Source organism: Cavia porcellus, unplaced genomic scaffold, assembly GCF_034190915.1.
Source record: "Cavia porcellus strain 051 isolate PalLab524CR breed Dunkin Hartley unplaced genomic scaffold, mCavPor4.1 scaffold_1, whole genome shotgun sequence".
NCBI classification, from domain to species: domain Eukaryota; kingdom Metazoa; phylum Chordata; class Mammalia; order Rodentia; family Caviidae; genus Cavia; species Cavia porcellus.
The window spans coordinates 139,907,965-139,970,388 of NW_026947484.1; the positions used below are offsets into that span (position 1 = coordinate 139,907,965).

The 62,424-nt window shown below is 41.6% G+C and overlaps 1 protein-coding gene and 2 pseudogenes across 7 annotated transcripts; 1 reads left to right on the forward strand and 2 right to left on the reverse strand.

Moving 5' to 3' along the window:
• LOC100714811 (3 beta-hydroxysteroid dehydrogenase/Delta 5-->4-isomerase-like) overlaps positions 1-2 on the forward strand; it is a 19,873-nt pseudogene extending 19,871 nt beyond the window's left edge.
• Positions 3-12,327: 12,325 nt separating this feature from the next.
• On the reverse strand, positions 12,328-43,044 carry Znf697 (zinc finger protein 697). 7 transcript variants are annotated; one of them, XM_063256418.1, is made up of 6 exons: positions 42,906-43,034; positions 38,978-39,066; positions 34,548-34,609; positions 29,599-29,743; positions 18,362-18,599; positions 12,328-17,035 (listed from the first exon to the last, which is right to left on the reverse strand). In XM_063256418.1, the coding sequence occupies exons 4-6, from the start codon at positions 29,644-29,646 to the stop codon at positions 15,624-15,626; spliced, it is 1,698 nt and encodes a 565-aa protein (XP_063112488.1). In that variant the 5' UTR covers positions 29,647-29,743; positions 34,548-34,609; positions 38,978-39,066; positions 42,906-43,034; the 3' UTR covers positions 12,328-15,623. The 7 variants fall into 7 exon arrangements, with proteins under 7 accessions (XP_063112488.1, XP_063112475.1, XP_012998360.2 ...); XM_063256405.1 differs by having other exon boundaries at positions 29,599-29,916; XM_013142906.3 differs by lacking the exon at positions 38,978-39,066 and having other exon boundaries at positions 42,906-43,044.
• A 3,095-nt stretch (positions 43,045-46,139) lies between these two features.
• Positions 46,140-46,265, reverse strand: LOC111754316 (small nucleolar RNA SNORA70; annotated as a pseudogene).
• Positions 46,266-62,424: the final 16,159 nt, after the last annotated feature.

The window sequence follows — 62,424 nt, forward strand, 5'->3', positions numbered from 1 at the left end:
GAAGCTGTCTCTCTGCTAACTGGAGAAAGTGACCAAGGTAGATACACCGGCTCTGCTCACTGCTTTTCAAGCAGTGGCCACCATGAGCTTTCCTGCTCACTGACACAGCCAGAAGTTTTCTGGCCTGATCATCCAATGAGGAAAAACAAGCTGCTTTGTATCTGTTTCTGCTTTCTCCCCTTTGCTGGTTTGAATTATTTATGGCCTCTTATAGTGAGAAGCTTTCCTATTAATTCCATTCCCTCCTCTCCATTGTTAAATTGTTTCTTTTCTTTGAAAAACTCTCATTTTGCATAAAGCTTAGGAAAAACAATAAATGCTTTAGGACTAATATAAAGAAAGTATGAGTTTTGTTAATAATATACATTTTCCTTCCATTTCCAAACATGGCCTTCTGTAGTTCAGAAGGATCATGTAACTGGGATGGGCAGAGTGGTGGTAAAGTCAGGATGGGATCTAAGAATGACTAAGACCTGCTAGGTTTTAGACATGTACTAGATGACTGTCCACATACTATATCTCATTTCCATTTCACCACACCTCATTTCAGTTTCACTCCATCACTAAGAGACAGGGACTCCTATTCCCATGCCATGAATGAGGAAGCCTGCTCATGTTCTCACTAAATGTGACATGGAAATGCCAAATCTCAAGACAGACCTGGAAAGCCTCACCTTTCACTGATCTTCCATCTTGCACTGGATTGGTCAGAGGAACAGCAAAGATTGGGGACTTAGGTATTTCTACCTGGCAATACCCCACTGTATTAGTTCCTTTTTGCTTTCGCATGCATAGCTCTCAAGAGCCAGGAAAGTCCTTATATGGGGTATTCATGGCCTTAAAAATTTCGAGGGGAACCAGAGATATTTCAGCATTGACTGTAATGTCATGAACCTTGAAGGCTATAAAGCATACTACATGTAGGGGTTTTGACCATCCTGGACATCCATGACCTCATATCTCAAGATTTCCACTCACACAATGAAGTTATACCATGGATTCCAGGAAAAGTATGGCAACAGATCTGAATTTCCCAAAGCTGATCTCCTATATGGTCTAAAACATGGAAGTCTACTCATCACATCTCCATTTTAACTGCTTCTCCATCTCTCCTATTTCTCCCCTCTGCCATACGTCTCATCTTCTTTTCCTTTGTGTTTCTATCTGCTCAGCCTCTTTCCTTTACTTCCATCTCCCCCTCTCATCTCTATCAATTTTCCTGAAAAGAGAATGACAAATAAGAAATTCTGGGGAACTGAATGATGACATAGTTGTTAAGCAGAAAAACAACAGGAAAAGGGAGCTTCCCAGTCACTGGGAAGAGTGACAAATTCAACAAGGTAAGGGCTATAGGAGGCTCAAAATGTGGGCAGAAAAAGCTGCATCCACTTCTACTAGGTGTTGCATCTTCTGTCTTCTGTACCACAATATAACAAGACTGTCACTCAGCATCAAGCTTTCTTCCTTCTCCTCTTGTTCCTCAAAACTCACTGATTTCTTTGGAGTTCCTGGATAGACCCAACACACCAACAACCAGTGTCTCTCATACTGAAGTTCCACAACTGAAGTTTAGCCAAAACTATGGTATTTATCTGACCCATAAGAAACCAGGACACCAAAATGATGCCCACATTCTCAAACATACCATTTATACTCTCATGTCAAGGAGGTCCCCTCTGCTGTAACCTTTCAAGGAAAGTAAGTTTGAAACCAACATTCTGCCCTCTATTGTCTATTTCTGATTTCTTCTGCTCCTTCACTTCTAGAAACTCAGCTCCCTCTTAAGATCAATGGACAAAGAGCATAGAAAAAGGTACAAGTAAAAGCCAAAACATATTTATAAACATAACTTGACAGAAATTTGCATTATGACATTGAATACTTACAAATCTTTAATTCAGTTGAGTTTGGCCCTCAATCAGGATACTATTGAATATTCATTCTGAAAAAGAAAGGCATAGAACCATTAGACACCACGTGCAACACATAAGGGACAGAGGGTCAGCACTGGGCACCAGGAAACAAGGGTCCCACGTAGTGGCAGATGAGACATGCAGCTGCCCTGTGCACCTCAGTCTGCCACATTAAAGAACCATGATCTGACTAGGCCTGGTGAGGCACATATGCTTTCCACGTGGCCATGCCAGTAGCTCAGGAAGGAAAGAAGAACATGGGTCTGATAAATGGTCTTTTTTCTTGCTTTTGGGTCAGTGATATCCCTGCATTTAACCCACCATTGCCAGGGATGAGACAGGCAAAGATGAGTGGAGAAAGACAAGGGAGACTGTATTAGCTAATGGATTCAACTTCATAAACATAAGACCTCAAAATGCTTTGGACACCAAAGCTCTCTGTTCCTACCTGCACTGAGCACAGCATTGTCTGGCCTAGCCATACTGAAGTCCTGAACACAGCCTGTAGGCACTGCACACACACTAAAATTGAGAGAAATAAACTATGCATACTCCTACTATAGCTGATTTTCACCCTGTTTTAAATGTGTACTGCTGGTTTCCATTCCTTTAGAGTTAACTTCTAATATCCAGAGATAAAAGTATTTGAAATAAAAATGGGCACATTTTCACTTTCCACTCAGGTCTGGAGCCACTGGTGACCCATTGGCCACTCCAACAGGCCCTTCTGAGATTTGCTTCCTCAGTGCACACTCAGTCTGGTCTGGCACCTGGTCTGCCTACTGTCCCCAGGAGGCCTTGCTCAGCTGGTCTACAGCTTTCTATATCGCTTGGCCTCCTACCCCCACCCATGTGCTTACACCTTCTCTCCTCTCACCATCCCTCAGGCTGTTTCTCACACTTGTACCCCATTGCTTTCTTCTCCAAAGGTCACAGGACTGTGACACTTTCCCCAACACCTTCAGTTTACTCATGCCTTCGTAGTCCTGTCCCCAGCAACAGAAGCCAGGCACTTGTAGTTGTAGTTATGCTTTGCAAGAGAAATAATTTAATATAGGATTACAGTTTATAGAATTATTTTCATAATATTCTCCCAAAGAGTAAAATACAAAGCATGAGAAACAACTGTGCACATACCAGAGACTCAAAGAAACCATCCAAGGGCCTTAATCTCATGGCAATGTCCTGCACAGGTCCAGCTGAAGACCTGGAGCCTATGACAATGTCCTCCATGAGTCCAGCTTGATGCCTAGAGCCTATGACAATGTCTCTTACAAGTCTGTATCAAGGATCTGCACTTGGAAGCCCTAAAGGTCAGTGGTGGAAGCTAGAAAGTCTGCGCTAGCAGGATGATCTGTGCCAGCAGGCTGAGGGATCTGCACTGGAGCCAGGAAGCAATACTCAATGTAAGGATCAGAGCTTGCCCCAAAAGAACCACAGCCATCTTTAGCAATGGTGAGGTCCTGAGCTCTCTAATAAGAACAATCAGATTTGTATCAGGAAAGCCAGCATGACAAGCTCTTCCAGGAGAACCAAAAGCACACCTCTTCCTCTCCAGTTCTGCTTTTTATGTTGTCAACAGTCCTCAGGTGGATCCTCCACATCTAGCACCAGGCTGATTCAATTCAGTTGGGTGACCACCAATTGTCAAACACCACACAAATGTTTTTCCATTCCTCATGACTGACTGCAGAGTTCCCATGTAGATGGAGCTAAGAGAGCGCAGCTTGGAGCTACCACTCATCCTTGCATCTCTGCTGCCCCCATGTGATGCTGTGTGTGCAGTGCCTACAGGCTGTGTTCAGGACTTTAGTAAGCCTAGACCAGACAGTGCTGTGCTCAGTGCAGGTAGGGACAGGGAACTTTGTTGGCCAAAGCATTTTGAGGTCTGGTGTTTATGAAGCTGAATCCATCAGTCAATACAGTCTGCCTTGTCTTTCTCCACTCATCTTTGCCTGTCTCATCCCTGGCCATGGTGGGTTAAATGAAGGATTTCACTGGCCTAAAAGCAAGAGGAAAGGCCATTTGTCAGACCCGTGATCCTCTTTCCTCCTTGAGCTACTGGCATAGCCACATGGAAGGTGTGCACACCTCACCAGGGCATTGTCTGCTTCTCCCAGTTTAAGTCTGGGTCTATATTTTATCATATTCTAAATTTTCTGAATGCCTGGCAGATACTATAATTTTTAAATACCCAATTTGATGGGAGAATAAGTATATCTGATAAGACAACCTATCTGCAGATTGGAGCCAGAACAGGATCTCCCCATTTTTATCTCTGTTCCCAAACTCATGGTGCAGTAGTGAGGTAGAATGGAAGGCATAATGGGTTCCGTACATGGGAAAGTAGAAAGTTCCCGAGAGAGGTCAAGGGATTGGGGAGAATCTTTCTGGGCAAGGAATCAATAGGCTTTCATATTTGGGCAACATGTGGAAAGATATGTTGAATTCCAAGAAAGAAATATGAGTGCAAGTGTTCCACATATAAACCACAGAGTCTGCAAATGCCCATACAGGACAGAGGTTGTGTTCAGACCACAAAGAGAACATTATAGAAAGATCAAAGATACTGGGGCAGGGATAAGTGAAAGATACCTCTGAAAGGTCATGGGGACACACACCTGGACCTCCTTAGGCCCTCAGGAGATATCACTTCTTTCCCTCTTCCTTTCAGAGCAAGCAGGTTGTGATCTTCTAGAGAACATGTGATAGCAAATTACTTTCTGTATTCTTGGCCTCATCTCCTCTAAAAGTGAGGCTGTATGGGAAGAGAATGCTCCTTTTACAATGACTAGTGACTGTCTGGGAACACAAGTAGGGTACTACTTAGTGTGTCAGAAAGCAGTAAAGATTCTTCTGTAGCTGCCAAGGAAGATTGTTGTGGCAGCACCCTATAGTGATGACCCTAATGAGATGCAGAGGATGCTTCAAGAATCAGCAGGAGACAAAGGCCTGGTGTATCTTCTGTTCCAGAAATGGAAACCGGAGTCCAGTGTGGCAAGCTGAATGGACAGGAATTTAGTCAGAATTTAGTTTGGTCAGAGAAATTGTCTGGGCATACATTTACAAGACACACCCCTGGGTATTATTCCCAAATCCTCCTCCTACCCATTATTGGGTACTGTGCATTCTATATCTAAAACACTGCATAATTTTGTCATCTCTCTCACTAGTAACCATGCCTGGATTCAGGCCTCCTCATTCCTTGCCTAATCTCCAAGAAATCCCTCCCTGCCTGAAGTCATCCATGAAATCTGTCCTCAGTCCTGTTGTCAGAGTCATTTCTGCAAATTAACATCCCACTGTGATGCTTCCTCTTATAGCCCTTCAGTGCAGCCCCAGGTCATGAGGATTAGTTCCAAGTGCCATCAGTTAACATAAAATAACTTGGGACCTAACCCTGCCTACCACATCAGACAGTCTCAGTTATCACCAATCTTTCCTCTCAGTCTAGATCTTCCTAAATGATGCTATAAAAATATGCCAGACTTGGAACTACCTGTATACATCATGCCTCTCCATGTTTCCATTCCAGCACACACTATGCCTTCTGTTTAGAGTGCGCCCCTCTCCTGTCAGCACACCCTTTTAACTCCTTATTCACCACACACATCTCATTTGACCACCTCCATGCCTTACTTAACTGTACAGGCATTATTTATTTATATATTCAACCCCCTTCTCTGCACTGCTATCTCCTGGGGGCTAACTCATTTTCATCTCTGTATTTCCATTTTCATCTCTGTGTTTCCATACAATTGTAAACATGGGATGTATGCATGCATGAAGGGACAGATGGATGGACACACATGGAGACAGGCTGTAAGATACAATACCAGGAAACTGAAGTGAATTTCTGACAGAGGGAGGGAAGCAGAAAGTAAGGATTCTGGAAGCCAGAGTGCTTTGATTGACAAATGAAGAATACAGATATGACTTTGGGATGTCAACAAACCTTATCAAACTGTGTTATCATTATAATAATCAAGAACAAAGAGACTACACTGAGGTTAGTGCATAGTAGGAACCTGAACTCGTTAGTAGTACATGTAAAGCATGGAGGAAGTGAGAAATTAAAAGGAATGTGAGAGGAAAAAAGAGAAAGACTTGCCCCAAGGGCAAAGACCTCTGCTACAAGATTTTACTGGGAATGCAAATTAGACACAATCCTGAAACAATGCAATCCCTGTAAGTATTCTGTATTATGAAATTAAGGAAAAATTGTTTTTATAAAATTGAAATCCTGGGCTGGGGATTTAGCTCAGCAGCATAAGCACCTGCCTAGCAAGTGTAAAGTCGTGAATTCAACCCCCAGTACCAAAATAATAGTAATAATAATAATAATAAAATTGAAGTCCTATGGAAATCTTCAAGTCAGTGTTACCTTAAGTGCCCTATAAGGACAATCCCTCTGAGGCAGGTGCTTTGCCCAACATGAGAGAACTCAGGAAATCACATAGAATTTCATTCCCTTTTTCCTGTCCAACAATTCATGCAAGGGTAATAAGCAAGCAATAGAATTAGAGTTCTAAGGCATGAAAAACATCCTCATGAGGGAATGCAAAAGAGTGGAGAAAAAGCACGGGTGGATTTTAAATTGTCACCAAGAGCAGGGGACCCTACGTTACTTGCAAATTCTGAAACAGTCACACATCTCTTCCGCAACCTGCAGCTCCCTTTCAGTGACAAAGGCATCCTCAAGACACAAGACTCACCAAGAAAAATCAGCTATCCTGACAGCCTGGTGGCCCAGAGTGAAGGACACCCTGAAGTTGGCTACTAGCCTGCTGTCATCCAACTATGGACGCTGGTCATGAAATCAGAAACATCCTTCTCAGGAGCCTAGAAGTCATTTCCTGCTACACTGGCTCATCTGTCATATTACTGTGACTATGACACAGGCAGGCAGCAGTGTAGACATTCAGGGCTCCAAGTATGGCTTCATGGTCAGAATGAGGCTCTACATATTCCTTTATAATGAGTTGTTAAAAACGTAGTCAGTGCTGATCATGAGCGGTTTTGTCCTCCATTTTAAAACTATGGGCTCCTTCCTTTTCATTTATCAAAGAGGGAACTACAATACACAAGGACCCCCAAAGCATCATTAGTAAAGATGAGCTGGAAATTCAGTCTTTCTGCACTGTTACCATAGAACAAGCCACCAGACCTATGGATGGAAAGGAGAAAAGGCACAGCAGGTCTTCAGACTCACAGATTTGGAGAAGTTCAATGACTCTGTAGCAAAGCATCCCTTCTTGACATCTGCCACATCTTTTACTGTCACCTTCATATGCTCCAGCCACACCAAACTTCAGCTGCAATGACCACTGCTGGCAATAAATTCAGTTTCCTGTCCTCCTGTCCATCAGCTACCTTCTCTTTTTTCAGGAGTCTCCAGCTTGCCAGATGGTGAACCTTCCCTCTACAAGGGCACCTGTCACAGCCCACTGTGATTGCACATGAGTGTCTGTGTCAGCTCAGAGGTCAAAGGATTCTGGGAGAGCACCCTGGGGTATCTGTACTAAAAACTTGTGCACAGCTATGTCACATATATGGACTAGAATGAGAATGACCCAAATATAGGATCTGAGAAAATATATCAGAGATTGACATACATGACTGTTTGCAAAGCAAGATAAGAACTCTGATTCCCACCTGTAATGGTGATGTAATAGTTGCTAACTTCAGCTGAGAATGTTAAAGAGGAAGCCTAGCTTCCTGGAGCCTCAGAGGCACAGACCAGGAGATGGCACTCCCAACTTATTAGTTAAGCACAAAAAAAAAAAAAAAAAAAAAAAAAGAAAGAAAGAAAGAAAAATTAAAAACCCAATAAGACGAGAGGGCATGTGAATGAGAACAACATACTTCCCGCTTCAGTCCCAATCATCCCACCTCGAAACCAGTGTTAAAGGTGGACAGGCAGGTCTTCATGGTTTACAACAAAGGAGCTCCAGTGAGAGGATCTCATGAGGCAGAGGAAGGGCAAAAACTCAGAAAATTATTCTCCTGTTTCAGAAGTAGACTCTTTCTGCAAGCAGTGAACTAAAGGCATTCCTGAATTTTCACTTCGACTTTGCCTCAGAGTGAAACAGATCTACTCACTTTCTGTCTATTTCCTCTCCTGCAGGATGAAGAGTGTGGCCATGGTTAAGGCCTGCAGGAATGCTGTGAGCTTCTGGGAGGTGTTCTGCATGCTCAGCTTCCTGATAGCATAGTCTCCATCTGAATATTTGCTGTTTGTGTGAGGCAAGGCCATATGGCAGGGTGGATTCCTAGTTCTCCTCTAGCCTGAATGGCGGCCAGTACCTCATCCATCAAGAGACATCATTTTCCTCAGAGTTCTGTGAAGGATCAGGCCTGTGGCGAAGGAGGAACTCATCAAAAACTCATCTTATGCCTGTCCTGACATCTGAGGACCACACAACAGCAGAAATGAATGCTGACTTACACACAGCTTCCTCTCCCTCTTGCATTCAGCTCTAGGTGTTCCCAGGTGGTTTTATATTATTGGAAAGATCCCAGCTTGGAAACAGTGCCATGTGCTGGCTGCTGCCTGAGTAGGGACAGCCAGACCCAAGGCTCTCTCTGTGAGTCAGCCCCATTCATGGGCTGTGGAGGGAAAGAACAAGGCCTCACCGGGGCACGATTCCACCTGGAAACTATATCATTTTCATTGATTTGTTGGGCTGGGTTTTATTCTCTTTTGTTTTGTTTGATTATGTTAAATCTGACAGCACAAGCAGCTATTTTAAAGACAGCAAGAAATATTATGGTAGTCATTTTGGATTTACTGCTGGCTTATTTTGAAATCCTTTATTGCATTCATTGTTTCGTTTTTATTGTTTTTATTCTATTCTGTTCTGTTCAATGTTTACTATGTCCGATGGCCTCTGTAGATATTTTGAAGACAACAAAAGGTATTATGATAACTATTGTTGATTTTGTAAGGTTTTGAAGTCCATATATTGCTTTATTTTGATTGATTTTATTGTTTTATTTTCCTTAGTTTTATCCTTTTAAAAAAGTCATATTATTGGAGAATCAGTGGAAAACAGAAAGCAGAGAGCCAACAGAGATAGTGCCTGCTGAAGAGGACTGACAGCCAGAGCCTTTCAAGGCCACTGTCACTCACGCACAACCTCAGAGAGAGAACGACTGGCTGATTCCCCTTCCTCTCTCCTCAGGAAAGCACTGCCCTCCCATTCCTTCATCTTCCTGCCCCAGGAGATGAAAGCCCCACAGGACAGTCTACCTGCACAGCCACAGCTTCTTCTCTTCCTCTCAGCTCCTGGGAGCTGGTACAAAGCTTTAGGATGCTCCTCAGCAGCCCAGGGTGTCCAAGTCACCCTGGACACAACTCTCTACCACTCCTGGCCTCTAAGTTCTTCACAGTCACTGAATCTTCCAGGAGGTTCCATGTCTGTGGTCTCATGATCTTGTCTGCTTTGCTCTCCACATCCCACACTCATGTCTTCCACTGTCCAGACAAGTCCAGGAGCAACTCTCCTTACACTGCTGAGCCATGTTAATGCTGGGCTGCAGCACCATTGAATAGTGGCCAGTATCCATCTGTCTGAAGTTATGTTCATAAGTCTCACTTTATCAACCCACAGAGCAATAGACCTTCTTCAGCTGAAAATCTGGCATCACAGCTTTGCTGGTTTCTGTATTTGCTCAGTGTAATGCTGACTAATGTATGCAGAGCCATATTCTTTCCCAGCTCCATCCTTTCCTACCTCTCTAAGGACACAACTGTCCAAATCAGCCAGATAAATGGGCATTGTCAAGATTGGCGACCATGGTAGTCATCCTGAGCTCCAGTTACTCTCACTCCTGCGTCTTTGCTGAGTTCCAGTCCCATCTATTCCCTGAGTGAGAAGACTTGGTATTAAGAACTTGCTCCTGCTCTTGCCCACTCTCCTGGCCAGGAGTCAGAAGTCATACTTTAATTTGAAAAGTAGGTCACTCCAAGGCAGGTAGGTTACTCATACGAAGCAAACAATATCAACTTTCACCCTGATACAGTGTGAGAATGTTCCAGTTTCTCTATCTCTCTCATACCTGTTTGCCTTGCATGAAGCACTGGGCCTCATAACTGCTTACACCATATATTCATGGAGCCAGTTCCTCAGTGGGTATACAACAAATCACAAAACCCTTAGTTTCAAGGAGGTTTGATTATTATTATACACAGTAACTTGTGCAAAGCACCCTGAGAACGCCTGTAAAGATCCACTCCAGCCCAAGCAAATCTGGGAAGAAATCACATACAAGTGTTTTCTGGAATAAAATGCAATATTACTCCATAGTCTCCAGCACTGAAACTCATCGTTCCTTACCACACAGAAAATCCTCCACATATGGGTAAGGGAAGCATGGCACACACACTCATATCACTCCATCCTCTTGAAACAAGGGTGCCTTGATACATGACATACCTACCAGACCCTCTCTGGGACCCATGGTTGAGCACTTCCCGCTACTGTGATAAGCAAAGCATAGGACAAATGTGCAAGGTATGAGGAACAGTCTGCATCCTGCCAGGATAGGTGGAAATGGAAAACCATCGGAATGTGTTTTGGGTCAGCATAGATGACCTTGAAAGTACAGGCTGGCAGCAGGCTGCTGAAATCTGCAAGCACTTGAGGCTCTGAGAAAAACAGAGAAGCCCAGTAAAGTGAGTTTGCTCATGCAAAAGACTCCTACCCTATGTACCAGATAAAAGGAAAGAACATTGAGATTTCCCAGGACAGCTGGAGGAAAGGGTGATGTAGGAATTGTGCTGTGCTCCATGAGCTGAGTGGGAAATGAAGGTCAGAAAGGACAGAACAAAGGACAAATATGACTGGGGCAGAAAGAGATGGTCCAGCAGCAGCTCCTGTACCTTCTTGCCTTTTTCTGGTTAACAACAAGTAGTTGTTTGCTTGGTCTTTCCTTATAATCTTGCCATTAGATTTGCGCAGAATTGTTCTTCTGCAGCCCAGGATAGCAGTCTGGGATACTTTAGGAGCCTTTTTTGTCTCATCCTCTGATAACAAGGGAGGCCGTGAGGCTCATGGCTTACATGTCCTATCATCAGAAAAATAGGTGCCTGACTTGTCCCAAGAGTTCTTAACCCCATTTCCCATTAAAATTGCCTGGGTAGAGGCTGAGGATTTAGCTCAGCGGCATAAGCACCTGCCTTGCAAGCAGGCGTCATGAGTTTGATCCCCGGTACCGATAAAAATGAAAAAGACAAAAAAAAAAAATTGCCTGGGTCACTCATAAAGTCAAATATACATGGGCTTCATTGCAGTTAACATCCAGATTTAAAAAGCAAACACACACAATTTCTCCAACATTAAGGACATCACTGGTCTCAATTAATCTAACCCTAAAATCCCAAGATGAGCAGATGCACCTCCTTTCACTGGTTTGTGGGAAAGCTCCGCTTCATCTCAGATTCAGGCTGGGCAACACTTTAATGTGTAGTCAGGTGGGCCAGATCCCCTGCCATCCTTCTTTAATACCAGCTTACTTACCTTAAAGTGTCAAGCTTTGTCCTGGGAAAACAGACATAGTCTGGTTGATGGCATTCGTCAGGTTTGGTGAGGAACATCACCACAGCACTGTGACTGCCTCTTGGCTGTGTCCCCATGACCCTGCTAAACAGGAAAATGGCTGATGGCTATGCAAAGAAGTTGTGATCTTTTAAAAAGGCACTGTGATGCATTCTCACATCACTCCTGATTTTTTTTGATCTCTTCCTGAGAAAGTACTGCCTCACTCAATATTTTCGTGTAGTAGAGCAGTCTAGCTGAGAAATATTATGCATGGAAGTCAGTGTAAGGACGAGCATGATAGTGCATGTCTGTAGTTCCAGGATTCTGTGGGCTGAGGCAGGAGGACTGCTATAATTTCAAGGCCAGCCTGAATTATAAGCTGAGACCCTGTCTGAAAAAAAACAAAAAAAGTTCAAGGACCAGTCTACCAGACAGATCAGTTACCATTAATTTACACTTTCAAGAACTGAAGGAAAGAAAATATTTGTGATATGATTAGGGAATATATTCCAATAGATTAGATTTGCAACTGCTTCTCCATAACTACTTGATCTTTACCCTTCCCCAAAACCCTCTACACATGATCTTTGGAAGAAGGGATAACAGTGCTCTACGATAAACACATGCCCAGCACCTCAGAGGACTTGAGCTTAGACATACTGTACTGAGTTATTGGTCAAAACGTGTATCTAAGAGTATCGAAGTCCAGACATCAGCCAAGTCCAGCATCCACCTCAATGAACATTTAATGCAACAGTCAGCAAGTTTTCGTAGTACTAGAGACAGCACAAGGTAGCTTCTGTCACAGCTACTCAGCCCTGCCACTGCAATGTGAAAGTCACTATGGACAATAAAGAATGTGACTCCATGGGTGAGACTGTCTTCCAATAAAATTTTATTTACAAAAAGTCAAGCCGATCTGGTAGTTCACCAATCCCTCTTTCACCATAGCATCGTTTCTATAGATCAAACTGTGTGACATTTTATGTATGAATAACAAATAAGGAAAAATAACAGTGAAAGAGTGATACGGATTTAATGACCAACATTCCGTATTTGTTGCTGAACACCAGAATACTGTCCAAAGAACCAATATTAAATAAAACAACCCCAAAACAAGGCAATTCTCATATACATAAACACACTCACACAAAACCTGTTTCTCTTAGGAGCATTAAATTAGTCAGTATTTTAACAAACAGATGTAAAGTCATTACAGTGAAGAAAAGTGTGCATAAACCAGAAACACAGTTCAGATTGTCTATGAACACAAATCCTTAATTTGTACCTTTTCACATACATACACAGTCTTTTGACTGTAAAGAGACCATACAGCTCAAGGGGTTAAGTGTTTATCTCCTTCCAACCCAGAACTCAAGATTTAATCAAACTTTTAACTGCTTTAGGTTTTGCTTAGCACAGGTCTTGGCCAAATTCCCCAAGAAACAAATAATATACTTGCTGCTATCACCATTAATGATTTGAAGGAAGAAATCCTTAAATTAATCCTTAGATTTCCAAAAGTAAACCACAGTTAACAGGGTTTGCTGAAGAAATATTATTACTCTAAAATTAAAGTCAAGAAACACCCTCCTGACTGCATTTAACCTCACTTAATAAGGGTACCTACCCTGGAAAAGCATATGAAATATAGAATCACATTTTCAATACACAATGAGACTGGGTGCTGGTGTCTGAACACTTCTATTGCTAAGGAGAAGGGATTCTAATTCCATAGCTCACCCTTTTCCCTAATAATAAAAGGGTAAAAGACAAAGCCCAGAGACTTCCACTGCCATTATTTTACACTAACTTTGATCCCCATTCCCCCCATCAATTTTGCTGATGTGTGTAATACATTTGATAATGATAAGACTGTGTAATGTCAGCAGCAAATGATCAAGTAACACAAAACCAGTAATCAACTCATAAACAATCAAAGTTGGATGAGACTATATAGGCACAGACTTGAGAAAATTTAAAACAGCTGGAAGAGGTAGATGTACACTAAAAAACAACCCACCACAAAGGAGAAATATTACCTACAAACTGATTGTATTATTTTTTGATAGAGTGTTTACACTTGGTATTCAGACTACAAGTCAGAATAAATAATGGATAGGTACTTTGCTTGTCTTGCTTAAAAGAAAATAAAAATGAATTAGTATCTTTCAAAACTATTCCTAGTGTGAATATCCAGTTTCACTTATGAATAATAAAAAAAAATTAGGAGGGCAAGATCGATAGGCAATATACAACCCAAAATTCTCAGAATTCTTTTGTTATGACAAAAACATGCTTTCCTACAGTTCTCAAAGAGGTTTTTTTGCTAGAATATAACTGATCAAGTATAAATTACTAGCATCCACAGAAAGTTTTCTAAAACTGTAAAAACAATTTTGTAGTATTTTTCCCTTCAACTGTGTCTAACAGTTTGTGAAAACGCTTCTATGAATAGTATAGAGTAACAAATATTAGTGAAGAAAACACTCCTTTCCACAACTCTAACTTCTAAAGCTAGCCCAAGGGAGGTAATTTTCAGGATACTGAACTGAAATCTACACAAGAGTCATCTAACTACAGCCCCCTACTAGAAATGGAACATAGTTAGGACACCCTAACTAGGTGACAAAGACCAGCTTTGTCAATAAGGACATCTTTGGCCCTTCTAAGCTAGATTTCAATTTTCCATCAAGCATAAAACTGTTCAGTGTTTTTATCATGCAGTCATGACAGTTAAGTCTTCCTAGCAGGTGAGCCAGAGGACAGGAAAGGTTAGGCCACACCAATTCACACTGGCCTCAGCCTTACTTCAGGACACCCTGCCACATTCCTGTCCCCAGGCCTTCCCTACAACAGGTCATAATACTGATTCACCTCACAAAGATGTGAGAAACAACTAACAATCATTAAAAAGCATAAAGCACTTTGCAAACCCAAGTGTTATTTTGGCATCTATAGAACTAGAGAACATTCATTGCTTGTGCTATTTGGCAATGTTGCTTTTACACCTCTCCCAGACTGTGCCCTCTGTGTAAAGCCTTGAGATTTCTACAGTGCCTCCACACATAGGAAACAGAACTCCCTGCTTGGACTTGACCCCTCATTAGTAAGGATGGAGGTATGGGGGTGATTGGGGGACAGGGCATATGCCTGCAAAGTGAAGACAAATGAGACAAAGGAGCCTTGCTTTTCAACGTGCAAACATTACTCTCTTGGATTTCTCACATTAGGCCAGCAAAACTCAAAGCTAATTCTTTTGGTAGGAGACTGGCGGAGCTGCTGATATCTCATGTTCCTTTAAAACACACACCAAGCTGACCTGAGAAGGGGAAAATCACACAGAACTGGGATTGTTTCATTTCCTGGTACCTGAAAAATCACAAGTGAGACATTAAAAAAAAAAAAAAAAATACTAGGCCTCGTGTATACCTGCAATAGAGAGAAAGAGATGGGTCATCTTCACAAACAGCCTAGACTCAGCATGAAGCTAGAGCGCTTTCAAGAAGCAGCAAAGAACCAGGAGCAGGATTTGCCAAGAGATCTGAGAACCAGTTATAAATGAATGTCTGAGCCCCAGATATTGCCCCTTGAAATGAAGGTGTGTCACCTTTCATGCCTTTTCCCCTGGATACCTCAAAATAGCAGCTAACTGTGGCTCAGAGAAAGGAACAGAAGGGTACAGTCAACCTCTTCTCCTATAAGGTCGACTACAGCTGATGGGGTTGGAGGGTCGAGGTCAGGGCAAACACTGGTCACCACCTAGTGTGACAGAGACAGATTTACACCTGCATTTTATTTTACTTCATAACCCTCATTTCTTCCCTGATCCCCACAGACCACTGAAGCCAATGTAATCTGTGGCTGTCATCTGGTTCCCCACTCCAAATCTCCTTCCGGAAGGTCCGCAGAGTGCTGGCTCAGCCACACTCTTCACTCCCTACAGGGCTTCTTCAAGGAAATCATCTACTCAACTACACCTCCCAAAAGTTTCTCTGATGGAGAGGAGGAAGGCAAAATATAGCACCCTGAAATAACGGCTCAACCCTTCCCTCCAGGACCGCAGGCTCTCCAATCACTTTCAGATTGTCCCCCTACCCCTACCCTGCGTCCTTAGAGAGGGTCTATTCAGGGGACACCTACTCCCCACTTACTCTCTCCACCCACCCTAGCACAGGTGTAACTTCTGGTGCTGTGCGAGGTGCGTTTTGTAGCGGAAGTCTTTGCCACAACCCGTACACTTGTGTGGCTTGTTGCCCGTGTGGATGCGGCGGTGGCGGATCAGGTGTGAGCTCTGAATGAAGCTCTTTCCGCACTCGATGCACGTGTAGGGTTTCTCACCCGTGTGGGTGCGCTGGTGCTGAGTGAGCGTGGAGAAGTCGCTAAAGCACTTTTCGCACTGGCCACAGCGGAAGGGCTTCTCGCCTGTGTGCACCCGCAAGTGGTTCACCAGGTGCGAATTGCGCCCGAAGGCCTTGCCACACTCGCGACACACGTAAGGCCGCTCTCCCGAATGCGTGCGCTTGTGCGTGAACAGGTGCGAGCTCACGCTGAAGGTCTCCCCGCACTCAGAGCACATGTAGGGCTTTTCACCTGTGTGCACACGCTGATGCTTCACCAGATCTGAGCGCCAGCTGAAGCGCTTCCCGCACTCGCTGCAGCCGTGCGGCTTCTCCCCGGTGTGGATGCGCTGGTGGTTGGCCAGGTTGGACCTGCGCACGAAGCCCTTCCCGCACTCCCCGCAGGCAAAAGGCCGCAGCGCCTCTGCGCCCGCACCGCTGGCCGCTGCGTGTGCACGCCGGTGGCTGAGCAGGTGTGAGCTGAGGCTGAAGGCCTCGCCGCACTCAGGGCACGGGTAGGGCTTCTCCCCCGTGTGCAGGCGGCGGTGCTTGAGCAGGTCTGCGCGCCAGCTGAAGCTCTTGCCGCAGTCCGCACACAGGTTGGGCCGCTCGCCTGTGTGCAGGCGCAGGTGGTTGGTCAGGTAGGTGTTGCGACTGAAGCCCTTGCCGCACTCCCCACAGCGGAAAGGCTTCTCGCGGGGGGGCCGGGCCAACGCGGGCCCCGCTCCGAACGCCCCTGCCACGCTTACCCCCATCATGCCCACCACTGCCCCACACTCACTCGCCAGGCCAAAGGACTGCAGACTGGCCACAGCAGCGGCCTCCGCCAAGCGGTGAATGCGTTGGTGCTGCAGGAAAGCCGCACCAGGGCTGAAGCTCTCCCCACAGTCCGGGCAGATGGTGGGGGAGTCCATGATGCTGGCCACCAGGCTGTCAAGCTCCCCGAGGTCCAAGGGCAAGGGGTGGTGCAGTCGGTGAAAACGGCGGTGGGAGGGCTTGTCGCCCCGGTGCCGTCGCCCCAGGGAGAGGTGGCGCCTCCAGGGAAGTACAGGAGGGGGAGGCTGCTCCTCTTCCTCTTCCAGCTGGTTCTCCCCAGTGCTCTCCTCTGCCTCCTCTTCTGGGCTCCGGGCCATGCTGTCTGACTCAGACAGACCTGAAAACATTGCCATGTCAGCCACACCAAACTGGTGGTCCACCTCCTCAGGGACAGCAACCCCTTCTTCCTCACTCAGTAGCTCCTCTGCAACAGAAAAGGCGGCAACGGGGTTTACCAGACCTGGCACTCAAAAGATAAGCCTAGGAAAACAGCCTCAACAGCAAGAGTGGGGCCAAGGAATATGGTGATTCCACCCACCTCTCTCCTCTCAGGAAATCCTACAATAGGGCTTTCTGATTCACTTTGCAGACCCCACAAATGGTACCCCGGCCTCTGCTTAGCTGAGCTACTAAAGGGAAGAGAGGCCCAAAGCTGTGCCAGATGGGACTTTTTGAGGCCTGGATCTCCAGAAATAAGGTTTGTTATCCAAGAGCTATCAGTGCCTTTTGAAGGGTCTAGATTCAAAAGACAAACTAGTCTGGCCAACCACATCCAGACGTATACTCACACAGAGGACACCTTAGCCTAAACAGGTCTGTATGTATGTTTTAAATGTATTTGATCAGTCTGGAACAGCTGAAGGTACAACAACAAACTGAACTCACTTTTAATGACACGGGAGGGGGAGTGAGATAGAGGAAGAGAACATGGATCCTAGAGCCGTTGAGCCTAGGTTGGAGGCTGGGCCAGGACACACATCTGTTGGTCTCTGGCTGCTTTTCCCCAAGCACAAGAGCTTCCCAAAAGTTCCTGGGATGTGGAAGGCCACATGCTTGTGCGGACCGCGGGGGTAGGGTGGTTGCCAGGAGTCTGGGCCTATGTCACCAAGAAAGGAATGTAACCTCACAGACCTGTTTAAAAAGAATTTCAGCTCATTTCTTCCCATAGGGTATATGCTTTGCAGAAATAGGCAAAACATGCCCAGAGACAGAAGTAAACAAACGGTAGAAGCCCAGCATTTACTGTCTCACATCACAAACAAGGGGATTTAGCAGATGGCGTATACACTTTGGAAATTAACACATGAACCTAGGCAATTTTACTTACTTGCAAAGGGAAATAGATGATTTCTCTTACCAGAAACATCTGGATAACTTGGCCCAGAACTGTGCTAAGTATCTCTTTAAATGCAGCAAATCTTTAACTCATCCAGCAACCCTGTGAGATAGGTTCCAATGTTACCTGTGTAATTCTGTTGCACACTTGTACAAGTGGTGATTTATAGCAGCACTCTGCTGCAAAGTGCTGTGCCCATCAGTCAGCCACTTTGCCCACACTGACCAGCAGAGCCTACCTCAGACTCAATGGAAGAAAAACATTCCCCTGTACCCACACTAAGAAGGCTAAGTCAGAACAGAATCCTGCTTAGTGGTCTCCTCTAGAGCTTTCCCAAAAAGAATGCTGCATGATTATGATTCTAGAGAAGCGCAGTGTAAAGGTGAGTGGGGGAAATTCCATCCATCTCCTCACCTGTGCAGGTGCTAGGTGCTACTTCCCTCTCCCGCATGTGCCCTCTCAGAGCTTCGTCCTGTGGATTGGAGTCCATCTCCTCCACCAGGTGGCCTCTGTCTCCTGCATCCTGTGGATTAGAATCCATTCCTCTTTCCTTTGGGTCCCCTTCCCTGTCCTCGGTGTTCTCAAAATCAGAACCCATCTCTCTGTCTTCTGAGTCCTGGTATTCACACACACCCTGATCTTCTTGTTCCATCTAGGAAGAAAAGAGCAAGGGGGGTGACCAAGTACCCTTGCTCCAGACAAAATACATAGGAAGAAAGGTCACATCAACCTGGATTCACACCACCATGCCTGGCCTTGGTTTCCCATCTAATAAAATGACTGTAGAGTCTGAAGACTAAGATGGCAAATCTGTACTCCCCAACCTAACTTAAACAACTGGATATGAGGGGAGTGGGTGCTGGTTGGTGGAAGAAAGGAGGCAACCTTATTCTGAGGATAAAACATGGCAACATTCACTGGACCCAGGTTTGATCTGCTTCCGTCTATGAATTAGACATCTATTGGTGTCAGTTTACAGTTTAATGGTGAGGTAAGGATGCTCATTTTTTACAGCAGAAAACATAAAGCCTAAAAAGAAGATCTCATTAGCCTAAATCTCAACCTCCAAGCAGTAGAGTGATTATTAAATCAGTTTTACTGTCTCATAGTCTACAATGAGACTTACTCATTGTAAGTCTTAATTTGCTTACTCTTGCTAATAAGCTTACCCTCCACCAGCTTCTTACAATCTTACAAGTTATTTTAGCTAATTCTGAGAGGCCATATATATATGGAGCCCAGAAGAAAAGTACACTCAAAACACAACAATAATAGAAACATCGGTATGATAATGTAGGGAAAGAGAGTCTGTAGCCAGGAAAGGATAGAATAAGTGCCTCCTTGGTTTTCTGGCTAATCCTTCCCAGAAGGAGTTAAAACTTTACTAGAGGAAAACAATTCCCTTGAAAACAATTACAAGGACAAGGACAGAGAAAGAGAAAAACCAGATATAAAAAAGGAACCAGATAGCACACATGGCATTGAGATTTAAAGAGGACCAGAGGGAAAGTTGACAGGCAAAGCACAAAAAAGCCAGGTGTACAAAGCCAAGACAACTGTGCCTCCTGAGCTCCAATAAAATGCAAAGGAGATGAGGCAAAGAGGGCTGTCTTTCTTTAAAGAAAGCATATGTTCAGCATATAAAAATGTATTTAAACATGTTTCACAGTTCTTATGTTCATCATCCAATGCACAGTTTGCAAATGGAACCAAAGTTTTTCAGAATGCTTCTGTTTGCAAACTAAATTGTTCATGAACCGAGTTATCACTATATGTTTTTTCACTCTAGGGTCCCTGTACTATTACAAAAGACCTACAACCCCTTACTAATTCTAAGCTGACCTAACCAACCTTGTGTTCTAACCACCTGTTCATCACCAACCACCTGTTCATCGAGAAAGAAATCAAAGCCCACCAAAAGGAATGTGCCTGTAGGTAAGGGTGCACAATTTAATCAAGGACAGTCCAAATTGTCACAAGTTACAGGGAGAAAAGGTTCCCTAAAAACATCATAAAAGAACCTAGAGACAAAGGCCTATGAGCATCTATCTTTCTGGAGCTCCCTGCCCCTTTCTCAGGGCAGCTTTCTGTCTTGTTCTCTTCCTCATACATAAAGCCTCTTCCTTTCTTAAACTCTGTCCTTTTAATTCATTATTGATGCTAAGTTTATGCTCAACCCAGCAGTGCTCACCCCCAGACACAACAATAACTTCTTATCTAAAATCGTATCTTCAGTGGCACCACCAATGTAGTTTTGGGTCAAAGATCTGCTGCCTTGCTGAGAGCAGGAAGCCAAGATGATCACCACTGAGCAGCTTTGTTGGGGGGCAGAGGAAGAGATACAGGAGCTTTCTATATTAGAAACCATCTCTATAGTCCCATTATGTATTTTGCAACATCCAAATTTTAGACAGGTTTTAATACCAACATGCCACCAAGAAAAACTGGTTCCTCTTCTACAGAAAAGGCCAATAAGTGAATTCTTTTCTTTCTGAAAATAATATCAGATTCCTAAGCCTTCCAAAGATGTCAAGTTTATAGTTCAAATTCACAGGGCTTCTGCTGAGAATGACCAATAATTGATTTGAGCCATCCATCATTCCTACAGCCTAGCACAGAACAGCAGAACAATTTCTAGTTCAAGGATCATGGACAATGACCTTGAAAAGACCATCTTTCTCACAACCTCAGTAGTTCCAAGAATGAAAGAATGACTGATGGGTTCAACTCCCAGCACCACAAAAAAGAAAAGGGCATGGAGCTCAGCAACACACTTCTGCGTTAGTTGGAAGTTGTGCTGCCTCAGTTGGGGCTTCTCTAGGGCAGCCCTGGTTCCTTGGAGCCTTTGGAATAGAAAGCAAGAGATACAGACAGTGAAAATTTCTCCAGTGGGGTTAGCCTCTCTGTGGAGAACCCAAGGCAAGTCAATTAACCTCTTATTGTTTGAGTCCTCACCAGTGGAAGGGAAAGCCGCTTAACCTTTCTCTCAGAGAGGGTGTCACACGGAAACTAATTAACAAGCACTCTGTAAAATACTCAGAGTAATTGATGCTTTGAGTTTTACAAACATAACAGACATTACTCCCCAATTTTTAAGTTCTGATGCTATTCTTTATACCTCAAAGACATGCTGGTTCCTCTGTAATTTTGACAGATGCATCACCCTAAAACATAGTATATTTTTTTCCTAGCAATAATGATATACTTCTTAGAATAGAATGGGAAAACAAAAGAAAAACCAAGCCATTCCCTTAAATGTTTCAAAGAATGTTTGAGGTTGGTCAGTCCACATGTCTTGAAATACAGCTGAGTTCCTTTAGAAGGTACGCCCCTAAACATGCTATTTCCAAAACTGAAGATTGCTTCTGTTAGCCTGTGAGAGAAAGATCTGATTAAAGCCATTACCATTTTCAGAACGGTATCCTACAAGAGATTGTACAAGAGATCACTATCTCCAACCACTTCTGGCTATTACTCTTTTGCCTTCTGGGGATCATACTCAATAGACAAGTATCTCCCTGAGCCTACACATATAATGCACTTAAAGAAAGGAAGCAGACAGGCAAAGTTAGGTTCATATACATAGCTTATTGGTTTACTAGTGGAGGAAGGCAGTGTGTCGGGGGAGGAGGGATAGTTAAATAGGAAACAATGTTTTTGCCAACATGGATCCAGTAAGAATTTTACACTAGTAAAAGAAATAAGGGTGTCAGACACTTATAAAACTAAAACTGCAAGGGCTAGGGATTTAGCTCAGCGGCATAAGCACCTGCCTTGCAAGCAGGCAGTCATGAGTTCGATCCCCGGTACTGATAAAAAGGAAAAAGACCAAAAAAAAAAAAAAAAAAGCTAAAACAGCAAGGTGTGGGAAGCAGGGCAGCATGGTATAGATCTGGCTACAGCTCTCCACCCTGAAGGGTGAGGGCTTAGGGACTCAGCCTGGGAAGCAATGTCTGAGCCCTTAGGACAGCTTCTTAGAAAGCACCTGCTGATTTGTGATTTCTTGGAAACCAAGAAATCATCCATAGCAGAGATACTGATCTCAAGAAAAGTTTTTTCTAGATTTAAGAGTCTTGAGTTCTTCCACTTAGGGCTACTTGTAAATCCACAGCACTGGAAGTTGTGGGCTCCGAAGGAAGTACTTCCTGGTCCTCACTGGCACCAGGGGAAGGAGTGGTGAGTATGCTCTGAAAAGAGCCAGAAGCTGCTGTCACTCAGAGACAACATTCATGGCACAATAACTATACTGCTTTGTCTTAGATGTATTATGTCACTGCAAAACTGGAAATCTCTACATCCAACCAATATAAGTTCAGTTAGATTCAAGCCATCACATCCTGAGTTGTAGGCAGCTGTCAAGGAATGGAGAAGACTATTTAGAGGTAAAGAAGAGAGATTACAACATATTATTTGATGACAAGTGGGTGGTTAAAAAATGCTTCCTTTTTAAAACGATGGGCATACTATCAGATGTATTTATAATGTACACACAGATTCAGAGAGGGAGACCAGACGATTATTAAAATGTTAAGAATTTCTTAGTAACTTCTCGGCATTTTGCAACTGGTAACTCATTTAACCTTAACAACTCTGATGAAGTAGGTTTTTCCAACTCCACAGACCAGAAAGACATCTCCAAAATGGGAAGTTGCAGAGCAGGATTGGCACCCCAGCAGTCCAGATCTAGTGCCCACACTGTGAGGCAGCTTCCCTAGGTAGTTTGGGAAGTGTCATCATTTTTGAATGTAACCGTATTTTCTACAAGAAACATGTACTTATGCAAGAGAAGAGGACCAGCTTTGTTTTTCCCCATAATAAAGTATATTACAGAAAAACCTGTAATTATTTAAGAAACAACAAAACGGAAAACAAGAACAAGAGTTGTGATTACCTTAGTCTAGAACTCTTTAACTTCCAGAAATGATATTTAGACACTGGGGTATAACTAAAGTATTACTGAATATTCAGGCACATTTTGTTTCAACTCTCTTACCACTTGTTCTTGAAATAAAGAACTTGCAACATGTTTTCTTGGGCAAGGCCAGGATGGATAATAGTCAGGAAGCAAGGCAGTGTGATAGCTTTGTGGCCAGTTTGTCCTAGGATAAAATTCTCAACTCTATGCCAAGTACTTGACCTTGAGCAAGTTACATGACCTTGCTGAATCCCAGATTCTGCAGCCATAAAAGCACCAATGCATTCACTTTTTGGAGGACTGTTTTAAGAACCATATTAAGATTAATGTTTATAACAGCTATGGGCATACTGGAGTCAAAATAAATGGTAGTGATAACTACTATATTTTGACAACTTCATCCAACTACTTTTTTTTCTTTTTTTGGTGCCAGGAATCAAACTCATGACCTCGTACTTACCAGGAAGTGCTTGCACTGCTGAGCTTAATCCCTGGCCACCATCCAACTTCTTAATTTAAAAAATTATATTCTAAATTGGGGTTACCAATGCATAGCTATATTTACTGAAAATGGCTTTTGGCAAAAACACACAGAGCTCTGTACCTTGTTGCTAGATGCTCTATCAATGAACAACCAACATACAAAGACAAGAATCAAGAGTGAGCTAGAGCTGGGTACAGGGTGAAGTTTTTAGTTACTGATAACCTGATTTGTAGAGAAAGTAAGTCTATAGTTGAAACTAGTTCCACAGACCTTGACTGAGCCCATTGGTCAGTAAACTTCCCTCTGCCCCCTAGGAAGAAGGGATAGAAGTTTAAAGAGGAAGAACAGGGAAGTGGGAGCAGTCAATGAGTAGTTTGGATCTAAATGCGCCTGAATCCTCTTGCAGTCATGATACACAGGTGAGTTCATACAGAAGGTACTTTGGTCAGTTTCATTAGACAATTTTTACTCTAGCCTGTCGACTCAAACATACCAAAGTACTCCACCACCACCTTCACACAACATTTCTCTTGGAAGCAGATCAGGTCAGGAAAGGATTAAGCAGCCTCCTCCAAAGTGCTCAAATCCCCATCTCTAGAACTCACAATACTTTTATGGCTCTTCTTCCTACTCAAAATCCCACTCAAGTGCCTTCTAGACAAAGTCAACCCAGTTTGAAAGACTAATCAATTCACTTTGAAGACACTGCCGTAGAGCAGAAGTAAATGTGATAAAGTAGATTTTAAAAAGAAAATAAGAGAATAGGGAGGAAAGTGGAGTAAGGGAAAATGAAGCCAGTGGCAGCTGGAATTAGAATTTTATCCAAGTTAAAGGCACATTCTCCTGATGGTCCTCTGGAAGACTACTATACTCCATTTCATGGGTGTAACCTAACTTCCTGTGAGTGGTTGGGAAAGACAAACACATACCTCTCTCTCCTTCTTCCTGACTTCATAGACAAAACCAGTGCCAGAAATAGTAGCAAATATCCTAGCCTTTAAGAGATAAATCAGTGGTGGAGTGCTCAGCCTTCCTGAAGTGGGCAGCATTTTGCCCAGGACTCCACAATGCACTGCTACCTTTCTTCTTGGAGGCCTTCTGTCAAAGCTCAGGCTGAGAGATAGTGTCTATGCATCGTACACTGCAATGGAGTGGTAGGTCCCTTCAAAGTCAGTTAGGATGACCCATTTCACACTGAGCAAGCGGTATATCTCCAAGGGAGAACAGGACTCTAACTGTCTTGGAGCTGCCTTATGCCATTTCCCCCTCTGACCAGCTCATCTGGGGAGGGGCTGGGGAAGAGAAGGGCTCTCCTGACCACACATGGTAGCTGGCAACCATAAGCAGAGGTGGCCAAGCAGGGGAGGGGATGGCTGACCTGAGAGCAGACCTCACTGTGCACTCCAGAGGACCCACATGGCCCCAACTGGGTGGATGGGGAATCATGTGCAGCGGCAGTCACTGCCAGGTGGCAGGCAGCCAGGCCAGCAGGGCTGTCGTGTCAGGGAAAGGAAGCAGCCAGGCAGGCAATGAGCCAGGACCTGCTCCCCCTCAGCAGCCTCCAGACTGAAGCTCCTTTCCTGTCTCCTCATTTCTTGGGTTCCTGCTTTACCTCCTTAGTGGGATACGGGTCTGGCCCGTAGTAGTTGGAAGCTTCCTCCCAACATTTCCCACGCCTCCAGCCCATTACTCTCTCCCAAGGGAAAGTTTCCATACCACAGTCCAGGCAGAGACACCCGGTTGGGTGGAAGGCTGGGAAAACAATTTCAGCACACAGTTCAAAAGGCTGAACTCATGACCATAACTAAGGCCTAACAAGGGATTCCAGGGGGTTAATCATTTGTCTGTCTTCATAACCAACCAAGCAAGGGGTCAACTAGCCTCTTAGGGGACATGGCCTTCAGGACCTGGCATCCTTATTGGTGAGCTGAATAAGGTCAGAAAGAATCCAAAAGGACAAAGAAAGCTATCTTACTGCATTTGCAGAGAATGAGGGTATTGAGCAAGGAGCAATGACCTTATACAGAATGTGCCCACATCCCAAGGAGACAGCTGACATTCCTTGTCCTCAGCTGGTTTTCCTGTCTCAAATGCAGCACACCCAACCCAAGATGTCAGCCTCTCCACGGGCAGACTGCTACCTCAGGTGAACATTAATTCCAGACAGGGGCCGCCAAAAGATTACTGCAGCTAAATGCTGACCACTCTCCAGACAGCGATGCTAAAATAACATGGTTTCTGCCTTGTGGTTACTGCTTTTTTACCTGGAAAGGGAAGCCTGAGTTGAAAAAAGAGGAAGAAGCTTCTTAGCATGTGCAAGACACTGGGTTCAATGTGCAACACCACAAAACAACAACAGAGGGTAACGGAATCACTGTACTACCCCATGGTTAGCACTGATCTGAAATTCCTTCCAGTCTCAGTGGTCAAGAACAGCACACTGTCCTTGGGATTAGGTATTTCCTGTCCATTGATTGGGTTAGGGCCACTGTTTCTAGCCTGAAGGCCTCCACTGTCATAAATTCCAAACCTCCAACACCATAACCACTCAACTCCTCTTTACAAAATGAGAATCAATGTAATGCAGAAGCAGATCCCAAATGCCCTCAAAGTTAAACTATCAACCTTCACATAAAAAACCACAAAAGGTAAAAATTATGCAAGCAATGACTCATTTACATTTTATATTTTACTGATTTCAGTGTTTTCCTGATACACAGGAATCCCTTCTGTCATTTTATTTTTTTCTGTCCTCTGCTTCACAGTGTACCACCACCAATATGCATACATCAGCTTTCTGTTTCTTTTGTTTCCTTACATAGCAAGAGAAATCATGGGCAGTCCTAAGAAGAATCATCTCCAGGAAGCTTCTTTGACTCAAGGTTTAGTATCGTGAATGGGCTCATAGACCTTGAAAATTTCTTAATTTAAATTCGCTTCATGGAGAAGAAACTGAAGCTGAGAAAGAAAAAATACTCAGAGAACAAAAGCTAGGTTGCTAACAGAGGTGTGGCCAGAATCTCATTTTCTAAAGACCTCTCCAATGACCTTTGCATGTCTTCAATGTAAAATGCCACTTCAAAACCAGATGGCCAAATAAATCTCAGCCAAACAGGTGTCTTATACTCTCTCTCTCCCTCTCTCTTCATCAAGGTTTTCTAGGGAAACAGAACCTATAGCATGTATATAGATTTAGAAATGTATATATATTTAGACAGATGCAGTTCTTAACAAAAGGCCATCTTCCAGAGAATCCCTCCTTGCTAGGGAGAATCAGAGTTTTAGTCCTACTCAGTGTTTTGCTCCTTTTGAGGCTTTCAGCTGATCAGATGAGGCCCATCCACATTATGAAGGGCAACCTGCTTCACTCTAAGCCCACTGATTTAAATGTCAACCTCAGGGCTGAGGATTTAGCTCAGCGGCATAAGCACCTGCCTTGCAAGCAGGCAGTCATGAGTTCGATCCCCGGTACCGATAAAAATGAAAAAGACAAAAATAAATAAATAAATAAATGTCAACCTCATCCAGAACACCTTCACAGAAACACCCAGAAAAATGTCTGATCACATATCTTAGCATCCTGTAACTCAGCCAACGTGATACAAAATTAACCATCACATACACCCTAACTAAAATCACAGTCTACAATCATCCACTCATACTTCAAACTTTACCCATAAAATCAATCATGCATTCATAAACAGTCCGAAGTTGCTGAGGAGGACAGCAAGGAAGAATCAAGATTAGTCTTATTTAAAGACCTGTGCAGACACATGCACATGTACACAGCAAAAAGAGATGCACTTTAATAATCTATTTCACTGAAAGAAGACAAAAAGTCTTAGAATGCTAAAGGGTTTTATCCATGAGCATTATTAGCAAACAGCCTTGTTCTGAGAACGATGCTGGAATCCTGTGTTAAGGGTGCCAGATGGGGCCAGGTGACCTTAGGAAGCCTTCCAGACCCAGATGATATTGTGTTCTTGTTTCCACTGGAATAAACAGTCCTTCAAAGAATGTTCCTTATAGCAAATAAGGAGTGAGAAGGGTTGGGACCAAAGCGTTGGAGGCATACATTCCCAGCTTCCCATTGCAGATTCAATAGGAAAAACTGCCCTTCCAATTCTCTTCCCAAAATAACTGGTGTTACTGATGAGGAGTGGCTGGCGAGTTCCGGTTGGCCAGGGTGCATTTCAGTACTGGGTTAAGTGACACCATGACAAGTAATCTGCCAAGATATCTTCCAACAAGGAGAGTAAGAAGAAAGCATAAAGAAGTTACCTGATGCCTGGATTTTCCTGGCTAATCAAATTTTAAACTCCATAGCTAGATTGTTTTCAGCATAAAATAAACATTTATGTACCATTAATACTTTTTTAAAATTTAACATATTTGTCTTACTCAATTCCTTAAAAATAACAGATCATAAGCAAAACCCATAGGAGATTATACAAGACACATGTTCCAGCGTCTTCCATATGACAATAGCTGGGCATGGGGTGCATGCTTCTAATTCCAGCACTCAGGGCTGAGGCAAGAGGATTGCCGTGAGTTCAAGGGTAGCGTGTGCTACACAGCGACTTCAAGCTGAGCCTTAACATACATGGCCCTGTCTCAGAAAAACAAAAACAAAATAAAAAACAAACAACACAATGACCAAAATTGTAAGAAGAGAGGATTATGGCCCAAAAACCTAAGTGATGTATTAACCAACCTCAAGGCATAGACCTTATGTGAATCCCAACATTTGATATTAAACAATTGTTAATTTGTAAGCTGTTGATATTGAAGTTAAGTTTATAAAATATTTTTATATCTTTAATGTATGAAACATGTACAATTGAAGTCATAGGTTTGGAGTTTGTTTCAACCTAATTCCAAGGCAAAGACATAGATATGCAGATGAGATTAGATTAACTTTATATTGACCACTGTTAAAACTGGATGGTGGGACATGGAAGTTACCATACTGTACTATTTTATCCACTTTTTTATTTGCTAGACAACTTTCTAATAGAAAGCTTTAAAATGAAAAACCAATTGTATTTTTTCTGAAATTAAAGGTTAATTATATTTCATTTAAATTCTGAGAACATAATAAAATATCAGTGATTTCCATAAAAGGAATAGCCTGCTTTCATAAATCATATCAAACTAAAAGTGATTAGTATGCTCAGTAATGAATAGAGCACATGGCATTACAGAGACAGGCAGTGAAATAAAGAGATTAGAGGAAAGAAATTTGAGCCATGTTCTATGATATATGTCTATAACCACAGCATTTAGGAGGTTGAGGCAGGAGAATCATTGAGTTTAAGGGCAGCCTGAATGACACAGCAAGTTGAAGGCCAGCCTGGGGTATATAGTGAGAGCTTGCTTTAAGAGAGAGAGAGAGAGAGACAGACAGACAGACAGACAGACAGGGACAGAGAGAGAGTGAGTTGTTGCCCTGGGTATGTTTTCCCCCTCCTTTTCCATAATATAGGAATAGCATTTGTGTCCAAAATAGAATCCTGTTTCCATGCTCCTCTACTTTTACATTTTCAAAAAGCACACACACACAAAAAAAATGCTGTCAGCTAGTGCTTGTTTATTTCCAACTTTAAATGAGAAGTCTGCATTCAAAACAAAGGGAAACAAATCTGTTAGCAGTCCAAATTGTGACAGTTCAATTAGGGAAATGCTTAAAGCCCAGGACAAACTACAGAAATGATTCAAGTGTTCAACATATTAACTCTATCAGCAACTGGTCATTCCCAGAATGATCTTCTAAGGGAGAAGAGAAATGTAAGAGTGTGTATAGATTAAAAAGCAGGGGGTATATAATAGCAATTTGTGACAATGGTATCTCCATGAAATGAATCCTACCATGAACAGAATTACTTTACTACTTGAAAGCTTTTTGTTTGTTGTTTGTTTGTTTGCTGAAATACTAGGTATCTAATATAGGGACATTCTACAACACCCCGAACCTTTTTATCTTTTGAGACAGAGTCTTACTAAATTGCCTAGGCTGGGCTCAAATTTGCCATCCTAGTGCTTTAGCCTCCCAAAGTGGGGGGATTACAAGCATGCACCACCACGCCCCACTAATTAAGAATTTTTCTATGCAGATAGAAACTTGGAGGATGTCAAAATTACTCATACCACAATATGAGAACAGCTAAAAGATTTGTTCCCCCTTTACTTTAGAAACAAAATTTCATGGATGATTTTCAGTGGTGCAGAGAACTCATCACAGGAAAAGCTTACCTCCAGCAAACGAAGCCTCTGAAGGACGAGTTTGAGTCCTGGGCTCATTCACGACTGGGAAAGTGTAGTTTTTAGGTCATTCTTGAGGGTCAGTCTGTTCAGGTTCCTTTTGTCTGTCCCTCCTAGGTCCAGTTCCTAGCATGTTCTGAAGAAATCAACAGTAGTGCCCAAAGTTGTAAACAAAACAGTGGTACTTTTCCTGGTCATGGGCTCTCAGGCTGAGTTCTGAGTCTTTGAAGTCCAAGAACTCCCTCAACCTCACACAAATGTGTCACTAAACACTCTTGGATGAGAAGGCCCTCAGGTTTTCTTTCAACTCTGAAAGAATCCACAGAACAGAAACAAAATAAACAAAACCCCTTGTTTTAAACCACTGCTTGTGATACATTCTTTATCACTAAAATATTTCAAAATGATCTACATCATTCTGTGGGAGAAGAGGAGCAGAGCAAATTTTACCATAATATGCCTTAAGATTTTTGTTGGGCTTGGAGAAAGGAAAAAGTAATGGCAGTAAACCCCAAAACAGGCATTAACACAGACAACAATTTCAGGAAATTTCAAACAGAGGACCAAGGATGAGAGACTTAGCAAATGGAACTGCCTGATCCAGTCGATGACTTCACCTGGCACCCCATTTTGCAAGTAAGGCAATGGAGATCCACAAAGATTACGTGAATTACCCATAAACACACCAGCTAAGAGCAGATTTGAGCCTAAATCACTGTCCTCTCACCTTGTTGTTCATCCTTTGACACTGAACCCAACATAACCTATGGTGATTGGCTAATTCACACTGGCCATGCGCACCTCTCAGAATCGTTAATGCACCTGTTTTTCACTCCTTAACCATTTGTGTGTCGGGAAAGTGCACTGAGAGAGAAGTAAATTGCTCTTTAGGACTCTAATACACTGTTTCTCTGGTTTATATCTGATTTCTAAGTTCGACCCTGGATTTGTAGCTCCTATCAGCTGCTTATTTGGGCAGTGAGTCAAATCACATTAATCAAGCTATAACCTACTCAGCACACAACAGGCTTTGTTAGTTAATCCTCTTCTCAAAAGAAAAAGAATTAAAAATCTGGCCAGAATCACCAACTCATTCCTAACAAATCCTCAAAGTGTTAGCAAAGTCATCCTGCCTTCAAATAATCTCATGGGAATACCTGGAGTAAAGAAGGAAGTTACGCAAAACTCAGCAAAGCTAAGGAGACCCAGTTTACAATTAACAGCAAGTTAAGAAAGTCAGTCTCGGGATTAAGGGCTCTCAACTCATCCAACAGAACTTATTGGAATAAACACTGTTCTCACATTCATGTTCTTCTTCCATGACAAGTTTGCTTCTGCTTCAATAGGTTTGAAGAGAACAGGTCAGATGGCAGAGGCAGGCAACTAGAAATTTGCTAAAGAGTAGATATCCAGGGGTGATGAGACCATCTCATCACTTCTGACTGAAAAGTTTGTTAAAGGACCCCTTACTATCCAGATTAGAATAATGAGAACAAAAGAAGGTAAGTGCTTGGTTTGGAACTGACAAAAACAGTGAGTTGGTGAACGGGGACTATCGTTCAGGTTACCGGGTCCTTTTATGTACAATCTCCCATTCCTCAGATTCTCTCCCAACCCTCTCAGTCTTATTTATGCATTTGGTGCCCTGACTTTAGGAACAGTATTTCTCAGCTACTCTCTTCCTTCTTCCTATCTCTTTTGTTCTCTTTCAGGTCCCTGCTAATTTTTTTCTACTGTGATTCTAATGACTTTTTCCTCTAAAAAACAGAAAACAGTGTTTGAACTTTTCATGTATTCCCCTGAAATGGTTTCTGATTTAACACATTTTGGATTTTCTACTGCTTTCACTAGAAAAACACAGAATATTCCGTCGGCTAGAAAAAAGCTGCTGTTTGAATTAGCACTGACTTAATAAAGTATCATAGTAAACATTAAATAACTCTGTGTTCTTTGTATAGTATATAAAAAACAGAAAGAGAAAGAGGTTGAGAGAAAGGGAAACACACAAAACTGTATAGATAAGGCCATTTCAAAAGAATCTGGATTTTTTTTTGTGATCCTGGGGATTGATCCTAGATCTCAGACACAACAGGCAAACATCTAAACTACACCCCCAACCCTGAAAATGTGTTTAAAGATAGTCTCTCGCTCAAATTATGAAACCCTCTCATTAAAAAGGAGACTTTCTCATCCTACAGTATTTTTTTAATGTCTAAAACCAATCATCAAAGTACATTACATTTCTTCCTGCGGCACTTTTTTTTTTTCTTTAACTGAACAAATTTTATAAGCTACTTGGAAAACGAGAAAAACTTGCCAGTGAGCCCTGGTAAAAGTTGGTATCGCCACCACACACACCATTTCCCCATGAGTCTGCTTTCCAGGTGTGAGCCAGCTCTGCAGTGTGGCAACTGCTCACATTTAGTGAGCCAGGCTCACATCTAGAGCAGTTTTACTTTTATCCTCCAAATCCAGGGGCCTGTTCTTCTTTGATGTCGGTATCAACACTGCAAAGCGCTTGGCACATAATCCAGATCCAGCAACTCAACTTGGAATTCCAGTAGACACACTCTCCCTGGAAATTCTCTCCTTGCTTGACATCCATGAGACTCACTGTCCTAATTCACCCCCTCCTTCACTCTCTCTGCTAGCTCCCTTTCTTAACTTCTAAAACAGGTCAAGGTCAAGAGTCCTGTGTATATTTTCTTCTTTCTCTTATCTCAACTGTTTCATATTTTCCTCTAGTTTCGAATAAAGACCACCTCTGTTCAGAGGCTTCACAAATTTGAACTTTTCCCCCTACCCCAGCCTGCACTCCAGATTCATTTTCCTATTTATGCCACAGTGTTGCAACCAAAGAACCTGAGTGTCCCTTCCCATCCTAAAGTGTCATTCAGCATGTCCATGTGACAAGGGACAGAAGTAGCCAAAAGAAAGAGAAAAGGGTTTGCTATGGAGCCAGAAGGCCTGGGTTCATGTAGAAAATTGCCACCTTCTCAATGGATGCCACTAGGACTGTAATTTCACCTCTTCAAGTCTCAGTCATCCCCTCCACACAATGTGTAAAAACAAGCCAGGCATGGTGGCACACACACCTATAATCCTCACTCTCTGGGAGGTTAAGGCACAAAGATCATAAATTCAATACCAAACCAGGCAATTTAGTGATTTAGCAGAACTCTGCCCCAAAATATAAAAGGGTTGCAGGTGTAGCTCAGTGCAAAAGCCCTGAGTGCAATCCCCAGTACTGGGGGGGAAATGTGCAAAACCAAGCTACCTTGAAAGACCGTTGTAAAGACTAAATGAATCATCATCTATAATGTACATATATGACCTGGGTTATGCCAAAAAAACTAGCAATCGTTCTCTTTCTTAATCTTTCTACAAACCAGTTCTTCCTAACAGTGTCCATTTCTGTTAATGCTGTCTTTGTTTTGAGACTCAAAACCCTGTCGTCAACTCTGACCTGTCCCTCACCCCTTTCAATCAAATCAGTTGCCACATCCTTCCTTTGAATTTTCCCCTCTTATTTTCTTGTTTGTTTTGTTTTTTGTTGTTGTTCATTTCTTGCCACTATACTTGCAGATAAACTCTCAGCAGTCCCATGCACCTACATGTTTGTGCTGAGGAACCACTTTTAAAATGTGGTTGTTATTCCATTTATTCCCATGCTCAGAAACCCCTAATCACTCAGCCAGAGGAACACAGTTCTCTTCCTTCCCTTAACCCCAGACAAAAGGGCTGCTCCTGCTCACACAAGGCACTGTTTTCTTCTCTCGCAAAACACCTCTTCTTCAAGAAACATGTCTCTCTTGTAATAATTTACATCTTACTGTTGACCTCCCTCTCCTACCAGTTCCCAACTTGAAATGGATAAAATTAGGTGTAATGATTTCTCCCCCCACTCCTGAAATGAAGAACTAACAAAACTAGAAAATTTAAACTGGTGGCATACACCTGTAATCTCAGCACTCTGAGACAGGAGGATGGAAAGTTTGAGCACCACGTGACTGAAAATTTAAAAAAATAAAAAATGAGCCTGGGATGTAATTCAGTGTGAAGGCCTCGAGTTTAATCAACATATTGCAAAAACAAACAAAAACAAAACTCAGAAATCTAGTGATCTGGCCAAGATCACATCAGATGAGGCAGAGCCACGGAAAATCCTAGCTCTCCTAACTGGATCTGATAACTTCTCGGCATCAGGAAGCAAGCACACTTAACGATCGTGCTCAAGAGGCAGCCATGACAGAAAGTGGCAGTTAGCTTCAGAAGTTAGACAGAATATTCTCCAAAATAAATCTGTGGCCCTGGGTTAAATATCAGCACCTCATGTTTTATAAAATGACCCTATGTGAGACCTTCCTCCACCCTAAGCCTCTAAACCCTGCTTCAGCTGTGCAGGTGGCTCAGAGCTGTGTTTGCGGTGGAAAATGCTCCTATACTCCCCTACTCTACCAGGTCACTCAACCATTTCAAAGTCACCAGGAGACAAGAAATTGGTGGGAGGGGTGAAGGCAGGGAACATACTCAAACACAGGAAAATTTTGTATTTAATGTGGAGAATGTCTATTTGAACTCAGGTTTATTACCTGGAAATTTTCAAGGCTAGTTTGTTAGTTTGTTTTGCTTTATTTTTCTTACTATAACCAGAAAGGCACTAATTTATTTTATCTCATTTATATACAATCATCAGCCTAAAAAACTCTTTCCTAAGGGTAGAAAATTAAGCAAATATAGGCTCTTATAAAGTTTGTAAAGATTATATGCCACATAGAAAGGGTGACCATAAATATCTAGCAAACCACTAATTCAATCAATAAACACACATACCAATTAGGGAGGTGGAAAACAGTCATAAAGGCTTGGTGGCCAGGGTAACTGCCTCCAGGCTGGTTCAGGCAATGGCTATAGTCTGGTTAAATTCAAATAACATTTACCTTATTTTTAATGACAGGTAATGGTTTTCTTCAAGTCAGTCTCATAGTCTGGCTTCCCACATCTGAGGTAAAAAGGTTTTATGTTAAAACAAAGCTGGCACATATATACCTCCCATGATAGAAAAATATAACAAAAGTTCATATATATAAAAACATAGCAAGAGAATAGGAAGACAAACCATTGGCTGAAAGAAAATATTTACAGCACACATTGTCTCATCCAAAATACAAACACTCTTAAAACTCAACAACAAACAACCCAATCACAAAGTAGGGAAAAGATGAGAACTCATGTCTCATTCAAGGATAGGAAACAAACATGAAAAGATGCTTACCATCACATACCATTAGGATTGCGATGTAATTACAAGATACTACTACCCACCTATTCGAATGGCCCAAATATATATCACATATATGAAAAAAGCAAATATGAAAAGTCTATATACTACATAGTTCTAACATGACATTCTGAAAAAGAAAAAACTATGCAGACTTGTTCTCAATTATGCTGTGGACCTAAAACTGCTCTTAAAATAAAATCCATTTTTATAAACCTATACATAGTATGTATATATTTATAATCATTTCATAGTTTAGAAGCCTATATCTTTTCCCATACATCACTGTAAAAAAAATGGTAGTGTTATTATATGAGGAATGCACCAAAATGACTTTTTTTTTTTTTGAGACAGGGTCTCACTATGTAGCTCAGGCTGACCTCAAACTTGAAGTGATCTTCCTGCCTCAGTTTCCAAAGTGCTGGGATTACAGGTGTGTAATATCACACAAGCCAGGCACAGTAGCCTACTCCTGTAATCCTAGGTACTCAATAGCCTAAGGCAGAAAAACTGCAAGTTCAACTCCAGCCTCTACAATTTTGCAAGAACTTGTTTCAAATTTAAAAAGAACTAAAGATGTAATTGAGTGTAGTGCTCCCTTGGGTTTGATCTCCAGTGCCACAAAACTTCTGGGTGTGGGGGGTTGGGGTAGGGACAGAGTTCAATATCAGAGCTCTTGCCTATTATGCAGAAGACCTAGGATTCAATTCCTGATGCTGCACAAATCACATAACTATATTTTTATCTAATATACATTAGACATTCTTTCAATAATATTTATTGAACACTTATTACATGCTACCTGTTAGAGCTTGTGTTTTGATGTTCCTCCAAAGGCTCATGCAGTTATAGGTGGAACTTTTACAGAGGTGGCTGGATCTAGAGTGTGTGTGACTAGGATAGATTCAACCAGGCTCAAGGGCACTAGAATTAGGGTGCCAAGATCATTTGAGGAAAACTGCAAGTCAGGAGCAGAGCTGGCCCAAGAGAGAACCATAAGAGTTGCAATCACTGACTGTACAGTAGGGACAGAGTCACCCAAACCTTTTGAGTTTACAACTTGCCATGGATTGCTGGGGATGGTGGAAGTGGAGCTGAGGGATTTAATGTATGCCCTACTGGATTTTGGTCTTGCTTCATTCCCATTCCTTTTATTCTCATTTATAACTTTTGGAATAGAAATGTCTAGCTTGTACCATTGAATGTTGGAAGTGTTTAACTTTATTTTCATTTGTACAGGGGCTTACAGCTAAGAGCTTGCCTTAAATCTCAGAGGAGACTTTGGACTTGGACTATTTAGCAATGTTAAAACTGTCAGGACTTTGGAAACTCTTACAGATAGACTAAATGCTTTTTTGCATAAAGAGCTATGAAAGAATCTTTGGGGGCCAGGGGTGGAATGCTATGGCTTGTGTCTAGATGTCCCCCTATGTAGTCATATGTAGACCCTTTTCAGAGGTGGCCAGATACAAAGTGTGCAGTGCTGGAATTGACTCATGCTGTAATCAAGGATGAAGGTCACTGGGATTAAGGGTGTGAGTCCTATCTGTCCTAAGTAGCCTGGATAAGATATATAGAGGAGTGTTGCTACCTTCAACTCCATGAATGGTTTCTCCTCTACAATGCCTTCTGCCATACTACCTTACCCTGGAACTAGTGGATTATGGACTGAAGCCTTTACAAACTGTAAACTAAATAAATCCTTTCCCCTTTAACTTTGAATGTCAAGCATTTTGTCAAAATGTAACAAAAGAACAAAAGTACCAAAATAAAAGTAACTAAGACACAACTCATCATTTTAGATTCTGTGTTGTAGAGATACATTCTAACAGATTTGTTTTTTAAAGTCCAGCTTTCTAAACCACCTTCTATTCCCAGAAAAACTGTCAATACCTGGCAAGGGTTTACCAAAAAATTAGAGGAAAAATGTGATTCTTTGATATTCACAAAGATTTCCAAGTATAGGAAAAACAATCAACAATTGAAAAAATGTCTTCTTCCCATAATGCTCCGTGCTTAAACTTCATCAAGCATCAAACAGCAATGTGCTAAGCACGTAATACGCATGACACTGGAACACCACGACCAAAATAATCTATTTCTTTGTAAATAAACCCCAGAAAAAAAAATAGTTCCTGTTTTGTAATTTATGGTAAGATTCATAAAGCTCCTAGGCAATATATTCCTAAAATGCTGAGTAAAAGATGACTATTTTTCCTTATTATACATAGCAACAGGACTAACACTTGAGCCTGTACAGGAAGCGGACATGTACAGTATTGCATGTGCTGCCTCCCAGTACACCTGGTCAGAACACTGTGGGTGCACAGAACATGACTTGCCACCCAGAAGTAACAATCCCACAAACTGTCCTAGTCTCCTTTAAAATGATGAATATAGAGCTAAGGATGTAGCCCACTTCCCCGGTTCAATTCCCAGTACCAGAAAAACAACAACAATAGACTAATTTGTAATCTGCTTAAAACAATTCTGGGCACACTGCATCTATAACAGGGCTCTCAAAGTTGGCTGCCCTGTGTTCACAGGAAAGGAAGGTTTAATGAGCCTCAAGAGAGAGGTTCAGCCTCATGGTTTCCTTCATCCAAAGAGAAGAGGCTGCTGATTGTTTTTTTTTTTTTTTTTACCCATCAATACATTACTTAATAAAGCCTGCATCTATATTCCACACTAACCTGACACTGCTTCAGTGGTGCATCAGAGGCAAAAATGAAATTATCTTCCTCCCTCACCTCTCCCTTTGTTTGTTTGTTCATCCTCTATACCTACAGTCAGGGAATCCCCCTGATTTTCTCAGATGTACAGAAAAAAAAAAATCTTCTCCTCGAAGCTTTGGCAAAAGATGGGCATGATAACTTGGGGGAAAGTACTAAAGCAACAGCCCCACCTGTGCAACCTAAAATCATTAAATATTGTCTCCATTTGGTGCTGGTGTCAGTCAAACACATAAAACTCACTGTATAGATCTACTCTGGCATACTTCCACAGAATGCTTAGTTCTTTTGGCAGTCACATGAGAAAGGAGAAAATGAACCCCAAAAGTCATTATCCTCTCTGCTGATCCCTCTTCTGCAAATGAAAGTAGTGTTTCATACCTATACTTCTCATTTTATTCATGACCAGCTCACCAATGACAGTTTCTAAAAGCCCATCACATTCCATGTTATGTTCTGGACGTATGGTCCCTGTCCTACACAAGAGTTCACTCCAGTCTGTCGGTAAGAAGACGCTGCCCCCAGGGTGATTTCTGGCAACAGCAAGAGATTAGAGCAAAGAGCAAAGGTGGCCTGGTGTGGTCAAGAAATGCTCCCCAGAAAAGGTAATACTGCTGGAGAAAGGAACATAATACAACACAAATAGGCTACAGGGGAAAAACAGAACAGAATTCCAGGCACACTGTTCTGTGTCCAAAGGTCTCATTAGGAATTCTGAGCCTGGCTTTTCTTAACTGATGGCCATGAGAGTTTAAAAGGGCATAAAGAAAGATAACAAATTTTTTAAAAAACATTGCTTCTCAAACTGTGATCCACTAGATACTTTTAGAAGCCCATGGATGATCTGGTAGAAAACCTGAAAAGTGGAGGATTTCAAAGAAAGAATAGAGAGATCTGGCAGCACCCACCCACACACCACCACCACCACCACCACCACCACCACCACCACCACGTGGAAATCAAATTCTGAACAGTGCTGACAGTTAACAATCCTGAATTCCAATCTCCCTGCAGTTCAGAATCTGGGACTACAGGCAAGTTTCTTAACTTTTCTCTGAGCCATAATTTTTTTCCTCATCATTCAAATGGAAATAATGTCAGTCATCAGATGAAATGAGACAATGTAAGTAAACTATCTATTTAATAGCTTCCATATAGATGTTCAAAAAATGGTGACTGATGTAATCACGTGAAAAGAGAGAAAGAAAGATTGCATATTTAGATATAAGAGACTAACAAACTGCGGGGACTCCAGGAGAAGAAAGTTAAGGATCTGTCTTGCATGTCTGGTTGCTATATTTTAACTCTGGTAAATCACTGAGGTTGTTAAAATGGAAGAGACCTGGTGAATACCTACCTAGCTTAGTTGCAAATATCAGGAGAATCTTTGTACTCCTGCTTTCAAAGGGGCATAGTAACAACCAAAGGAAAGATATCTTCTTCAGTCTAGGAGAAAGATGAAAAATCATTTTTTATTCACTTGGATTCCACTGCATATGCTGTCCATAGCGTCTGCAGCGTAGGGCTGGCAAAGAAGCTCTTCAACAAGCTTTTCCAAAGAAGACACGAAAATAATTCAGATGTGTTATATACATGTATCAACTCTCCACTATGAATGTACTCCTTATGTGCCGCAAACATATACTAACAAAAATTTTAAAACTTAGAAGCACTTCTTAAATGTCTTTGTACTAGACACTCTCAGGGATCCTTTTGGGGTCTTCTACTCACTAAGCAAAAGGAAAAGCTTCAGTCTGTCATGTATAGGAGACTTTATTTCACAACTGCAATGAATCTACAAAGGTCTAATAGAAAAACTTTATCCCTTTTCTCCAGAAGGCTAAGATGTATGCATGTTATCACCCATGCCCTAGCTTATCCACTTTTTCAAACAAAAACAGCCTCTGTGTACTTGCTAGGTACACAAAGTGCCAAGTATATAATCACTGACCTTGAAGGGTTTACAGTTTAAAGCAACAAAAAGATGAATATCACAGAGAGACTAAAACAAATGCCACAAAGTAATACAAAGTACCATGAGAATAAAACTAACCTGGACTTCCATAGAGCTGGGCTAGGATTTAGATAAAAGTCACCAGGGGCAATGCAGAGATGTCCCAGAGACATTCAGCACAGCTCCACCTGACTCACATGGTTCTGAGAATGCCTGTTACATTTGGAAATGGGAAGCCTGCTTGCTTCCCATTAAGATAGATAATTTAACACGGCCTCCGTTCAAAGGAGAATAGAGATAGGCAGATACTGGAATTGTGAAGGGTTTTGAAGTCAAAGGAAAGAGTTGGCTTTGTTGATTACATGACCACTATGCAACCTGTGGTATTCAGACACCTGTAAAGAAGAAAAGAACCCGGACTGTTGGGAGCCATTGAACACACGTGCATGGTTGCAGCATGGCCAGCCATGGCCAACCTCAAGAACAAAGAGACACCACAAAGGGCAAGATAAGACTACAGATGCCGACCCCTGGTTCCAACCCCAATTAACAATATAGAGCCACAGGCACCTCATTCCTGCTATTTCCCACCACAAATGTTGTCATGGAGATATGACACTTCTTTTAAATTAGCATTGAATACCATTTGGAGAAATCATTGCAGGGACTCTCCAAGTCCTTCTTGACCAAGCTCTTTCCTCAGTATCCCATCTCCTTTTTTTTGAAGCCCTAATAAATATGGGCCATCCAGAGCAGCTCTTTGTCTCAGACCCCAGAGTCTCAAACTCTGCTGGAGGGTTTTAACTCTCCTGGAACTCTAAAATCATACCACTTGTCTCATCTTGGCCAGGTCCTCAATACAGGACCTTATCAGATTAAAAAAAAAAAAAACCCTCATATGGCATTGGCATAGGTTCAGGTTTGACGTCCCCTGCTCCCTTGGCACAGGAGATTAAATCCAGGGTCTTCACACTGAACTACATCCTCAGCCAGACTTTCAAATGTACTTTACATTATGAGAGAGGGTCTCACTAACCTGCCCAGACTGGGCTCAAATGTACTTCAGCCTCCAAAAGCACTGCGATTATGGGAATGTGCCACCATATCCAGGTCTCTTAATGGCCCTAAAGCTTTTTGTTCTTTTTCTACATGGACATACAAGTTCTTTTCTTGCCTTAATTTATCTTTTGTGTGTGTGTGTGCTGGGGATCAAACCCTGGGCCTTCTGCATGTAAGGCATGAGCACTACCACTGAGCCACATCCCTAGCCCCTATTTATCATCTTTGTAATCAGTCTTTGCCCTTTCTGTTTCCCTTCCCTGAATCACAGAAATTAGGCAAACATGGAGATTTTGAGGAAATGTAAAGGGCATGGGGTAGGGGGAGGAACCTGGATCCAAATCCGTTAGCCTTAGTCATTCAGCCTTCAGTGAGGTCATCTTTCTTCACTTCAACCCAGTTCTCCCCACTGGGTTTCCTGATTTGTACCCACTTACCACTTAATCTTGGTAGCTTTTGAAGGCCATTTATGTTTTCATTTGCATTACATACAGAATAGCCTGTTTCCAATTGTGACCTTGGTGCCACGCAGTCCCATTTTACCTTCTCTAGGATCAGACTTAACTTCTGGTGTCAAACATACCAAGAAAGAACAAATGAATGAGGGAACAAATGAATGAAAGAAGGAAGAAAGGAAAGAAAGAGAAGAAAGACAAGAACAAAGAAAAAGAGGAGAGAGAGAGGGAAAGACAAAAAATTCCACCTCCAACACAGTCGGCCAATATGGTCCAAGCGAGCCGACATACACAGGGCCCCTTCCCTCTCTTCACCGTCCTCACACCCTCTGCCTGGACAACTCCGTTCTTACTTCAGATCTGATGGCAAATGTCCTGTTTCTCCCTACATCATCCAGTCAAAATCTCCTCTCCTCCCCTCTCCTCCTCTGCCCCCACTCCCCTCTCTTCTCCATTCCTATTAGGAGGTTTGGATACTTCTGCCTCCTCGTTCAAGTGACATTTTAAAAGGTTTCTTTGCCTCCTAAAATATATTTCACATTGAATAACAGCCGTATGTTGTATTAAGGGAAGGAAAACACTGGGAGGCAAGCAGGAGCACAGAAGGCAGATGCACAGGCTCCCGAGGCCAGGTGAGTTGTTACCACACCCACCTTTCCTGTGCTCAAGGCTTCTCTCTCATCCTTCACACCTCTTAAAGATCATTAACTCGCTTGCCATTATCCAGCGCACTCAGTTTCATGGAAGAAAGGTCACACAGCCATAGGAAATGTGGAGGCCTCTAGTCATCCCACAGGAGAGGAATAAGGCCTTTACCGGGGGCGGATATATCACCAAATTGAAGCCAGTCTAGAGCTCGCCTAGAGGAGTGGTGGGTTCACTATGCGTGGCGGGCACCTAAGAAGACAGAAACTGTGGAAAGTCTCAGACTAAGCATTTATCCAGCTCTCAAGGCCTGACCATTATGAATACTGGCCATAAACTATATCCTGCACCCGTTTCATTGGAGCCCCTCAGTCTCTCATTCGCCCTCGTCTCCCTCTGCGCCTCACCTGTACCTCCCTCAGGACCTCAAGCTCAGCAAGCCTTCTAGGTGCAAGCGTTAGCACTGCCCGCCAGGCTGCTACTGGCTGGGGTGTACGTCTGGGCTGTGCGCCCTCCAGAAGTAGCCTGCGACCCTTCTTGGTTTGCGTGCTGCTTCCACCCCGCCTCCCGTGCTTATTGTACCAGTTGCCCCGTCTGATCGAAGCCTCAAACGGGCAAAATGGAAGGGAGAAGAAAAAAAGAAACGCATTTCACAAGGACCTAAGATAACCCGCTGCCCCTCTGGTAGTCCCCACGCCCACTTCTTGTCCCCAGTGGAGCTAGCGGCGCGGGTAGAGAAGAAAAGGGGAGCGCAGTGCGCCAGGTCCACAGCGGCACACAAAGCCCTTCACCTTCTCGCCTCGCAAGCTCCTCCCCAGCTTGGTTTGGCCGAGGGTTTCCGATGCCCTCTTCGGTGGGCGGTGGGACGATCCGCTCCCTCCAGCAACGCCGTCTCCTCCCTCAAATCTGCACCTCCTCCTCCTTTCCGCCCCTTGCCAAGGAACCCTGAGGGACCTCAGATCTCACCCTAGGAGCGCGAGAGCACCTCAAACGCCCAGGGACCCTGAACCCGCAGGGTGGCAGACAACGGTGCAGTCTACGCCGCGCCAAGGCAACCCAGCGGTGCAGCCAGCACTCTCGGGCACACACCGCGTCCCTGCAGTGGCCAGGTCAGCTCCCTCGCAGCCCCAGCCCTCGGCGGTGGACGAGCCCAGCCACAGCCGCGCTCCTACCTGCGGTGAGGCAGGCGCGGGAGCAGTCAGGGCACCGCGCGCCCTGGCCCGGGCCCCGCACCGCGGCGCGTCTGCCCTTGTGCTGCGGTGGCGGCGCTGCAGCTGCCGCTGGCTGCCTGGCTCGCTGGCAGACGCGCTGGCCGACTGGCTGGCTGCCCGCTGACTCCTCACTGGGGCTTCCTGTAGGGCTGGACAAAGGACATTTCCTGGGAGGAGCAGGGAAATGTTCCCAGCATGCCTCTATTTGTAGTTCGCGGGGACTTCCTGCCACCACAGCAGTAGCCGCGGCCAGGCTAGGACACGGGTACTGGGGCAGCAGCGTCCGCTCCCTACCTAAGCGCGGAGTGGAAGGAACGGACGGTGCACAGTGCCTGGTCCGCCCTGCGCCAAGGGGCCGGAGCCGCCGCCTGCAGGAGCATAGCGTGCGCGCCCAGCTCCTGGCTCTGCGCGAAGTCCAGGTTGGACCCCCATGAACTGTCGTTTTTGAGGGCTCTCTGGAAGGAACGGTCTTTCCTTTGGAAATGGTTTGTGGTGGGTTCCCTTTGAACTGACCTTTTTTTTTAAAGCAGTTTTTTGTTTTTGTTTGTTTGGTTTTGGTACACTGTGGGAATGCTGGTGGGCTCAGATTAAAACCTGACTCCTCACCAAAAGTGGAGGTTCCTTAAAATCTTGGCGTTTTTGTCCTTACACTCACACTGATTGTTTCCAGATCTTGACCTAGTGACATTCCTCGGTATGAGGCTTGCCTTGGCCCAGCCAAATAAAAGCAATTGAAGAAAATGCATTGCATGAATTAAACATTAGACATGTAAAATAGACCTGGACTTTGCTCATCTTACTCTCATTCAACTTTAGGATTCAGCTCCCCTGGGTCCCGTGGGGCAGAGGAAATGGCCACCCTATATTTAGTGAGTGTCTTAGGAGGTGAGGAGTGAAGAAGCAGGACACTGGCTGCAGGAGAACACTTGCAGCCCAACAAGGCTTTGTAACATCCTCCCCAGGTTCTTGTCCTTTTCTGAAACTCAGAACCCTTGTGGGAAAACTAAGGAAGGGCTACATAGAGACAAAATGACTAAAAGCTGTAAGTGTCTCAAGGAAAACGAGCAGAATGTAGTGTAGCCCAAATGAGAAAAGGTGACTTCTAGGGTGCTGTGAATGTGTTTGAAAAATGAACAGAAAGTCACAATCAACTGTCATTTTCACTTGACATCTCACATTTTGTATGTTCCTGCATGAGGACATTTAGGTGAGGGTCTTAGTTTACATTTAAGAAAGGGTGATCCACCAGACATGGTGGCACTTGCCTATAACCCCAGCACAGGGGAGGTTGAGACAGGAGGATCAAGAGTTCATGGTCAACCTGGGCTACATGATGAGTGCAAAGCCAACCTGTACCGTATAGTGAGACCCTGCTAAAAACAGTATTTACTACGGAGAATGGTGTAATACAGTGATGTCAAACCTTGTAGAGCTTCAACAACACAAACCGCCCACTGTGGTACATATGATATAGGTTCACCACCACTGGCGTAGTAGTTCTCCTTGTGTAGTGATCTTAACTACATACCAGGTGGTTTAGTTTAATATGTAGAATGAGTGAGAAGGGTGCAGATAAGATTGTATATCTCCCAGAAGTTCCTACCACTCTTGACAGTCCATGTAAATCAATTACGTTGTGATTCCTGCATTTTCTGGAGCCTACCAATTACTACTTCTTCCGTTTGCAGCCTGCCAACATTCCAGTGAAACTCCCCAATTTTCCTAAGAAAGAGTTTATAATTATTTGTCAAATCAAGTGGCCTCATAGTGTTCAGATGTTAGCCTTGCCTGTCGCATTTAACATTATCTACTGTGTCCCACCTTGTTGAAGCTATTTTCAGCCTAGCTTCTCATTCTAAACACCCTTCTTCTTGCGTCCTACACTTCTATTTTCTTTTTAAGATACAAAGTTTCCAACTCATTATCCTCACCCTATGCCAAACCTGTCCAGGCTCTTTTGTTTCCAGTCTCAGTTTATTCTTATTCATTTATCATTTCAACAAAGACTTACATAACCCATTAAATTCAGCAGTAGGATATCACTGACTACAAGCTATGCCTGACCCTCCAGGAGCTCACACCCCAGTTAAAAAGATAAACAATCATTACACAGAAATGAGCTAATACAGGTTTATACACAAGTTGACAAGCTTCGTTCCCTGAGAAGCAGGATTGGCTCCCAAGTAATAGTAATGGGAATAGGGAGGAGAGAACGGAGACAGTAAAGAAGCACACTTACTGTGTGAAGTTTGGTTTTGGAGGGATGATACTGGGAAGGAAGTGTGATCAAAGGAAGGTTTTCTGTTTGTGGTGATTTTGTTTGGCTTTTAAGAAGAGATCCTTGGGAATGGTCACATTCTAAAGGAAAAGTTCTGGGAGCCTGGTAGGTGGTAAAGTCAGAGGAGAGAAAAGCAATTAGCACTCAACAAATATTTGTTGAATTACCAAATTCCTGCAACTTAGAATTGCCAGGCATTGCTAAGATTGAAATGTATAAACTGCACCTTCCCACTTAAAATGTGCAGAGCCTGAGACCACACAGGAAAGGCGCTCCTTTCTCCCTTGTCAGTTGACCTTCCCTGTCCCTCAGGTCCTCAGGAAAAGCTAACACACAAGTAAGTGAATAGATTGGAAAGTACACAGCAACTTTAGAAGAGTACACTTTTAACCCTGCAGATTTTGAGTTTATTTTTAAATTAAACATTTTACCCTTGGCTTTTTTCCATCTTTTGTTTTTTTCTTCATCTTTTAGAGGTAGAAGAGATAACTGTTCTCATCATTACCTTTCAAAAGGGGGGACAATTTGCCAACAATTTTTTTAGGTAAAAAGTTCTGGATTTAGTTTGTAGTATTATTATTGTTGTAGGTGGACAGGAAGTATGATATATTGATAGGTGTTATGACAGAGACAGTAGCATGGTGGAAATCCTCCCAAGTACAAAGTCTTATCCTGGGTATCACAATTTGGGATGTATTTGACCTTGTAATTGTCAGGGACATACTGATTTTCTTCCAGTTATCCACATTAAATCTGATAAATCCCCACCTCTTTGAATGGAAATATTTTGGTGGCCAGAGAACCTAAACTTTCCTGCTTAGGACCAAAACCACTTGCTTTCCAAAGGCCACCCACAAATCTGTCAGGAGCCTAGATTGAGGACAACCCAAAATACACATCTACTTTAAAGAGCTGTCTCAAGTGCTCATAGGATCTTAGGACAGCCCATATTAGCAGTGACCTATGCACACTACTGAAGAGCCCGCTGTTTACAGCCATTGCACACCAGGCACACATGAGTAAAGGAATCCAGTTATTGGCATTTTTTTAAATTTTTAAAGTATAAAGGAGATACATGTTATTTTTCTTAACCCTGTGAGCATCCATCGACCCTTTTCTTTTGGTAACAGCACCTTTGAAAAGTAACTCCCTTTTCACTCTTTCTGTTCTTGTGGTTTAGAGAAGGGCAAAGTCTCACCTCCACGTCCAGTTAGGTGGTAGGCATGTGATAAAGACCTGTCAAGCCAATTCCAGTGCTGTAGGAGGGGTAAAATGTTAAAGGAACAAAAGCCAGGAAAGGTTTTGCATGTGTGTGTGCGCGCGCACACGCACCAGACAGAGATACAGAGAAAGAATAGAGACACAAGCAAATCTTTCTGACATTGTTTGATCATACTTAAGCCAAGATACCCCTAGATCTTATGTTTACCAAAACAAAACCTTTCATTTAAACCAAAATAAGTAATGGAATAATACATAGCTACAAAAAATGGCAAATTTGAGACATCTGTACGAAAATGGATGCACCGGGAAAGTATAATGTTGAGTGAAATAAACCAGACACACAAACTTAAATACCATATGGTCAAGAATGGCCTGAACTACATAAAAAGACCCTGTTTATTTTTTTTAAAAAATACTGTACATACCCTTTATTTGAATGAGGCAAAAGTACAAACAAAAAAGTGATAAACAATGGATAGAAAAGGACAAGGGAATGGATCTGTTGTAATAGGAAAGTAGTCCAAGGGAATGAAGGTGAGAGATGAAGAGGAGGGGAAAGGAAATAAGAAAAATAAAGGTGTGCTATGTACAGGACCCTAATAATCCCAATTAATGTAAACACTATATACCATAGCATTAGCTAAGAGAAATAATATCAGCAAGAATGAAAACTGAGATAGGGGAACTGGAGGGAGAAATATGGTGTCACATGTATATGTAATCATTCCCCAAGATGATTGTAAACTACATGAACTGCAAACATGTACAAATAAAATTTTTGATTTTTTTAAATTTCTCTTTAAGGCTCAAGCTATTTTGAGTTAAGCTAAAAGGGTTCTGTAGAGTGTACATGGGATGATGCAGCATAGCAACTGACTGGGTTGAGGAAGAGTGAGGACAGGAAGACTTCCCTGTTTCAGGCGAGGGAGCTGAAATTCTTTGTGATTTGGTAGCCACAAAACTGAAGGAAAGGCCTCAGGTCCTACCATTTCAGAAGTGGGGTTTGGATTAACAAATTTCAGGATTTTTTAGAGGGTTTGGAGTACTAGAAACCTGGCCAAGATCCCCAATCGCCCAAATGAGTGTATTGCAAAGGCTTAAATAAATAAAACAAGTGATATGACTTTAGGGCCCCAGGAGGATTAAAACCCTCTAGCAGACTTCAAGACTGGGGGCTGAGACAAAGAGCTTCTCTGGGTGGCCCACATTTATTAGGTCTTTTAAAAAAGGACATAAGATACTAAGGAAAGGGCGGGGTCTGAGCAGGACCTAAGAGTCACCTCAACAACTTCCCCAAATGATATTTTGTGCTAATTTAAAAGAACGATGTTATCTCTATGATAACACTTGTTGTAGGAAATATACAGCAGAAGTGAGATGCCTGTGGCTTCGGTCTCTATCCTGACAGCTGGAGTTGGGGCCAGATGTCCTCAGCTGTGGCCTAATCTTGCCCCTTGAGGTGTCTCTTTGTTCTCGGCTTGGCCATGCCTGGCCCTTCTGCACCCCTGCACATGACTTCAGTTCCCGGCTTCAATGGCTCCCAACACTGGAGGTTATTTAAAGTTTTATAAAAGATGTACAGAAAGAGGCATGATGATGTTGAAACTGGACTACATAGAAGCAGAAAGGAAGAAATGATAGCGTGGCTAAAATGTGCCCTTTCTGCTTGTAGTCAGGAAACTCAAATGATAAGACATCAAAATTGCTCCATACCAGGTTAGAAAAATTGAATTTTCTGTCCTTTGTACAGTGACAGGAAATATATGAAGGTAAAACTGATGATAGCAGCACCATCTCCTAGATTTTCCTCCTGCTATACCATCCTTGTCTGAGGAAGGGAAGAATTAACCCCATTTTAAATAGGGTGATCATATAAGGTATCATCTAAAATGGGACAATTTTGAGAGTGAATAGAGGTGCTAATAATAATTACATTTAGATGACAGCTCTAATTTAGGTCACCCTAATTAAAACACCTATCCACTAGGACACAACTTGCATCAAGAAGTCAATTCATTAGTCTCTCTTACCCCCAATTAATTACTTCATATTGCCCCTGGCAGAGACCAGGAAGTCTTCCGTTAAAGCGAGACTGAAGAAGGAAAAAGACTTCCCAGACCAGGGTTCAGAGTGTAAGTGAATGCTGTGCTTCTGAAATACACACAGTAGCAAGACCTTGCTAGAGTACTTCCATCTCAAAAAGGGGAAATCTCCTTAATTCTCACCAGAGCTGTGGTCATAGATGAAAACAACCAGTAAGAATCCTTCCTAAGAGTCAAACTGAAAGTAATTAAATTGGACGAAACTTGGGTTCCCTTCAGGACAGATAATTCTTGCCATTTCTAATTAGTACAATTTAAAACTTCTTACAGGATAGTTTCGTTGATTATTGTTTATCCCCTCCTTTGCTTTCAAGTAAGCATGTTATTTTCCCCTCCACTACTTTACACTATAAGGGAACTGACTTAATTTGTAGTTTAACTATAGGCAATCAGGGAAAATGAAAATCACTTGAATACCATGGACAAGGATGGGAATACAGCCCAAAGACTCTCGTCAAAGGATCCCTATCTCCCTGTTGGAATTGTTGGGAATAGGGCAGGTACACTGGTACACATCTGTAATCTCAGGTACTAGGAACATGAAGGTAAGAGGGTTGTAAGTTCTAGACTGGGGCAGTTTAATAATGCTCTGTCTCTGTGACAACAACCTAAATCTGAACATGCTGAAAAACGTACCCTGCATGTAGAGTTGATGCAAAGAAAAGGAAATCAAAGAGATGGAGAGATGGGGAAAAAAGGAGGGAGGCAATTGAATTCTTCAGTTCAGTCATTTCTAATCCTTGTACTTTTTAGTCCTGTAAACCATTAAATTCCTCTTCTCTGACATTTTGTTTATTTATCTAGTATGAATTGGAATTCTGCCTAATTCAACAGAAATAGATCTGAATAAACTCAGAAAATCTGAATGCTTTTTAATGATTTTTGTAGTGAATTATTCAAGACAGAGTACAGAACCATAAAGGTTAAAGAGGCAGATTTACACAGATAACAGCTATGAAGCAAGCATCCTTTCCCTCAGTAAATGAGCTGTTGTTTCTAGCACTGGCTCCCCGGTTCTAAACGTATGCTAGAGGATTACAGCTGCATGTGACAAACCAACCAACCAGAATGACCATCTGTTAGGACTGAACTGTTGAGGGTCCCACTGATCAATTAATGCCTGGTCAGTTAATTCCCAGGACTCTGAGAAGCTGAAGCAGGAGGATCACAACTTCTAGCCCAGCCTGGGAACTTAGTGAATCTCATCTTGAAATAAAAAATAAAATAGGGCTAAAGATGTAGCTCAGTATACAGCCCTGGATTCATACTGCAGTACCAAAAGAAAAAAAATCAACTATGGCTTAGTTTTTGTTTCATGCATTTTTGCTTGCTTTTTTGTTTCCAGGTGGCATTTACTATTTCTTCATAAGTCCCATGAGGAGTGCAGTAATCGGGAGTTTGCCTAGCATGCATGAGCGCCTGCGTTGGAGCCCAGCTCCAGGAGGATAGGGAGAGTAAAACCTTCAGTCATCTTCAGTATGATCTTCTCTGACCACTCTACCTAGCTCTCTGCTTTTTTCACATTTGAAATGTTTAAACTTTGTTTATCTGGTTTTTGTTTCTCCTTGTAACTAGCAAACAGACTTCATGAGATTAGGTACTAGATTTTTCTTAGTTTTATCCCTAAAGTTTAAAACTCAAATTTTATAGCAGAAATTCAAGAATATTTATTGACCACAACTAACAAATATTTTTATAAGGAAAATATTTTATGAGGAAGTTCCCTCAATGTTAAAATCTCAGAGGTTATGCTTTTTCAAAGTAAAGTTTTTTTTATTAAAGTATAATGTATAAAAGTGAACATTTTGGGCCAAGGATTTAGCTCAGCGGCGTAAGTCCCTGCCGTGCAAGTACACAGTTGTGAGTTCGATCCCTGGTACCAAAAAAAGAAAAAAGAATATTTTATTTATGTTATCAGATTTTGAAATATATCTTGTTCCCCATAAAAGAATCTGAAGAAGAAGAAAGTCAAAGTGTTTCTAATCTGATCAAAAGAAGTGCAAGACATTGAAGGGAAAAGTATCACTAAGGTCAACTGACCTAAGGGCTGGTCTTCAAATAGCCTGCCTCCTTCAATATTTCACCTAGTGAAAGTCCAAAGTCCTTGATGGGCTTCATATAACCATATAACCATATAACTTCTAGTAGGTCAGGGGTGGGAAGAAGAGAATCATCTATTTTGCATTATAGGAAAAGATAGGTTATATAGACCAGCACACAGATTTCCCTGCAGTCCACATTCCAAAGACTGGAAAATATATAGTTCCCTAAGCTTTAACAAATCTGGCTGAAGAGAAACTGTGTTTTCCCTTGAGGCAGGTTCTGCTATGCTGATCAGTAAGGGCTATCAGGGATCTGGCCAAGATCTCCAATCTCCCAAATGAGTATATGGCAAAGGATTAAATAAAAGAGACCAGTGGTATGATTTTAGGACTCCAGAAGGATCAAAACCGTTTAGCAGATTTCAAGACTTTGGAGGCTGAGACAGAGTTTCTCTGGGTGGCTCATATTTATTAAGGCTTCAAACAAAGAGAAAGGATATTGAGGAAAGTGCTGGAAATGAGCAGAACCTTGGAAATCACTTCAAAGACTTCAAGTAGTAAATTAGGCCAATTTAGAACTGTCTCATCTCCATGGTAACATTTACAGTGAAAGTGAGACAGCAGGAGTAAGGTGCAGGCATCTGTAGTGTCTATCTACTTAACTGTGGTTGGAGCCAGGCATCCTCAGCTGTGGCCTTATCTTGCCCTTTGAGGTATCTCTGACATCACAGGCCACTGAAGGTCCCAGCTAGAACCAGTGATTCACAAAGATTCACTTACTATGAATCTGCTCCCATCACCAGGCAAGGGGCCTAGACCGAGGACAGACTCACAGATAAACATAGAAAGCCAATTAGTTAATTTTAAATCCTGCTCAGAGCCTCTTCATAGTGATTTCCAACAAAGAGCCTCAGCCAGAAGAGGAAACATTCCTTCCCATGAAGCAAGGTCCACTACGCTGATCAGAAAGAGTCTTAGTCAGAAGAAAAACTACACCTCCCAGTGATGTAGGCTCTACCATGCTGATGTGTAAGAGCCTCCGCCAGAAGAGAAAATCACACCTTCCCATGAGCTAGCAGGTGTGCAGGCTGAAAAACCAGAAGAGGACTTCTCTCCCCAACCTGCTGATTTGAAGGAGTCAGGGTGAGACGATAGCAACTGAGGGGAAAGGAACAGCTGGATGCTTGTGTTGTTTAATTGACTGCAGGCCTGGCGCTGGAGGTCTGGGCATCTGCTTGGAGGATGGTAGTGCGCATTGTGTCAGCTGTGGAAGATACCATCCTGTCTTATGTTTGAAATCCAGTGTTTTGTTACATTTTAGTTTTATTTTATTCCTGGATCTGGTAATCTGAGCAACTGTTTTGAAGATAGCAATGTGCAGTATTGTTCTCACTGTTTTGTTTTGTTTGGATTTATTGCTTTGTTTTATTCAATGTTATGCTTTGATTGGTTTATTTCCGTTTTGTTTTGTTTTGTTTGATTTTGCTGTGTCTGATGGTACGGACAACTATTGTGAAGATAGCAAGATATATTATGATAGCCTTTGCTGATTACTTATTATCTTGTTTTGAAGTTCTGTACCACTTTCACGGCTGTGTTTTAATTGGCTTTATTCTGTTTTGTTTTGCTGTGTTTTATTCTCTTTACATAGAAGTATAAAAATATAAATAAAACAAATCTGAATCTATTTAATGAAAAACATTAGGTGCCATCTTTAAGATTTGAAACAAAGTGAATGAAGATTCACTTACTATCAATCTGCTCCCATCACCAGGCAAGAGGCCTAGGCCTAGGACAGACTCAGATAAACTTTTTTAAGATTAAAAAAGGGGCCTAGGCCTAGGACAGACTCACAGATAATCTTTTTTAACATTAAAAAATGATCACTATCACTGCTACTTTTCAACTTGGTACTAGAAATCTATACCAACCCAACAAGTGAAGACAATCAAAGGTGTTGTAATAGAGAAGTGAAACTGGTATTTGTAGATGCTCTCATCATCTACACTGAACTTATTATATTCTTTGATTTAATATTCACACATACTGTCTACTTCACAAATAAAGACAATGAAGCTCTGAAAAGCTACATTTACCCAAGACCTTTTATCACCTGGCTCAGAGGACCAATTTAAGTCTAAGAGGTTAGAGTTTATTTATTCTGTATTTATTTATTTATTTATTTTTTGTGGCACCAGGGATCAAACTCACAACCTCATGTTTGCCAGGCTGGCACTTTATGCCACTGAGCTAAATCCCCAGCCCCAGTTTATTTATTCTGAATAGGAATTTAGAGCAAAGGTGTACAGGACAACTGCGAAGTTCATCCATCCATGCCTTCATTCATCCATCTATACCCTTAGTAGCCAAACCCCATCTTAGTGTTCTTCTCTTCCCTGCACAGTGTTCAATGCCAAGCATACAAGATAAAACACAGACCCTAAGAGCAATCTACAGAACAAACCTTGCAATGAAGGCCCAGAAGAAATCGGAGGTGGCTAAGATGACTTGCCCTGGGTGACACCCAATTTGAAGAATGGAGATTTTCTGGAAACTTCAAGAGCAAAGACCTGAGATGCTATTGGGCATGGGTTGGGGCAGGGTGGCTGTTCAGAATGACAAAGGCTGAGACTAGAGAAGTAGGAATACAGCCAGAATGCCATGGTCAGCCTTGGAAGGACTGTAGGCAGCAGATACTGCAATGAGACCCAGCCTAGAAAAGAAAATGTGTGTATTGCCAGACAGATAGAATGAAAAGCATATGACTCAGTCCCTCTGGACTGAATGAGGTAGTAGAGTCAAATAACTTTTTTTTTATTTTTGACACTATACTTTTTAAAATTAATTTTATTGGTACACTTTTGATACACATAATGACCAAATTCATCACAGAGAATTTGTACCTGTACCTCATATATCTTAATTCTTCTTTTTCCCATCCCCTCCCCTCTCTTTAACCCTTTTTCTCCTTCTTTATTTTCAAAAACTTTGTTTCCATATTTTTCTTTTTATTCTTTTTGTTCTTGTTCCCTTCCTTTTCATTCCCCTCATCCCTCTTAATAGATAACAGATATTGGGAAGTAGGAAGAAAATGTTTCTTATACTGTGTCTAACTCAGTGGTGTCAGTTACGACTTCCCTTGGCATGCTGAGTCTCCTGTAACTTACTATAGTTTTTTAAGTAATGCTAGCAAAATTTTATCCTATTCTAAATAAAATTTTGCTGTCATCTGATTGAGTTGACTAGCTCCCCCACCCATCTGATCATCATCTGTACTCTGTGAATCTTATGGCTTCATCATGGGGTTTGTGATCTCCAAATAAGCAGATGTAGCATCAACACAGAGAAATAATAAATTCAATGAAAACAGGCTTTAACAAAAAATGTATACACTTTTCAGGAAATGAAAAATAGTTTAGTGTTTTTTCAAAAGATGATATTGCCTTCATATAGGGTCCCTAGAGGATGTTGTATGTCACAGAACACCTGCTACTGCTGACCCTTAGAGAAAAAACTGAAAATGTATGTGCAGCAATCTCAGTGACCACCGTCACCCAAGAAGTGCGCCTTACTAACAAATGTCTGGAAGCCGATGATCACCACTCTGAGCACCTCTTGTAACTGTGTAGGTCAACAATAATTTTTATTAATCGCATGATGCCTCAATACATTTAGTATTAAAATATTTATACAAATTTTTCTTTTCCTGAAATGTGTACACATTTTTGTTGGATTTTGTGTTTGTGGAGCATTTACAGTGCTAGGAATACACCGGCAAATTACATAGGTTCCTACTGTCAACCAACTTATGGCCGTGAGTGGGTTAAGTAGTAATGACCCTATTTAGTGCCAAAATCAGTAAACATTCACGTTGCTATGTGCTGCCCTTGTTCTATACCCTTTGGTGTATAACTACTGCAGTCGTTTAATACTCTCAACAGCCCTACAAGAGATACCGTTGTCATCATCCTCACCCAGTTCACCTTCCAGTTGGCTTGACCCCTCGAGCAGTGTCACTAAAGTGTCCATGGTCTGACCCCCTTCACTTATTGACATATCAACAAGCCAATATAATAAATGATCTGATGAGATATGTTGCATTAGAAAAGTCTATGTCTATGGTGCTCCTGGCACTTAACCTAGTCTTAGGGATCAGGAAACATTTGATGAGAAAATTTCTAATAATCCTGAAGAATAAAGTGTTAAATAAGTGCAGAGAAAGTGAAGGAGGTGATACTGGGTCCAAGGAATCTTAGGTGCAAAACCCAAAGCCTAGAAACAGCTCGGCATGCAGAAAGTCTGCAGAGCATCCTATCAGGCCAAAGAGAATCCTAGATAAGGAGGGTGGGGGACACTGAGAAGGAGTAGAAGTTCACGTGGCTGCTTTCCAACTTACTTAGTGCTTGGGAGAAATCACTTAGACAAGACAGTGGATCTGATCAGGTTCAGGAAACCCTCAGCTCAAACACTATATCTTTTAGAAAGTACGATAACATTTCTTCTTCAAAACAAAATCAATCACTTTTTGGAGTTGTGAATTTATTTAGATAATTCCTAGAAAACTGTTTCTTAATTAATTACATAAAGTTACATGTTTAATGATTTTTGTTGGAAGAAGTAAAATTGCATTAAAAGTAATATAAATCAGATGATATGATGCATGCCTGTAATCTCAGACATTTGGGAGGCTGAGACACAAGGATTGCAAGTTTGAAGCCTGTCTGGGCAACCTCGTGAGACCTTCTCTTGAAATGAAAAAAAAAAAAAAAAAAAAAACTGAAAGGGATGGAAATGCAGCTCAGTACTACATAGGTTCAATCCTCAGTACTGAAAAATAAACTAATATAAAATTAGCCTCATAAATGGATTAATACTATGGCTGAACTGTGCTTTTCATAGCCAACATTCATTTTTTGAATGTTTACTATATGTGCTATTTGACACCAAAATATACCACAATACAGAAGACAAATTCTTGAGATTGTTGTGTATATATTTCAATAAATTATAAGTGTCCTAACCTGAAAAACATGGTTTCCTGACATGTAGAATATATGAGAGACTTTGTCCAAATGTTTAATTTTATAAATTATAAAGAGGGTAAGTGATTTATCCAAGTTCACATCCCTTAGTTTAGTGCTGTGCTAGGCCACTTGCATAGGCCAGTGCTATTTCTGGGAACACTTTTCCTGTCCCTATAATATGAATCACATAGAAGGGTTTGACAGGAAGTCAAAGAGTAGTACAAGTCAGGATTCTCACTCGGCTATGACTTTTGCAATCTAAATATCTCCCTCTCTCATCAAGTAACAGCTTGTACAGGCCCAACATTATCTGGTTCACAGAAATATCTCCACATTCATTACCACATTTGGACTTCAAGAGGCTTTGGGAAATGACTTGGAAAATATTAATGTATCCATTTTAACTGACTTTTAGATAATTTCAGTGGTGTGAGCACAATTACAAAGTGAAAGCCAAGCTAAGGGTAAGCTTAGTACCTCGGGGCCTCATCCATAGAGGCCCGAAGAGCACTAGAATTAGTCAGAGATTTGGTGCCATTTGAACTTAGTCTTCTACCAATACCTTTGACCCAAGTGATGCAATGTAAATTGGTTCACTCAAGAAGAAATTGCCCAGGCTGGGCATGGTGTCTGAAAACTGTAATCCCAGCATTCAGGAGGCTGAGGCAGAAGGATCACCATTAGTTTGAGGCCAGCCTGACCTACAAAAGTGAGTTCAAGGCCAGCCTGTCATAAATAAATAAAAATAAATAAGTGGAAGAAAGTATCTTTGGATAGAATATAAAAAGACTCCTAGGAAATGGCACGGTGGAGTATGCCAGAAATCTCAGAACTTTGTGGGGCAAGGCAAGGCAAGAGAGTCACAAATTCAAGCCTAGTCTGGGAAACTTAAAGACCCCGTCTCAACATAAAAAAAAAAAAAATTCTTTTAAGGACTGGGGTTGTAGCTCAGTGTGAAGGCTCTGGGTTCAATCCTTTATACCAAAATCATCATCATCGTCCCAGGGCTACGTTTTTGAACTTTTCTAGGACACAACACATTCACAGTTTATAATGTAATAAGTGCCCCGTCTCAATCTCAAGAAGACCTGAAACTGATAGTTGAATTTTGGAGCTGAACCCTATGTGTTATGATAGAGGCAGCGAGTATTTTAAATGCATATTGTAATCCCTTTAAAATATCTACCATGAAGTTATCTGTTTGGAAGACTGAAGTAAAAACTGAAAAACAAAAACTACAGAAATATGATCAAGGTCTTATTGGTATAAAATCCAAAAAATACAACCAGTGTGATGGCACCTGAAAAATACTATATTCATGTACATAGATTACATTATAGGAAGTGTGCCTATGTTCTTGCTAGTAAGGAATTACATAGAAATATTTAGGTTAAATGGTAAAAGTCACCCTTCACTTATCACTAGTGGTCTTGCTGTTGCAATTTAAGATTCCTTTCTTGAAAAATATATCTTAAACGTGTAACTACATACAACTCAGTAAGTCCAACCCTTGTGAGAGTGTCTAATGCTATCAAGTTATAAGTGCAGGAAAAACAATAAAACAAAAGATAATTCCAAATCAGCAATATGTTTTCTGAGGTTAATGGATATACTAAATCCCTTATTTGAGTATCCTTACAGTACATACCTATAATCACAGCTACTGAAAATGTTGAGGTGAGAGACTGCAAGTTCAAGAGTGGTCTAAAAAGTTTGGCCAGAGCTTATCTTAAAATAAATTAAAAAGGACTAGTAGCTCAGTGGTAGAATGTTTGGGTAGTGTTTGTTGCAAAAATTTGCAAAAAAATCATTTATTTGAGCATAAAACATTTTACTTTTACTAATGGAAATAATCAATATTCACATCCTTCTCTATTAAAGGGTATTAATTTGAAAAGACATCAAGTTGCCCAAAATCTTCATCTTCTTCTTTTTCTTTTTTTTTTTTTTTTTTTTTTTTTTTTTTTTTTTTTTGCTTTGTTGTGTTTTGAGACAATGTCTCACCATATGGCCCAGTGTGATACCAAGTCATACTCCTCCTCTCCAGGCCCTAGTAGCTGGGGTCACAGACGTGTGCCACCAGGTCTCACTTTCTCAGCATCTCATTCTGGGCCTTGAGGTTTCTAGTCAGTGCCTGAGCCTCGTTTCTTTTATTCTATAAGGTCTTTTGCTCCCACTCCAAAAAAAGAGAAATTCCTCAGTTTTCACTGTCATATTTCATACCCCTGTGAATGCCTATAGTTCCAGTAGGCTGTGTCAAAAAAAAAAAAAAAACCACTTGTTTTATTGTGTATACATTTTCATTGGCTCATGATGTTTTAATTTGCTGCTTTTGTCTGCCAACAGGACTTGGAGATCCTTTAAGATTTTAATTTTTAATGGATACATCATACTTCTGCACATTTGCAGGTTATGCTGTGATAATTCAATGCAAGTACACAGTGTATAATGATTGAGTCAGGGTAATTTAGCATTCCTATCTACTTAAACATTTGTAATTGCCTTTGTTTGGAACTATTGAACTTCTCTCTACCAATTCTTTTTTTTTTCTTATTTAAAGAAAAAAACAGAAAAAGGGTATAAATAATACATAATTTCAAAAAAATAAACAGTAAGAAATCACTAGTTGATAATTACATATTGTTCTTTTACAAATACTTGTTCAAGTTACAAAACTGAAGCATACAAAGTGGACATTAAAACAGCAAGACTGTAAACAGTTCTGACAACTATCCAACAAAAACTTAGTAATATGGTTATCAATCCTATATACTAAAACATACATGCAGTTTCATCCTTAAGAGTATTTTCTATTTCTCTCTTTTTTACAATATAAATTACACATTTTGGGTTTTATTACTCTTACATTTCTTATTACTTTACACAAGAGACAAAATGTGATATTTATAAATATGAATCTTATTTATTTCACTAATGAGGAGAGCTTCAAGGTGTCTCCATTTGTCTATGAAAGCCTCAAGATGATCCTTTTTTATAACTGAGTAATATTCCATTATATAAGAATACCACATCTTTTTCATCCACTCTGTGGTTGATGGGCATCTTGGTTGTTTCCAAGATCTAGCTATTAAAAATTGTGCCGCTATGAACATGGGTGCACATATATCACCATGATATAACATTTTCAGTATTTCTGGGAAAATACCCAGGAAGGGAAGAGCTGGGTTGAATGGAACTTCCAATCCTAGTCTTCTAAGAATTCTCCATACTGATTTCCATAGTGGTTGCACCAGTCTACACCCCCACCAAAAGTGGAGCAGTGTTTCTTTTTCCCCAAGCCTGGCCAACATTTGTTATCAGTTGGTTTCTTAACGGCAGCAATTCTTTCTGGAGTGAGATGAAATCTCAATGCTGCTTAATTTGCATTTCTAGAATGACCAGTGATGGTGAACATTTCTTCATGTATTTATTTGCTATTGGTATTTCTTCATATGAGAACTGTGTGTTCATTTTAGATGCCCATTTTTGGATAGAGTCTTTGAATTTGGAGAGCTTGATGTTTTTTAATTCTTTATATTTTCAACCCCTTTGTCTGAGGGGTTGCTGGCTAAAATTCATTCCCATTCTGTGGGTTTTCTTTTCACTCATTGGTGATTTCTTTTGAAGTGCAGAAATTTTTCAATAATATGAGATCCCAGTTGTTGATTCTTTGAAGTGTTTCCTGTACAGTTTGCATTGTGTTCATGAATACTCTGCCTACCCCTATGTCTCCAAGACTTGTACCTATCTTGTCTTTCAGTAGATTTAGTGTTTCTGTTTTAATATTCAGATCTTTGATCCATTTAGTTTTGTGCATCATGACAGGCATGGATCTAGCTTCAGTCTTCAGCATGTGAAAAACCAATTTTTCCAACACTATTTACTAAAGAGGCTATTCTTCCAGTGAACATATTTAGCCCCTTTGTCAAATATACGGTGGCTCAGTGTCTTTGTAGTTGTGCTTGCATCTTCTAATCTATTCCATTGATCCTCAGGTCTATTTCTTTGCCAGTACCATGCTGATTTTATCACTGTGCCTTGTAGTATAGTTTCTTTTTTTTTTTTTTTTGTTTTTGAAACAGGATCTCTATGCAGCTCAGGCTTGCCTTCAGTTCACTTTATAGCACAGGCTGGTCTCGAAATCAAAACCATCCTCCTGTCTCAGCCTCCCGAGCACTGGGATTACAGGTGTGAGCCATCATGCCTGGCTGTAGTATACTTTCTGATCATTCTTGGTTTGAAGTTCACATTGTCTGCAAACAGAATAGCTACCCCCACTTTTGGGGGGTTCCTGTTGCATGAAGTATAGTTTTCCATCTTTTGACTTTCAGTTTGTGAGTATCCTTTTGGGTTAGATGGGTTTCTTGTAAACAGCACATGGTTGGATGTTGTTTGTTGATCTATTCTGCCAGTCTGTTTCTTTTAATTAGTGCATTGAGACTATTTACATTAATGGTTATAACTGTTATATGTTGGTTTATTGTTGACATGTTATCTTTCTGCTGTTGCATCTTTATCTTTCTGTTCTGGTGAATTGTCTGCTTTGCTTAGTGGTTTTTTCCTAAGTGTATCTAGACTGTCTTTCAGTATTCTTTGCAGGGTTGGCTTGGTGATCATGTAGTTCTTCAGCTGTTCTTTGTCATCGAAGTATCTTATTTCTCCATCGATTTTGAATGATAGTTTTGCAGGATACATCACCCTAGATTGGAAATAATTTTCCTTTAGGATCTGAAATACTTCACTCCATGCTCTTCTTGACTTTATTGTTTGTGCTGAGAAGTCGTCTGTGATTCTGATAGGTTTTCCTTTATAGGTGATCTGTCTTTTCTCTCTGACAGCTTTTAATATTCTATTTCTATATTGGATTTCTGGGATGGGTGTAGTTTTATTTTGGTTATGGCTATTTGGGGTTCTATATGCTTCACTGATCCTGATGTCAGTTTCCAATCTCATGTTTGGGAAATTTTCAGCTATTACTTCTCTAAATATCCTCTTGACATCCTTAATATTGTCCCCTTCTTTTTCATTTATCCCTGTCAATGTTACATTGTTTTTCTTTGCATCATCTTGCAGCTGTTGAATTGTTATTTCCTGATTCCTTGTTATTTTTAAAAGATCTTTCTTTTCCTGTTCACTAGCTGCAATCTTGTCTTTGAGGTCTGAAATTCTATCTTCACTTTCATTGAAGCGGTTTGCACAACGTTCAATGGAATTTTTGATTTCCTGTATATCTCTTTGCACCTGCTTCATGTATTCTGTTTGTTTCTTATATTGTTCATCCAGGGAGTCTATCTTTTTGTTTAGTTCCTCCAATTTTTTAGCTGTGTCTTCTTTACATATGTTCAGCATCTCTTTCATTTCTTTTATCATTTCTTCTTTTACCTGGGAAATTATTTCTAGTTGAATTCCTTAAAAGCTCACCATAGTTGCTTCTTTATTTCAGTTGCTATTATTTCAGGCATTTCAGGTGTATGGCATATGTTTTCTTCTATGTACTTAGATCCTAAGGTTTTTGGGATGGGCTGGAGGCTTGAGATTGTATTTTGGTCTTTCGTTTTGGCATTTTCCTGTATTTCTGTGTTTCAAGTGTTATTCCAAGGTTTCCCCTGGGCCTGTTGGAAATCCTCTTCTATGATCTCAGCTTCTGGGACTCTGGCCACCCAGTTCCCCAGATTGAGAGAGGGTCACTGGGGGTGGCTCAAGCCCTGCTGAGCTGGTCCAGTGTGGCAGGAAGCAGCAAAGTTCCCTGGTCGGCAGGAGCAAAGATCTTAACTCCCTCCTAGGGCTTGGGATGGTGCAGGGACACTCACCCCAGTCCACCCAGTTTCCAGAGTTGAGAGCACAGGAAAGCAATCCCAAATTCCTGGAGCTGGTCGAGCATAGCAGCCGGAAACTTGATGCAGGCAAGCCCAAGCGCTGCTGAGCTGGTTCCTGTAATATAGTTTCAAGGCAAGAATTCAGATGCCTCCTGCCTTGACTTTGTTGCCCAGAATTGCATTTGTTCTTCTAGGTTTCTTCTGTTTCCAAACGAATTTTAGGAGTGCTTTCTCTAGATCTGTGTGTTAATGGAACTTGAAATGGGGATTGTGTAGAATGTGTATAACAGTTTTGGGAGCATGGCCATTTTCACAGTGTTGGTTCTTCCTAACCAAGAGCAAGGAATATCCTTCCATTTTCTAATATCCTCTTAAATTTCCTATTTTAGCATAGCATAATTTTCAGCATATAAGGCTTTTACAATTCTTAGGTTGATTCCTAAGTGTTTTACTTTTTTAGATGCTATTGTGAAGGGTGATATTTCCATAATTCCTCTCTCCATTAGTTTTTTTGTTTGTGTACAGAAATGTTGTTAATTTTTGAGCATTCAAAGTATCCAGCTACACTGATGAATTTATTACTTCTAGTAGTCTTTTAATGGAGTTTTTTGAATCTTCTGTATACAGTATCATGTCATCTGCAAGTTGTGATAATTTAACTTCTCCCTGTAGTGTCTTTTTCTTTTTTTTAAATTTTATTTAAAGAAAGACTAAACAAAACAGAAAATCGGTAGAAATAACACATACTTTCAAAGAAAAAATAAACAATAAGAAATCACTAGTTGATGATTACAGATTGTCCTCTGGCAAATAGTTATTCAACATAATAAAGTGGAGCATATAAAGTGGGGATTCAAACAGTGAGACTGCAACCAGTTCTGTTCAACTATCCAACAAAAACTTAGAAATAATGTTGTCAATCCTGTATACTTAAACATACATGCAGTTATCCATATCTTCAATTATGTTGAGATTTAACAAACCCAAGCAGGCT

Bases quoted from the DNA above. Each gene is read 5' to 3' on its own strand.
- Znf697 (XM_013142906.3), bottom strand. From the start codon at position 29,646: ATGAGCCCAGGACTCAAACTCGTCCTTCAGAGGCTTCGTTTGCTGGAG. The intron at 18,600-29,598 runs GTAAGCTTTTCC...TTTTCTTCCTAG, and splicing joins AGAGGCTTCGTTTGCTGGAG to ATGGAACAAGAAGATCAGGG. The intron at 17,036-18,361 runs GTGAGGAGATGG...TTTCTGTTGCAG, and splicing joins AGCACCTAGCACCTGCACAG to AGGAGCTACTGAGTGAGGAA.